The 67,720-nt window shown below is 33.3% G+C and overlaps 2 protein-coding genes and 2 pseudogenes across 3 annotated transcripts; 1 reads left to right on the top strand and 3 right to left on the bottom strand.

Annotated features, from left to right (window-relative positions):
• Positions 1-11,712: 11,712 nt before the first annotated feature.
• On the bottom strand, positions 11,713-27,855 carry LOC120154614 (annotated as a pseudogene).
• Positions 27,856-42,500: 14,645 nt separating this feature from the next.
• LOC120154616 lies at positions 42,501-47,296 on the top strand (annotated as a pseudogene).
• Positions 47,297-52,876: 5,580 nt separating this feature from the next.
• On the bottom strand, positions 52,877-53,652 carry LOC120154611 (PRA1 family protein F2-like). The gene has a single exon (XM_039166302.1). The coding sequence runs from the start codon at positions 53,581-53,583 to the stop codon at positions 53,035-53,037; it is 549 nt and encodes a 182-aa protein (XP_039022233.1). The 5' UTR covers positions 53,584-53,652; the 3' UTR covers positions 52,877-53,034.
• Positions 53,653-58,969: 5,317 nt separating this feature from the next.
• On the bottom strand, positions 58,970-61,871 carry LOC120154612 (protein FLX-like 3). 2 transcript variants are annotated; one of them, XM_039166304.1, is made up of 6 exons: positions 61,835-61,871; positions 61,642-61,697; positions 60,466-61,006; positions 60,172-60,317; positions 59,346-59,422; positions 58,970-59,248 (listed from the first exon to the last, which is right to left on the bottom strand). In XM_039166304.1, the coding sequence occupies exons 3-6, from the start codon at positions 60,993-60,995 to the stop codon at positions 59,174-59,176; spliced, it is 828 nt and encodes a 275-aa protein (XP_039022235.1). In that variant the 5' UTR covers positions 60,996-61,006; positions 61,642-61,697; positions 61,835-61,871; the 3' UTR covers positions 58,970-59,173. The 2 variants fall into 2 exon arrangements, with proteins under 2 accessions (XP_039022235.1, XP_039022234.1); XM_039166303.1 differs by lacking the exon at positions 61,835-61,871 and having other exon boundaries at positions 61,592-61,643.
• Between the last annotated feature and the right edge of the window lie 5,849 nt (positions 61,872-67,720).

Below are 67,720 nucleotides of genomic sequence, written 5' to 3'. Positions count from 1 at the left end.
GAATAAGTTTGATAGCACAAACTTAACAAGGGTAATTCTTCCTCCAAAAGGCTTGAATTTGGGTATTGTTGCTTTTTTTGCTATGATATGAATACATGTTGTAGTATTCTTTTTCCCTTCTGTTGGTTTAATTAATTCGGTTTGATCAAGTTATGAGAGAATCTGTAACGAAGCTCTCTTTTCTTTAAAAACTCGAGCATAATGTCAAGTACAAGTAACCTTTTTCAAAATTAATATGAAAATCATACTCATTTTAATGAAGAGAATCTACAAATTCATTTATTTATTGAAAGTTTAAGGAATATTTCAATTTCGTAACTAATTTAAATTTAAAAATATTAAAAATTAATTTTTTTTTATCAAAATAAGTCTTCGATTATTTTTTATCAATATGAGTTCACAATTATTCATTGAAACCTAGTTTCAGTATATATAGAAGGTTCACTTTTATGGTTTAAAAGTGATGGACAAAATTTGCATCAAAATAGTATTCATTAGTCAACTTTTGATTTCTCAAATGTAATAAAAAAAATTAAAATATATGGTAATTTTAAATTTTCAGGGGGCCCTGGTCCATCCGGAATCCATCTAAGTGAGTTGGGAACCAATTTGTTTGCAGAAATCGGAGAGGCTTTGGGTCGGACTACAAACTCCATTGACCCATCATTTTAAATGAAGAAAATGGGGTTTTCCCTTTCTAAAAGCCCAGGAAAACACCAATGTAAATTTGGTTGAGACCACAAAAATGGAAGCAAATAATGAGGTTCCAGACTTCCAGTTCGGAGTCAAAATGATGAAGTTGTCTGCGACTGCAGTTTCTGCATGGGGTAAATGCAGATTCTTCAGAAAAACATATTTTGATGCAAAAGCTGTGCCCTGTACAACAGGGTATTTCATTGGCTTCTCTCGATGTTTTGCAATCATAACAAACACCCAAAGTTTTCTTCTTCACTTTTAATCTTGTGTTGAATGAAAGTTTTGGGTTACAAATAACCATTTGTTTTCTACATATTCAAATTCCAACCTCAAATTTTAAACTGATATAGGCAAGTATTCAGGCCCCCACATCTCAATTTTTTTAGAATTCTTTGAGTGTTGAATCTTGAAATTGCAGAAATTTCATGCAAATTGTCTCATAAATTTAGACACTAAAATGTATAGTGACAATTTTTTTATTGTATCAATGACGATTGTTCTAAAAATTGTCACAATTGTTAATTTTTTTTGTGACCATATATTCACCATTGTTATCAATAGAAATTGTGATAATTTTTTCGATACTGAAAATATATTTTATAACCCTTAATGTTATCACACTAAGTATTTTTAGTGACCAAATGTTCCACACTAATTTCAATAAAAATTGTGATGAAATTGTTTGACACTAAAAATCTATTTTGTGACCGTCACTGTTGTTACTCTAAGTATTTTTTAGTGATCAAATGGTCGACACTATTATCAATAGAAATTGTGATAATTTTGTTGGACATTAAAAATTTATTTTGTGACCATCTATGTTGTCACACTAAGTATTGTTTTAGTGATCAAATGTTCAACACTATTAACAATAGAAATTGTGATAGGTTTATTTGACACAAAAAATATATTTTGTAACCACAAATGTAGCCACAATAAGAACCTTTCAATGACCTAATGTTCAACACTATTATCAATAGAAAATGTAATGAATTTATTTGACACTGAAAATATTTTTATGGCCATAAATATTGTTACACTGAGAATTTTAGTGACTAAACATTTGACACTATAATCATTAGAAATTGTGATAAACTTTTATCGCTAAAAAGTATTTAATAGTATAATAATTATCAATTGTAGTAAATTAAATAGTCATAACGATTCTTTAAACTATGAGAATTTTTTACAATAAAAATTAAAGTTGTAAAAAAAGATTATTATAACAATTATTTTAGAGAAAATAACCTCAGTGACAAAAAATGCCTTATAATATACGATTTTAACCAACTTTTTTTGGATTTGCTAAAATGACCAACTAAATCGCAATGCGATCGATAATTCGCAACGCGATCTCCGGTATCGCAAATCAGTTTTCAGATTCGCAACGCGATTCTGACTATCGCATTGCGATTTTCCAAATTCGCGTTGCGATTTTTCGACTATCGCAATGCGAATATGTAAATCGCAATGCGATTATGACTATCGCAACGCGATTCTGACTATCGCAACGAGATTCTGACTATCGTAACGCGATGCTGACTATCGCAATGCAATTTTCAAAGTGCAATTATTATCGCAACGCGTATTTTTTTTTTTCAAATTCCAAACATGAATATTAATATATCAGAACACTGAACCGTCCACAGTATATCCCGTAATTACAACTCATAACCTAAAACCCTAAATCACAACTCAGTCTCATCTCCATCTCTCACTTTCTAAGGTGACATTCGTCCCCATCTCCGACAAATCAGTCCCCATCTCCGGTGAAATCTGTCTATCTCCATCGCTCAGAGCCACCCTCACAATCATTCACGGTCAGAAATGGAAAATCAACCAAATCAACCACCGAGGGTTAGTTTTTTTAATTATTTTTAATTTGAAATTTTTGCATTATTATTAGGTTTTTCATATTGAAATTGATGATAAGTTTACTGGTAATTTCAATAATAGATTAACCATTTCATTTAGATTGCTTATTAAATTCAGTCGATTGCTTCCAATACTGCTAAACTGTTTAGTCTTTAAACCCTGTGAATTTAGTATTTGTCTTTGTTTTGTATTTTGGTTGAAGTAATGCAATCAATTCAAGTTTCAATTTTAGTATTTGAAACCGAGAATCGCAACGTGAAATGAAAATCGCAACGACAGAATCGCAATGCGATTTTAGTTTCACGTTGCGATAGTCAAATTCGCGTTGCGATAGTCATTTTCGTGTTGCGATTTTCATTTTCGTGGTGCGATTTTAAGTTTCAGAAACTATTCTTCTTCTGCAAATTGAAACTTGAATGAATTGCATTACTTCAACAAAAAAACAAAGACAAATACTAAATTCACAGTGTTGTAAATTTAAGTTTAAAGAATAAACTACTACTCTTTATGTTTATTGTTCTTGGTATATCTTCACAGTGTAGTTTTTGGTATATCTAACTTGGTATGTTTATTGTTTTTGTAGAACTTTTATTCGGCTCAATTGACCTTAAGAAATAAAGTAAGCCTGGCTAAAACAATTGCGTCGAAGCTTTCACCTGCACAAAGAAAAATATTTGAGGATACTTGCTTCGGGCCATGGCTGAAAGTACAACATCCGGGTGGAGATGCTATGTTGACCCATCTGTTTCTTCAAACCATGACTAGCGATCTACTAGAGACTATACAACGTCGTGATGAAGAGATATGGTTTGATTTTCCACCGGCGTATACGTGATTTGGGCGGGAGGAGTTTTGCTTAATCACCGGTCTACGCTTCGGACACGATGATGTAGGTCGGTACACTAGACATATTACCCGCCTATCATGGTTATCCCGAGTTTTTCCTGAGCTGTCAATGGAGAAGCCGAATTTACACGTGGAAGACTTGACGAGATTATTGAATAAGAAAGATGGTTTTACTCGGATGGATAGCATCGATGTTGTCCGAGTATGCCTTCTAATACTTTTGCATGCCGGCTTTTTAGGCAGAGAGGCCAGACAACCTATTCCTAATGATCTAATTAAATTGGTAGAGGACCTAAATGCATGGAACCTGTTTCCGTGGGATTCGTATCTATGGAAAGCTACATGGAATAAGTTGTCGTCTGTCTTTGATGATCGAAAAAGTTTGCGTGGCGATGGTTCCAAAAACACTTTGTCAGGCTTTATTTGGGCCTTTAAGGTAAGAATTTTTATTTAATGTTACCAAAATTATAATTAATTATTTAAAAATTACTAACGTTTGTTATTATATTCTTTGTAGATTTGGATATTTGAGGTCTTTCCCGCCATGCAGACATATGCATTAACAACTTCTAATGATATTCCTAGGGCTATTTCTTGGAAGAGGAAACGGACCTTGCAGCAATGGGAAGATTTACTACCGTATACGACAATAAATAATGTAAGTTAACACAAATACTACCATATGTTTATAAACAAGTTATTACTAGTACACGTTTAACTTTGTTTGGGCTTTTATATTGTTAGGAGGCCAACACTCCATTACAGAGGCTGACACGCAAGCTAGTAAGCATTTTTTTGATGGCACGGATGATGAACAGCCTCCACTTCGAGAGCCATCACCTCACCCAGAGCCATCACCTGATCGACCTGACCATACACCTCCACAACGAGAGCCATCACCTATTCTGTCACATCATCGAGCCTCTTATCCACCATCACCTCATGATAGGCGACCGGCAAAGATGCTACGACGTTTATCTCCCTGTTCTCCACCTCGACCTCCACGGGATGAGTTAGGGGAGTTACGTGATGAGGTCAATGCCTTGCGTGAGAAAGTCGATACTTTACGCGATGACAATGGTGCATGGCGTGTTGAGGTGTCTACTTTACGTGCTGAGGTAGCCGTTCTACGTGAGATGGTAGCATCGTTGCAGAATGAGGTTCATACTCTACACAACGAGGTAAGTTTAATATTATTCATATTTAACTTGATGATAAATTTACTCGTAATTTCACTTAGATTAACCATTTCACTTAGATTAACCATTTCACTTAGATTGCTTAGTAAATTCATTCGGTTGCTGTCAATACTGTTAAACTGTTTATTCTTTAACCCTGTGAAGTTAGTATTTGTTTTTTGTTGTCTTTTGGTTGAAGTAATGCAATCCATTCAAGTTTCAATTTGCAGAAGAAGAATAGTTTACTTTCGCAATGCGAAAATGACTATCGCAATGCGAATTTGACTATCACAACGAAAGAATCGCAATGCGAAATGAAAATCGCATTGCGATTCTCCGTTGCGATTGTCAAATTCGCGTTGCGATAGTCATTCGTGTTGCGATTTTAAGTTTCAGATTCTATTCTTCTTTTGCAAATTGAAACTTGAATGAATTGCATTACTTCAACCAAAAGACAAAGACAAATACTAACTTCACAGTGTTGAAAATTTAAGTTTCAAGAATAAACTACTACTCTTTTTGTTGTCATTGAACCTGCATTAAACCTATATGTTGTCCTTTTAAATGTTTATATAAGTGATTACTTCTGAAATGTTATCTGATGCATTTTGTGAACAATGATAGAATAATGACTTGGGTGAATACCGTGCAAGTTTGAAATATATTTGTCTTTGTTTTCACTATTTAATATCATGTCTGTTTATTTACTGATTTATGTATTAATTTATTTTTAGCAGCCCGCTAAGGTGGATGCTCTACGTCGGGTTTTTCTTGCAAGACGGAGTTCACGCATCAGACAGCGTGCACGTGCCATTACGTCTCCGTTCACCCCAATAGTGCGAAGAATCCGTAAGAAAAAGCCCAACTCACATGTCATCGTTCAAGAGGCCTCCCTATCGTTCAAGAGGCCACTGTAATCGTTGAAGAGGTCCCTCCCAACATTCTAGAGCCCGATTCACACGGCGTAATATATCGAATTATTGAGAAACCCCGTCACGTGCCGGACATGATGGATGACTGTTGGCTTTCGTATAAGTTACCGGTCAGTACCATTCCGATAGATGAAGTGGAGAGGAAACAACTACCGGAAATAATTCTGGATAATACCCTTTGGGCTAAGACCGCAATTGATTTTTATCTACATGAGTGGAGCCAAGGGTTTTACGCTGACATATACAAACTCAACGATGATATGCATTTGTTGATTGAACGGTCTTGGTGGGGTGTGTTATTAGGGGTTGAAGACAATGGCTATTTCGATGGGGGTAAGTCTTATATTTCTTCTTATATTTCATTTTGATTAATTTTTTTTAAATTTATGTAATTCACTAATATATGTCTTTTTTTGTAAAACAACATATTGATGCATGGGTGTCACGTCTTCTAATAGTAATGAAATTGAAGAAAAAAAAAAAATATGTGATATACAATTATGCCGACGTCTTTTCACATAGTTCACTTGAAGAATCAATGACAGGAATCATATGTGTTGGCTAATAGACAAGCTAAACTTTATCCTACATGGTGGGAGGTCGATAAGGTTAGTATTTATTTGTTTAAATATTTTAAAGGTGTTTATAAATAAGTGCGCAATTTGAATTATTACATTTCGATGCAGGTGTTTATCCCTGTTTTGAAACGTACTCATTGGCTTCTCGTCGAGCTTCATCTCCCATCCCTAAAGATAATAATATATGACAGCATGATAAATTACATATCATTGTCTGATTTGAGAGATATTATTAAGGGATAGAGCTCTCATTTGGCTAAATTCTTGGATGCGATTAATTATTGGACTTATTCTGGAAACAAGAAGCCAAAGAAGTTCAATGTTATAGTTATCAGAGACGAGACCGTGCCACAACAAACGCCGGAAGCCAGAGGGGATTGTGGTCCTCTCGTATGCATGTGCTTGGAGCGTTTGACGACAGGAAGTACACAGTTTCTACCTCCCACCGATAGAGATAGAGGTGCAATAGGCTTGTGGTTTCGACATTTTATGGCTAGAGCGATATATGCGAGACGCTGCCTACCTGCATCCGCGTTATAAAAGTGTCCATAAACAATTTGTAAGTCAAATGCAAGTGTTGTTAAGTACCTAGAATTCAATAAAAATTTGTTGTTTGTTGGTTTTAGATGTGTAGAAAGTGTTATTTGAGCAAATGTTTGGTTTCTGCAGGTTAATCCTGAAGTGAGCTGCGTGAAATTGATGTATGGGTTCATAAACAACTGTATGGGGTACACTTTTTTTTATTGTTTAATTGATTCTTAAAAGTCTAATTTGTTTAATTGATGAGGAAAATAAGAATTATTATCATTTTTTGCTTGTTTAATTGATTTATAAAAATTGATTTATAAAAGTTGATTTGTTTAATATTGACGTGTAAATAATTCTTATTTGTGCTTGTTTAATTAATTGAAATGTAAAAGTTGATTTGTTGATTTCAATCTGTATCATATTGAAGGCAAAAGACCTGTTGGAGGTACACTTTCGCAACGCTAAACTCAAAATCGCAATGCGAAAGACAAAATCACAACGCGAAAGTCAATTCGCGTTGCGATAGTCTAATACGCTTTGCGATTTTCTCGTTGCGATAGTCAAATTCGCGTTGCGATTTTCTTGTTGCGATAGTCAAATACCCGTTGCGATAATCAAATTCGCGTTGCGATAGTCAAATTCGCGTTGCGATAGACAAATTCGCGTTGCGATAGACAAATTCGCGTTGCGATTTTTGAGTTGCGATAATCAAATTCGCGTTGCGATAGTCAAATTCACGTTGCGATATTCAAATGAATGTGTAATAAGTGATAACAACTGAACATATCATAGCAATGTTCAAACTCAAGTTACTAATACATGCCTAACTGAAAATGTTAAAAGTTTATACATAAAATACACATAATAGTCAAATTCGCGTTGCAATATTCAAATGAATGTGTAATAAGTGATAACAACTGAACAGATCATAGTAATGTTCAAACTCAAGTTACTAATACATGTCTAACTGAAAATGTTAAAAGTTTACACATAATACAACGTTTGCATTTAAAAATCACCTAAATTAATAGTCCCAAAAGGTGAAGCCGATTGTGATTGGGATTTTGATTTTGATTGCGATTTTGATTGCCTTTTTCTTGACACCATATGAGCTTTGGATTTTGATGAGGATCCATATTTTGGTAGAGGAAAAGATGATTGTGATGGCACTGGTGATCCACATGTCAACCTTGTATGATCATTTTCCTTGCACCGACTACATGTCAATCTCTTATTCTCTTTACCCTTAGACGGTATACAATCGTGACTTTTTGGTCGGCCAGGTAGCCTTCTGTCCATGGCTGGTGGCAAAAATATTTGTAAGTCATCCGGTATGTCCCACTCAGAAGGATGTGGAATAGAGTAGATAATCTCGACATAAGTATGTTGATATACTTCTGTAGTGTAGCAATCCATAGCGTATGCGATTGAATCATCTTGGTTTAGATGAAGAGCAACTTTTATAACATGCCCACACGGATAACCAGATGTTTGCCATTTCGACAAGCCCATTTAAGTTATTATCCAGTACTTCAAATAAAGTGTTTAAACATGGTTCAACTCTCCATGACGTTGACTTCACAACACGTTTCGTTATATTTTTTTCAGTCCATGGTGTAACACGATGTTCCAATGTTTCTGTAAATTTAAATAAATAATACTTAGTAAAATATATGATAAGTTACGAATTTAAAGAAATAATACATGCATGGTTTCTTTTCTTGTAGTACCACTGTTGAATAGAGGCTCGAAAAAATTCCATTAACATAGTAATGGGTAATTTTCGGAATGACGACTTAGAGCGTTGATTGATTCTGCACTATTAGACGTCATGAAACCATATCTTGCTCCAAGTTGATGTACTCTTGACCATCTTTCAAACCCAACATCTTCTAGTGTTTGAGCACACTGAGGCAAAACACGTCTTAAACAATTTATATGCTTATTAAAATCCACTTCCCGATAAGCTTTTACAGCCTTCCAGTATGTCCATTTGTGATTTTTTATACCAACAGACCTTGATTTTAGATTTCTATATAAATAAACACCACAAAGTCCATGAAAATCATCTGGGAAACACCTTCTAACAACGTTGTCAATTGAGTTTTCCCTATCGGATATGATTGTCAGATTGCTAATAGGACCTATGCAATCCCTAAGATGCCCCATAAACCATGTCCATGAATCAGAGGTTTCAGATTTGCCAACCCCGTAAGCTATTGCCAGTATCCCATTGTTAGCATCCATGGTTACTGCTAATAAGTTTACTCCAAGGTATCGACCTTTTAAATGTGCTCCGTCAACTATAATAATTGGGCGCATGCAAGTAATAAACGAACGAATCTACAAAATCATATACACAAGAAATATAATCATTTAAATGTGAAATGCATGTAACTAACAAAAATGAGTCAACAAAATTATATTGATTTACTAACTGCAGCACCAATGGCGATAAACAGAAACTCAAAGCGTCAATCTCTATCTGTTTTGATATGAGTTACCGACCCAGGATTTTTCAGCTTTAAATTGTGACAATAAGCCGGAAGTTGGGCAAACGATGCTTCTGGCGACCCCCTCAACAATTCCAAGGCATAACATTTGGCTCTCCAAGCTTGAGAATATGAGATACTAATCTTGAACCGAGCATTCATGTCAGTCATAATTTCATGTCCCCGATATACCCTACCATTCAAAAACATTAACTCAGCCAGAAAACCACCCAACACCTTTTTGTTTGCCTGTCTATGGTGAGGAAAAACTTGGGTTCTTGAACATGTATGTTTATCAATAAAAGTCCTAACTTGAATCATTTCGCAATCTTTTATCCTCTTTGCAATCATACGCCACGTACAGTTTTTGTTAATCATACACCTTGTTTCGAAACGATCTTTGCTTGATTTGTTAACTTTTAGTTGATAGTCATCTTTCACACATTTCGTATACAAAGCTATCTTCAAGTCTTCCTTTGTATCAAAACAATCATCTTTCTTTATACGAATAATTTTTGTGTAACAATCAACTGCCATTTTTACCAACTCTTCTTCCGGTATCTGAAGTAATTCTGGCATATTCCAGTTATACTCCCGTGGCATTTTTTTGGGGACTTTTCTTCGGGGATTTCTTCTTCTTCGTTTTCTTCTTCAGGGTTATATGAATTACAGAATGGATGTTCAACATGTTCATTCACAGTCGTAACTTCCTCCTCATTATCATCAACAACATCTTCCTCGGCAGCGGCTGTTTCATTATCAAAATTTGGGTATTGACCAATATCAAAATCATTACACGCGGGGTCTGTTTCTTCTTCTGAAACATCATCAAAATCTGAGTATTGACCAAGATCAAAGTCCGAGTATTGACCAAGATCAAAGTTCGGGTATTGACCAAGATCAAATTTCGAATACCGACTAGTACTCACAATTTTTTCTGTTGGCTCATCATCGTTTAACTGGTTAATACGAAAATCAGAATTTGGTGCTGAAAGTTTATTGGGATTTGGATTAGGGAAAGGTTGTGGGTTTTGAGATTGTGTTTGGTATTGGAAATATGGTGAAACAAAATTTGCTTGGTGATGAAATTGTGATGGAATCATTAAATTTTGAGCACCATAAACTGGGGTTGAAAAACTTAGTGGATTACTACCCGCTACTGACCCAACTTCACTACTTCTAGGTTCAACAACATACAATGTAACATCATCTTGCGAAACACTAATGTAAGCAATGAATCGTTCAACATCTTCATTGTCGGTTAACAAATAAACTTTACCTTTTCTCTGATAAGATAGCCTAAATCCACTTAAGGGCTCTAAATTCAATTTATTTGCAACACGTAACATTAGAGTTTCATAGTTAACTTTTTTAATGATAGTTTTAGTTAAAGATTCATAGGTAAAGGCATATATTGTAAAACTCCATGAACATTCTCCCATGACCCTCCAAAACACAAATCTATCCAAACATGATCAACATTAGATGATTTCATTATTGTAAATTAATTTACTAAACAAACGAGCTGCGAAACTAAAACCTGTTGTCGGATGGGGAAGGATGTCGTTGGATATAGGAACGGATGTCGCCGGAGAGAGTGATAGATGGAGATGGAATGAGTTGTGATTTAGGGATTTAGGTTATGAGTTGCTTCTGCTGCGTAGTTATATACCCAAAACATTTGTGTTGCAAAACTAAAACCTGTTGCGAATTTGAAATTCAGTGTTGCGACAGTCAGAATCGCGATGCGATAGTCATAATCGCATTGCGATTTACATATTCGCATTGCGAATTCGGAAAATCGCAACGCGAATTTGGAAAATCGCAATGCGATAGTCAGAATCGCGTTGCGAATCTGGAAACTGATTTGCGATACCGGAGATCGCGTTGCGAATTATCGATCGCATTGCGATTTAGTTGGTCATTTTGGCAAATCCAAAAAAAGTTGTTAAAATCGTATATTATAAGGTATTTTTGGTCACTGAAGTTATTTTCTCATTATTTTATTGTGATGAGTATATCGTCTCTAAATACAATTTGATAAAATTATATCTAAAAAATAAATCAACTAAAATACAGGTAATGTTAAAACATAAAAATCTAATAGTTCATAACTATAATAGTTCAGTACTCCATACCAAAGTCCACTCTTCAATATTTTTCTGTAAAAATAGCAATAAGTGAAAAAAATAAAATAATTAATATAAAAGTTCTAATTTTTACGAGATTAAAATAACATAGTAGAAATAGTAACCAGAACCTACTCTCATTTAGCCATCATCAAAGCATTTAAATGAATAAATACAAACTACATCCTACACTTCACATGGTTCAGTTCATCTATGTTTTCACTTTTATAGTTTACTGCAATTTTTACAATTAACTTCAACTAGATATCATATAGGGTACGTCAGATTCATATATCAACGAGAGTACTATTTGATCTAATATTTTAGTGTAAATTATAAACAATCAAAAATACATTTTACACCCTCATCCATTCACATATCGAATTAACGCGACATTCATCCATTTAGTTGTTAGAAGAAAAAAAATGAGTTATAAGAAGTAAAAGGGACAGAAACATTTACCAGAAAACAAAGTTCGCACTGATGGTATACATGTGAATTCTGTAATCACATCTTTGAAATAAAATCCAGGAGCCCCCCATCATCCGCATATCTTGCTCCATGGCATGATGCACCGAACCTGCATTTAGGAGTAGTAATGCTTAATCTGAAAAATGTTTGATTCATTAAGTGAAAGATGCAAACAGAATAGTTAGAGATGACGGAAGCAAAGATCATATACCCTAATTGACATCAAGTTGAATCAACTACGACCCTTTTTAGACCGTTATGTAATATTCCGGTGGTTGCCGCTAGGACGTCGTAGTTCCCGTAAAAGTGATAACAATCAAAGCCGCATATGGCTATTCAAGAAAGGAGATCACCTTGTTATCATGAAAACTCTGGTTGTCACCATAGTAGCTGCATGAATCAAGGAGGATACTAGAATGAGTTCCCCCATAGCATCGAGTGGCAAGTAAAATACAAATAAGAGTTCTTGCATTCAATCTCATATTGCAAGAAATCCAAGAATTTCAGGGGAACCATCACAAGCAAAAATGGTATAGAAAAATCTACTGTTTGAAAGAGAGTAAAATTGACATGCGGCTAACAGTCATGCTAACATTAACCCATGATCTCCACATTCCATATTTAAAATAGTTTTTTATGGATAAATTGAAAAATAAAAGCAGGAACTGCTCCGATGTTTAAAAATAGGATAATTTCACGTTTATCCTTTTTTAAGATATTATTTTATCCTTTATTTATAATTTTAAAAATATAATTAATAAAAAAATATTTTAGATAATATAATCCTAATTCTATAATTTTTTAAAATTTTATTTTAATTATAATTTATTTAAAATATTTACCTTTATCTCTTTTTTTCAAAATATTATATCCTATTTCTTTATAATTTTAAAAATATAGTTAATAAAATTAAAATATATTATGAGATAATATGTTCTTAATAACATTAATTCATAATTTAGAATTCATTCTAACAACAATTCATCGTCTTAAAAATAACTGATAATTATATAATAATTTTTAGATAATTTTCTTTTAATTATAATTTATTTTTAAAATATTGACATTATGTTAGTCAAATATTTTTTTTAGAAAAAATATTTTCTTATCCTACTTTTTTTAATTTGAAAAATATAATTAATAAAATTAAAATATTTATACATATATATTAATAAATTGATTATAATTTTAAAGAATTCAAATTTTAGAGTTAGTTATGAATTCACAAATAGATTACGAATTCAATATTTATTTATCATTTTATCGCTTTACATTCAATATAAACTACCACAAGAAATAAGATCTTAAGTGATCATTTAATTGTAACATTGACGAATTTCATCACAAAAAATAAATTACTTGTGACTAAGAAATATGTCACTATTGATGAAAATAAATCATAATTATTCATTTTAAAAGTGACAAAACTAATTTTTATTACAAATAATCTAATTTTTGTGACGAATTTCATCAATGTCATAATTAAATAGTTACTAAAGATCCTATTTCTTGTAGTATCTTTCAGATTTGTCTCTAGTGAGTGTAATAAAGTGACTGATGGTATGACTAAACTTGCATGAACCTGCCTTTTGGCTTCGATTTCTTCCAAGTCTCGCCTGCTGAGATTCAACCTCTATGAAGACCTCCCGTCGACAGATACTGGAGCTTCTGGAAGCTGGCGTTTAGCTTAGTTCACTGCTATCTCTATCTTGTGACTAAAAAAAAGATTAGTATTTATTTTTATCCCTAACCGACTGTTAAAATTTCAAATAAGTTTTTAAACAATAATTTTGTATCTAATTTACTCAAAATCTTTCTGATTTCTATTTTTTCAAATATCCAACCAACTTCACTAAGATTAGCATCGTTTGTGTTTATCCATCAAATTAGCCAAATCAGTAACAATTTCCACAAGAGACAACATATAAAGCCCCAGCTCAAGCAAGAATAACAAACGGAAACTTCATTGATCTACCAAAGAAGATAACCAATAACAGTTGAAGATGCTCTTCTTACCTATACTTTATCCATAAGTCGTGTGTTTTGTTTTGTTTTTTGTTTTTTTTTTTTTTGTCTTAATGTTAAAACCAAACATTAATACCCGATTTAATCAGCAATTTTGTGTTTCACATCACAAAAGAAGTTTACTCCGAAAGCAAAAATAAGCATTGGGCAGATGTGAATCAAAAACATCATACAATAGGTGGTCAAAAGAGGAAATCTTAGCGAAACCATTATCAAAAGACTCGAGCATTCAGGTAGGTGTGAATGAAAAGCATCATGCAGTAGGTGGTCAAGCCGGCGACAGAGAAAGGCATCATACTTCAAGTTGTTCGACGATGAAGACGCGATATGTTTCTTTCCGAACACCACAGTTGTTGATTGATTCTCGATCACACAAAATCGAAATCGAAAAATCAGAAAGAAACCCAGAATTCTCCTTTCTGTGCAAAATCCTTTTCGAAAAAAACGGAAAGAAACCTAGATTCTTTATCTAAAAATGAAAGGAAATAATTTACACTAAAATGTAAATTAAAAACCTATGGGGTAAGGTTTTTTTTTAGAAAGTCGCTAGTTTTATTAAAAATAGAAATATTTAAAATTACAATGAGAATTTACAAACAGAACTGTAAACCTAAAATATAATTATAACATTTTTTTATTACCAGACAAAAATTAGCCACCTAGATCACACAATGATCAAATGAGGAAATGTTAAAAACCTAACCAAAAACTCGAATAAAATAAAGATACAAATAAATCTGATTGCATCGATAAACGAACCACAAAAGGGGATGAAACTACTGAAAGACCACCGACAAATAGCAAATCACAGTTAAACGACGTGAGAAAACTATCCGCGAACGCAAAACGTGTATCCAAATCAATCTGAGGGTCCAAAGCAGAGAAGAGCATCATGATAACAAATAAGCGTCATATTGATTAGTCGTGACGATGTCAAATTCAATCCTGAGAAAAAAGATAAACAAAAACAACGGCAAAAAATCGTAAGCTACCAAAAGGCAGAGAAAAACATGCCACAAAGACAAAGATAAACGTGTCATAAAATCAGAGAACATGTCACAAAGATCTTATTTAAAAAATTAAAAAATAAAGAAAAAAATATAACCGACGGACGGCAACCAACATTAAATTCAGTGACGCCGTTGGTTAAACAAAATTAAAGAAGAAAAAACTAAACTGATCAATCAAATTGACACAAGTTGTAAAGAATAAAAAAAAAAAAAGAGAAGAGGAGGAAAAAACAGATAGGATTTTTTACAAATAAAAATAACTTTGGGGTAAGTTAAATATAAAATTGTTGTTCAAGGATTTACTTAATATCTTAACAGTAGTTTAGTAATAAAATTAAATATTATTATTTTTAAAATATTGTCACGTCATCAATTTAATAGAGATGACAATAGAGTGATCATTTTATTACAAGCCGATTACTTAAGTGACCAATTTATTATTTTTTAAATTTTAGTAAAAATAAAAACTTACTCAAATATTAATTATTATTGGTATAGTTTATCCATTTTTTATGTATTATAATTGCTTATGTATACAATGAGCTTCTGCCTGGCCTTAATTATACATATGGAAGAACCAATTCTAAAATGGCCCACCCATGATGTTCAATGCATTATTGAGTACCCACCCCACATATAGATTATAGACAAGACAACCACATTTTTCTTGGGTTTTCCTCGTCTTTTTTTAGTCTGTCTTAAGCTGATACTTGTGTACCATCCTTTTTTTTGATATTTTTAATTGTAAATGAAAAAGGTGCATACAATCTAAAAATATTTAATTATTTTTTGAAAGAACAAATATTTAATTAAGTTTAAACAAATAGATAGGAAATTAATTAATAAGTAATTTATTATTAATTTAGTTTAATGAGTTTTGTAATATATATTGCTAGTGATAAATGGGTTATGTATTGTTGATGGTTCACCTATTCTGTTTTGGATGAAAAAAAATCATTATCAGTGCAAAGACAGTCATTGGACGGTCTTGTACTCTTGAAGAGGTGAAGACATAATGGAAAATATGTGGGTAAATGAAAAACTCGACGATGGTGATTCAACCAAAGAATTAGAAACAGAGCACTCTCTCAGTTGTAGTTTAGATGTATAATAGAGATCCTATTTAATGGTCTCAAACATAAGATCATTATAATTATTAATAGGTTAATTGACTAAACAGAGTTGATTGTCATATCTTTGATTTAACTCTGATAGATCATGTGAGTCTGTCAGAGATCTTATCTATGTATTACAGCTGGTTCAGAGGACATGACATTTTTAAACGCTAAGATAAATAAAAAGAACTTTACAAAATCTTTTCTGACAATGAGCTAACAGTTTTCAAAAATGTCTTCCAAAAATATAACAATATATAAACTTACGATTATCTCATATTTTTAAGGTGATGCTTAATCTTGAAGTCAAACCTTAAATATTTTTCTCTTTAAAAATTATAATAAATATATATATGTTTTGAGTTTAATAAAAATAAATTATTTTAAAAGAATACACACTATCTGAATTGATTGTTTATGTTTTTGTCTCCTCAAAACTTGTAGTTTGTTATTCTTAGCTATAAAAAGTAATCAATCAAAACATGCTTAGGATTGTTTGATGAGCCATAAATAAAATGGAATTTAAAGAACAACTGAACATGAGTCAAATTTATTTTAAAAACTCCAAAAAAATAATTATTTAAAGAAATAGGGTCTTCTAGAGATTATTTGAAAGAATAACCTCCAAATCGTCCACATCGGACGACCTAGCGGTCTGCAAATTGCGTGTTAGATCCTCGCACCCTCCAATACGCGAGATACATCTGACGTGGGTGCACTTTCCAGGTAATCCAATAAAACAATTGGATAAAATGACATCGTGCATTGTGAAGCACGAGGTAGCTTTTATGATCTAAAATATTACGAGATTTATAGGGGACCTCGTGGCCTTCAAAGCGCGAGGTTCTTTCGGATTCCGTATAACTACCTAATTTGAAACGTAGAAACAAAATTATATTATAATAAATAAATATAATAATAATTATTAATAATATTAATTATTAATTATTAATTATAATAAATAATTAAAATATAATAATATATAAATATAGTAATTAAAATAGAAATTTTATAAAAACTAATTAAAATATATTTTATAAATTTTGAAATAATAAATTATATTGTAATAAATAAATATAATAATAATAATAATTAATAATAATATTAATTACTAAATGTAATAAATTATTAAAATATAATAATATAGTAATATTGTAATTAAAATATATATTTTATAAAAAATAATTATAATATATTTTATAAATTTTGAAATAATGAAAAATTATAATATAATAAATAAATATAATAATAATAATAACTAATAATATTAATTATTAAATATAATAAATAATTAAAATATAATAATATATAAATATAGTAATTAAAATAGATATTTTATAAAAATAATTATTATATATTTTGAAAATTTTGAAATTTGAATTTGAATTAAAGCAATATCGCGTCTTATAAAACGAAAGGTACTGGGAATTCCGCGTGTTTTCAGTACCTCGCGTTTTGCAGGACGCGAGTTGCATTTAAAATCATGCTTCCCCGTGTACGAGAAGGGCTATAAATTGGGCCCTCCACTCCTTTTCATCACCACATCAATCCTTTTCATATATTCAAATATTTAATGATTTTATATCATGGCCAATTAATTAATATTATTTCGATTTTTTACTATTTATTTATTTTTTAATTTAGTTAATTTGTTTTGGTATTTAAATATTTTTTTTAATATTTATATTTCATAAGGATATGAATGTGTATTAGAGTGTCATATAAATCATGTGACACTGCCCGATGCAGATATTATTGAGTACTTACATTTAGCGGGTTTCGGATATAACAGTAGTATAACTGGTGACGGTGTGAAGTTGCATCTTCCACTTGTCAATGCGTTGGTGGAAAGATGGATACCGGAGATGCACACGTTTCATTAATCGTGTGGGGAGGCAACTATTAAGTTGCAATATGTTGCATTTCATCTGGGTTGCCTATTGATGGAGTAGTTATTACTAGTGTTATCGGTGCCCCTAGAAAGGTATGTGAGATATTGCTCGGAATTGATCCGCCTGATGATACACGCAATGGTGGAAAAATAAAAAATTAAATTTTTGGATGAAAATTTTACGAAACTACCCCATAACGCAGAGCATGAAGTTAAAGAGGTAAATATAAATGTTTTTATCTATGAATATTTATTAATATTTAAACTTATTTATTTAATTTTTTTAGAAATTAAACAGTTATATTATTTTATTAATTTTTGTATGTGATTTGCTCGTGCGTATATACTACGAGTTATTGTGAGATTTTAATGCCAGAAAAATCCCGAAATAAGATGTATCTGATGTGGTTGATTCACTTGCAAAATTTGAGTGATTTAATAAATATAAGTTGGGAGTCGACACTTTTGGCATTTTTGTTCGGGTAACTTAGTAGAGTCATAGATATGACGAAAAGTGTCATTTGAATAATTGAGTTAATCGATCGATGGAATCGGCCAAGAGGGGGTGAATTGGCAATTAAAATTTTGGTGGAAGCTTTTGCAGAAAATTGAAAGTAATTGCACATCGATTTAGAGTGGTTCGACTTTCTCAACCAAAGTCTACGTCCACTACCTTAGCTATCCACACTAAGGATTTTCCAACAAATTCACTAATTTGTTCTTTCTTTTGAGGCCAAAAAGATAACCTTACAACTCCCTCAAGAATATACCCCAATTCTTGAGAACACTCTTTCTCAAAGAGAAGATTACAAATTTACAAACTTACAAGGAAATCCTCACATGGTAGATTGTTTGCACAATTCTAGAACAAAGAAAAGAACACTAAAAAATGAATACAATTGAGTACAAGTAGTGTTCTTGAAAGCAAAATAAATATTGAATGAAAAATAGGCTTGAAATGCTCAAACTTGAGGTTTGATGTTTTCTCTTTGATTCTCTCTTAATTCTTGATTCTTGTTATTTCTTGTTTTTTATCAATGGCTTCTAAGCTTGTTTAAATACTCCTTCAATTGATAAAACAGTTGGGAGATTCTGGTGCATCGATGCATAAGCCTAGTACATCGGTACACTATGTGTAAAATTCAAATATTTCGACCGTTTGACCCTCAGTGCATCGGTGCACTAAGAGTGCATCGATGCATGAAGTGCATTCGATGTATCAAACAAGCCCGAGTGCATCGATGCATCAAATGCATTCGATGTTTTCATAAAAACCTGAGTGCATCGATGCATGGTATGTGCATCGATGCATATAATGCATTTGATGTTTAATTTATTCAATGGTGCATCGATGCATGGATTGGTGTATCGGTACACTCTTTTGAAAAATTGATTTTAGGCTCGTTTTTAGTTCGAAATACTATGAAAATTGTTTCAAAAATATTTTAAGATTAAAACACAATTTTACACTTAAGTAAGGATTGAAATTGATCTTTGAAAGACTTGAAGTAATATTTTGATATTCGAGTAATTAAATCGAATATACTTAGAAAATCATTTGTAAAATCTTAAAATTCATTTATACTTAATTTTTTATATCGAAACATCAAAATGTTTTCAACAATCTCCCCCTTTTTGATATAACAAAACATTTTAGTAATTTTAAGATTTTCTAAATTTTTTGAAAAATATTACTCCCCCTTACTTTAACACTTCTCCCCCTTTTTGTTAAATAAAAAAGACTCTAAAACGTTTTGAACAAGGTTTTTGAAAAACATAGCCAATTGATTATTAATAAATATAGCTTAAGCTGCTAAGATCAAAGATCAAGAGAAAGGTTAGCCATTAGTTTTCATAAACAATATTCATAAACATGTAATGGATAATTGGTCATATATGTCTAATGATGCAAAAATAAGTTTTAATATCAAAAAGAAAATTTAAACCAAATATATATATATTAAGATTTAATATCCAAAACAACCAAAACATTAATCCAAACATTCAATTATCCAAAATAAACAATCCAGAAACATCAAAATATATATCAATCCAATTTTTAAATCCTAATGGGCAAGGTTTCAAAAAATTATTTGAAAATAATTTTTGAAAAATCATAATATGTATGGTTTTCATGAAAAACAACATAATTGAGTCAAAAACATCAAAATAAATCAAAAGATTTTCGATTTTTTTATTTTGAATTTCAAAGAAAATTTTGAAATATTGTGTGTTTTTGACGAAATTTGTTGTAAAATCTTGTTTCTAATCACCAAACGATCAATGTTCGATATAATGTTCATCCTAGAACTAATCTAAACTAGTTCTAAAATCAAAATATGATAAAATAGAGGTTTTTAGAAAAAAACCTTGAAAATTTCGGATTGATGAGAATGAGAAGTTGTTTTGCACGATTTAATGATGTTAGCAGGATATGAAGATGAAAAGCTTGAAGCTTCCGACTATTTTTCGTTGATTTTGAGTAAAAACAGAATTTAGAGAGGGAGAGAGGCGAATGGCTGGAGAGGGTTTAGTTTTAGGGTTTGAAACAAATAAAAAAATAAGCCTTTTAAACCCAAAACCCGACGGATGCATTGATGCATGGCTTTGTGCATCGATGCACATTCAAGGAGTGCATCTTCATGATGTATCGATGCACATACAAAGGATGCATCGATGCACCTTCATAGTGTATCGATGCATTATGCACAAAAATGTCAAAAATCCGTTTTAAACACTTAAAATGCTAAATAATTTAGCTCTAGTGGTATTAGCAACTCGTATATTGAAAATTAATCATGTTTAATCAATCAATTTTATCCTTAAACTACATTTGAGCATATAATTAATTTTCACCAAAGATCATAAACTCCCCTAACTAAAAGCAAAGAATGCAATAAAAAACTATTATTAATATAAGCATTTTTCATTTATTCTTAAAAGTGCTAAAATTAATTTAAACACTAAGTGAAGATAGGTCAGTTAAACCTAGTTCTCTTCTAAGTGTCCAAAATCTTTCTTTGTCTAAAGGTTTTGTAAAAATGTCTGCTAATTGGTGCAAAGTATCAACAAATTCTAGAACTACATCTTCCTTAGCGATTAGTCTCTAATGAAGTGATGTCTAATTTCAATATACTTAGTTCTAGAGTGTTGGATAGGATTTTTAGTGAGACAAATAGCACTAGTATTGTCACACTTGATAGGAATGGTACCTACTTCAATTCCATAATCAAAAAGTTGTCGTTTCATCCATAAAACTTGTGCTTAACAACTACCGGCTGAAATGTATTCCGCTTCAGTTGTAGATAATGCCACACAATTTTGTTTCTTTGAAAACCAAGAAATCAACATATTTCCAAGGAATTGGAAAGTACCGGAGGTGTTTTTCCTATCTAATTTGCATCCTCCATAATCCGCATCAGAGAAGGCATGCAAGCTAAAGCTAGAATCTCTAGGATACCAAAGTCCTAAACTAGAAGTGTCCTTAAGGTATCTAAAGATTCTCTTAATATCTAGTAAATGTGATTCCTTAGGACATGATTGAAATCTGGCACACAAGCAAACACTAAACATAATGTCCGGTCTACTTACGGTTAAATAAAGCAAAGAGCCAATCATTGACCTATATAATTTAACATCCACACATTTACCTCCTTCATCTATGTCAAGCTTTGTTGATGAGCTCATTGGAGTGTTATGAGATTTCCCATTTTCCAGTCCAAACTTCTTGAGCATATCTTTGACGTACTTAGCTTGATTGATGAAGATGCCATCTTTTCTTTGCTTGATTTGGAGTCCCAAGAAAAATGAGAGCTCCCCCATCATGCTCATCTCGAATTCACTTTGCATTAGCTTAGAAAATTCTTGGCAAAGAACATCATTAGTAGAACCAAATATTATATCATCAACATAAATTTGAACTACTAATAAATCATTACCTTTATTCTTTAAAAACAATGTAGTGTCAACCTTCCCTTTTGAAAAACCTTTTTCGATTAAAAAATTTGACAATCTTTCATACCAAGCTCTAGGAGCTTGTTTTAAACCATAAAGAGCTTTTGTCAATTTAAGAACATGAGTTGGAAATTTTGAATCTTCAAAACCAGGAGGTTGTTCCACATACACTTCTTTTTTTATAAAATCATTTAAAAATGCACTTTTAACATCCATTTGATATAATTTGAATTCATTGAAACATGAAAATGCTATTAACATTCTAATTACTTCCATCCTAGCTACGGGAGCGTATGTTTCATCATAGTCTATGCCCTCTTCTTGAGTATACCCTTGAGCAACAAGTCTAGACTTGTTTCTCACTATATTACCACTTTCATCAAGCTTATTCCTAAATACCCATCTAGTACCTACAGTAGATTTATTACTAGGCCTTTCAACTAATGTCCATACTTTACTTCTCTCAAATTGATTTAACTCTTCTTGTATAGCCATAATCCAATGTTCATCATTTAATGCTTCTTTAATATTTTTAGGCTCTATGCATGAGGTAAATGCAAAATAATTACAAATATTTCTAAGAGAATATCGAGTTGTTACCCCTTTGGATGAATCACCTATTATTTCACCATCCTTGACATAGTTGTATTCCCTTGGGTAAGAGACTTCCCTTTCTTCAATGGTTGGATTCTCGAGAGGATCTTGAGTTTTCTAATCTTTCGTTTCTTCCTTTGATGATGGTTCTCCAACGTCATGTCAAATGTCATTTATATTTATAATGCCTATATCATCATTCACACAATAATCCTTCCTCGAAAGGGGATTATCATCGAAAACAACATGTATAGACTCTTCTACAACTAAAGTTATTTTATTAAATACTCGATAAGCTTTAGAATTTAAGGAATAACCCAGAAAAATTCCTTCATCACTTTTAGCATCAAATTTGCTAAGATTGTCCTTACCGTTGTTTAAAACAAAACATTTACATCCAAAAGGATTAAAATAGCTAATGTTAGGCTTTTATTTTTGAAAATTTCATATGGAGTTTTCTTTAAAATTGGCCTAATCATTACTTGATTTACAATATAACAAGCGGTATTTATGGCTTCCGCCCAAAAATATTTTGGCAAATTATTTTCACAAAGCATGGTTCTAGCCATTTCTTCTAAAGTTTGATTTTTCCTCTCAACAACTCCATTTTGTTGAGGGGTTCTAGGTGCTGAAAAATTATGGATAATACCATTAGAATTGTAAAACTCAGTAAATCCAAGATTTTCAAATTCAGTGTCATGATCACTTCTAACACTAGTGATAGAGTAACCTTTTTCGTTTTGGATTATTTTTGAAAATGTGATAAAATGTTCTAATGCTTCATCTTTAGCACTTAAAAATAGAACCCAAGTATATCTATAATAGTCTTCTACCAAGACAAATGCATATTGTTTTCCACCCAAGCTAGTAGTTCTAGTTGGCCCAAAAAGATCTATATGGATCAATTATAATACTTTACTAGTTGATACATCATTAATAGATTTAAAAGAAACTCACTTTTGTTTTCCTTTAGCACAAGCATCATAGATTTTATCATTATCAAATTTTAGTTTAGGCAACCCTCTTACTAAATCTCCTTGAATTAGCCGTTGCAAAACACTCATACTAGTATGTCCTAGTCTCTTATGCCATAATCAACTATTATGCTCATCCTTAGCAACTAGGCATAAATTAGTCATATCTATATAATCTAAATGCACCATTGCAAATGTTTCCTATTCTATGACCAACAAGAATAATTCGATTAGATACAAAGTCAATAACTTTACAACCATTAGTTTCAAATATGACATTGAATCCCTCATCACAAAATTGACTAATACTCAAAAGATTATGCTTTAATCCATTCACATATAAAACATTCTTAATTTTTATGGAAGAGGTATTACCTATAGTACTTATGCCTTCAATGTAACCTTTTGAATCATCACCAAAAGTCACTTCTCCTCCATTTTTGGCGTTAAACTCTATGAACCGGCTTTTTTCTCCGGTCATGTGTCTTGAGCATCCACTATCAAGGTACCATGAGTTTGAATTTGTTTCCAGTGCCTTGTAGCAATGCTCCTTTTCCTACAAACATAGATTAATTTCTAATTTTTGGTACCCAAATTCTTTTGGGTCCATATTCATTAGTTTCCAAAATCCTAGTCCCCTTAGGTATCCATTTGTGTAGGATATCCTTATCTTTAGTAGTAATGAGTCCTTTAAGAACCCATATACTTCTAACGATTTTTCCATTAGAGGTTCTTCGGGGACCTCTATGATTGTAGTTTTTAAAACTTTTTCTAACAAAGTTGGTTTTTGAATTTTCTCCTTTTTTAAAACGTTTTGTTCCAACTTTATCAAAAGAAGTTTTAAGATCATCAATTTTCTTTTGATTATCATCATTGACCTTTAAAAGTAAATTTTGCAAATCCGAATTTTTCTTTTCAAACTCTTCTAGTTTGATTTGCAAATCATTGATTTTACTTTCAAGATCATTGTTGGTCTTGGATATGAGATTGTTTTCATTTTTCAATTTCGAAATATTATTTTTATATTTTAAAAACAATTTCTCATAATCCGAAGCCAACCTAGTATATTCTTCTAATAACTCATCATAAGATAAATCATCTAAATAAAATGAGTTAGAGGTTACCTTAGAATCTTCCCCGAATGCCATTAAGCACAAGTTTGCTACTTCTTGTTCTTCTTCATCGGAACCTTCTTCATCGCTCCATGTAGTCACATGAGCCTTGTGCTTATTCTTTGATTGACCATTTCTCTTCAATTGTGGGCAATCATATTTGACATGCCCCAGATTTTTGCATTCATAGCAAATGATTGGGTTCTTCTCTTTTGGTTCATTTTTTAAGCCTTCATTTCGTTTGAATTTTCTTCCTCGGTAAGGTCTCATCATTTTTCTGAACCGTTTGGCAAACAATGCCATTTCCTCTTCATCGTCATCTTCATCCGAATCACTCTCATCTTTTGTGGATTTGAGAGCAACTCCAATGTTTTTCTTCTTCTCCTTATCCTTTGGTGTCTGGTCAATCTTATCGAGGTCCACCTCATCTTCAAGCATCATTTCATGAGTGATGAGGAAATCGATTAGCTCTTCAACAGTTAAGGATTTTAGGTTCTTAGCCTCGATGATTGTCGTCTTCTTTGATTGCCACGATTTTGGAAGTGAGTAAACTAACTTCCTCACAAGCTTTTCATTTGAAATGATCTCTTCATATGATTTGAGACCATTGATAATCGTTGAAAATCTATCCATCATAGCTTTGATGTCTTCATTTGGTTTCATCCTGAAATTTTCATAGCTATGTGTTAAAAGACTAATTTTTGATTCTTTTACCTCGTCGGTGCCTTCATGAGTGACTTGTAGTTTATCCTATATTTCTTTGGCGGTTGTACAAGATGAAACTCTTCCATATTCATCAGGTCCAAGAGCACAAAATGGCTTTGGAGTTGAGCTGGAACATTCTCGTCTCTCCTTCACTCCACAATCTTGGATGAGTGAGAGGCTTGATATATCTGTCTTCTACAACATTCTATGCTTCCATGTCACTTTCTTGAATGAAATACATCATCATATTCTTCCAATAGGCATAGTTAGCTCCATTGAAGAAATGAGGCTTGTTGATGGGCATCGAATCGAGACTGGAGTCAAAGTTTGAAGTGGAGGCCATTGATAACTTGATTATCGATGTAACTCTTCCCGAATCAACTTAGGAGGCGATTAAACCTGCAAATGAATGAGGCTCTGATACCAATTGTTGAGTTAATCGATCGATGGAATCAGCCAAGAGGGGTGAATTGGCAATTAAAATTTTGGTGGAAGCTTTTGCAAAAAATTGTAATTACACAGCGATTTAGAGTGGTTCGACTTTCTCAACCAAAATCTACGTCCACTACCTTAACTATCCACACTAAGGATTTTCCAACAAATTCACTAATTTGTTCTTTCTTTTGAGGCAAAAAAAATAACCTTGCAACTCCCTCAAGAATATACCCTAATTCTTGATAACACTCTTTCTCAAAGAGAATATTACAAAATTGCAAACTTACAAGGAAATCCTCACAAGGTAGATTGTTTGTACAATTCTAGAACAAAGAAAAAAACACTAAAAATGAATACAATTAAGTACAAGTAGTGTTCTTGAAAGCAAAATGAATATTGAATGAAAAATAGGCTTGAAATGCTCAAACTTGAGGTTTGATGCTTTCTCTTTGATTCTCTCTTAATTCTTGATTCTTGTTGTTTCTTGTTTTTGATCAATGGATTTTAAGCTTGTTTAAATACTCCTTCAATTGATTCTGAACGTTGGGGATGATTAGTGGAGTCAATAGAGTCGTTTAAGTGTGAAAACAATTAATAAAACAGTTGGGAGCGTCTGGTGCATCGATGCATAAGCCTAGTACATCGGTTCACTATATGTAAAATTCAAATATTTCGACCGTTGGACCCTTAGTACATCGGTGCACTACGAGTGCATCGATGCATGAAGTGCATTCGATGTTTCAAACAAGCTCGAGTGCTTCGATGCATGGCTTGTGCATCGATGCATCAAATGCATTCGATGTTTTCATAAAAACCTGAGTGCATCGATGCATAGCATGAGCATCGATGCATATAATGCATTCGATGTTCAATTTATTCAATGGTGCATCGATGCATGGATTGGTGCATCGGTACACTCTTTTGAAAAATTGATTTTAGGCTCGATTTTTGTTCGAAATACTTTGTGAAAATTGTTTCAAAAATATTTTAAGATTAAAACACAATTTTACACTTAAGTAAGAATTGAAATTGATCTTTGAAAGACTTGAAGTACTATTTTGATATTTGAGTAATTAAATCGAATATACTTAGAAAATTATTTGTAAAATCTTAAAATTCATTTATACTTAATTTGTTATATCGAAACATCAAAATGTTTTTAACAAGTGTGTTTATTGTTGTTGCAGTCGTGGGCCTGGATATGAATGTCATTTTTATGCTCAATCCTTAAAACACATGTTCCATATGAATTTTTGTTAATTAAGAGGTAAAAAAATAATTTTTATCTATTTTTTATAATATTACTAACAACAATACAATTCTAATGTATTAATGATAGTTGGACTAATAAAACATGTCACGCACACTTACCAACACATCAACGAGACTTCAGACTATTGATCGATAAGTTTGGACATCAGGTAATAAAATATTTTTCTTCGACTTTTATCTTATAATTTTAAAATTATTTAATTTAATTAAGGTTTTTAGCCAACAAAGTTATGTAATTTTAATTATATAGTTCCTGTCAACGCCTTACTGCGATGCTGCTATTGTCGACTGTATATCGCATGAGATTTTGGTGACTAATGTGTCCATGTACATCGTGTCGGTCTCGCTGATCTTGTATGAGATAGTCGAGTGGCATCCTATCGAGCGCATTCTTCGACAGTTTAATTTTGTTCAACCGATTTCACCACATCCACCTTGCTTGGATGAGTTGCATCAATTGATGCAACAAGGGAATACGAAAATTAATTGGGCAGACTATAATGTAGTGTATTTGAACGAGTAGGTCTAAAGATTCGAGAGGACGCCCATGACTCAACCCATATTCGACCACAGCGTGACATACAATTATATGTGGTGGTACGAGTTATATAGGATGTCACATATATTGACCGATGTGGAGCAAACGCGAGAATTATATGTTCCTCCACAGAGAAGAAGAAAACAACAAGGTGCATCCTCCTCATCGGCAACAACACATGGACCTCCTCAGACACCGTTAACACACCCTATCCCTATCTTCACCCACTCGACTCAATCAACATTTCAACAAATAGGACAGTTCTAGGAAGGTTTTCTCACCGACTTCTTTGACCAGTTGAATTCACCACTGACACAATTGGCAGCTAACTTTAGATCCGGTATTACTGAGCAAACACCATCACAGAGCATATTCTACATCGATCTCTATTCCAATGCTAGTGGTGGATCGATTCCATATACAACTAACGGTCCGAATAATGATGATATTGTTGAAGAGGAAGAGTAACCGCAATTACGTCTACGTCAGACTCGTCATCCACCATGATGCGGAACTGGTGGACATATGCATTATTAGTTATTCTTTATTTTGTTCTTCAAAACTGAAATATTTGTACAAAACTATTTTATTTTGAGTTAATGAAAATATTTCCTGTTATGCGAACTATTTTATTATTTTGTACTAAATTATTTTATTTTGAGTTAATTAACTACTGACGTTTATCGAACAATTTTTAGTTATGAAAACTATTTTTCATTAGTCGATTCATCTTGGGAGTTATTTTTCTAATAAATTAATAAAAATAGGTTTCAGTGAAATTCGCACCCTACAACCCATGCTATCTATTGTACGTTAGCAGAACCACGTATCTTGCAAAATGTGAGATAACAGGATCTCGTACCCTACAACACCTGAACTATTTGAAATGCACATCTTGCAACCCGTTAGGTTATTTAACAATAAATAAACAACAGTTCAGTATTACCGGGCAACAACTTAGCTAAAATGTCGATGAGAGAAAGCTTTACTACTTTCGTATATTACGATGGCGAAATGATCGGTGATGCATCTCTCGATGTCGTGTTTCAGTCCGCCCATACTGTTATAATAATGATACCAACAAAGTTAATGTATAACAAGTTGATAAAGAAAGTGAAGAAAAATGTCCCATATGATCGCGGTACAAGATTGTTACCCTTGAAGTATCGGTTATCGACGTCATTAGAACCGTTAACGTACACAATATACACTGTTAAGGACAATGATGATGTGAAAATGATGGTCAGCGCTCATTTACAATATTCATTTGGAGGGCTGATGGAGTTGTATGCATTATTTTCAGATGCTGATGATGGCACCAGTGTGCCAAGTTTGAGATGAGCTGAGTTTGACTTTCTTCCAACTGTTAATAGTCTGATGGTAAATTTGAGAAACAACTTCAATTTTTAAAGCACACACGGTACACATAACGATTTTGGTGCATCATGATCTTCGATGCCAGTGCATTCTTGCGTTGCTAGATTCGAGTTTGATTTGAACATGCCACTAACATAACAATCCACGTTTAACCCATTCGATGATTTCTCAGCTGGACGATATTCAAAGTATATCCCTGCTACATATGACTTCTCAACACATATGGGGAGACATTCTTTTTCTGGTATGTGTGATATTGATATTGGGGAACCTGTTCGTGAGTGGTATCGTGATCAATGAACACTTGCAGCAGCGACTAACTTTGATTTAAACGAGGCTGAACTATTCCGCTTTGTGGGGATCATTCTAACGAAGAACCAATAAGGAAGTATGGCCCCGATGGTGGTGAGTTAGGCCCCTTCTATGAAGAATCAGAAGACCTTGACATGCCACCATAAGCAGAAAACAACAAAGAATACAATGTGGCTACAACAATTACACATGTTGCAACACCTATTTCTTATTACCAGCCACCATTGTACTTTACAACAATTAATATGAAAACATTAAATGCTCTAGAAATTTCTCAATTCTCACACATTGAGCAATACAATCAACGTAGTGATAGTGATTTCTATGTTGGAATGGTTTCTAGGTTAATATAATGTTTTAATTTTGTATTATTTATTTTGATTTGTTTATTGGTAAGTTGACAATTTTATTTACTCTTTTTACGAATGACTTTTAGGACCAAAGAACAAGTTGTGGTTGTAATCAATAACTACAATATATGTCGCTCAGTCACGTCAACTGTGAAAAAAACTAAAACAGATAAGTACATCACTGAATGTCTCCACAAGAAGCAGAGATGTAATTGGAGGGTTCGTGTATCACGATTGAAGACGATGAACAATCTTTGAAAAGTTACAAAATACGTCCAACCACATACATGCACCGTCAACATCCTAAATCAAGATCATCGTAAATTGGGTGTACACATGCTTTCTGAAGCCTTCATTCTACTGCTCAAAGCAATTCCATGTGTTACGATTGTGGCTTGTATTACTTCAGTTACATCGCTATACGGGTACACAGTTGACTACCACAAAGCATGTTATGCAATGTATCAGGCCCAACAAAAAATTTTCAGCCAATGGGAGGAATCATACAATGAATTGCGGCCATGGATTAAATTGATGCAAAAACACATTACGGGAACAATTGTGAAATTGGAAATAGTCTCAGTGAACGAGAATGATCATATTGTACAAGGTGTCTGCCAATTATACTGGCTCTTTTGGACTTTTCCGCAATGCATTAATATATTCTGACACTGTAAGTCGATTGTTCAAATCGACGACACTTGGTTATATGGTCTATACACTCAAATAATGTAATTGTCAATTGCACAAGACGACAATAGAAAAACTATTCCTATCGCCTTTGCAATTGTCGAAAAAGAAGATATCGACTCTTGGTAATTCTTTCTTACAAACTTACAAACATATCTTCTATCACATGTGATGTAGGATATAGATGATGAGATTTGTCTTATTTCTGACAGAGGCGCTGGTATCAAATACGCACTCCGTTGTATGAGCCTGTCTTGTCAACCCCCCAATATTTATCACTGGTGTTGTTTATAACATATTACCGTAAACTATTTACAGAAGTTTAAGAGTCAAGATGACCGTCTGATGGTGCTTCGAATGGATACGTCTCTCACCCTTTTCGGTTTATCATATCTTTACAAAAAAATATTTCAAATTTTTTTTCACTTTTTATTGATAGGTTACACATAGTCTACACGTGAGTTTGAGGACATGATGCAGGAACATCGACACATGAATTATGAGTGCTTCAACTACCTTGGTAGAAATGGATTCGATCATTTGATGAGGGTAGACGGTATGGTCACATGACAACGAACTTGGTTAAGGCAATAAATTCATCACTAAAAGGAGTATGTCATTTGCCTATCACGTCTGTTGTCAAAGCGACATACTATCGACTGGCAACCCTTTTTGCAACCTTGGGAAGACAAGCAGTTGATTGGATGGCATGTGGCCACCAAATCCACCCAGACCTCATCAGAAAATTGCAAACATTTCAGCAACATTACAACGCGATAGGTGTCATATGTTTCTCTCACGAAATGTCATTATTCGGTGTATCAGAATTTGCGTGGCCATTGGAAGGTATACAACACAACACGTATGTGGTTAATTTACGAGAAAAAAACATGCGAGTGTGGATTCTTCCAAACTTTCAAATACTCATGTGCGCCTACCATTGTTGCTGCTACTTCTGTCCAGATATCCTACATGAGATTCGTTGATCGGGTTTACTTAGTTGAAACTATATTCAATGTTTATGAATATGAGTTCATTCCCATTGAAAATGAATGTGATCCAGATGATGCTGATGATGAACCTACAATACGGCTAAATTATGCACTACGATGAAAAAAATTGGTCGTCCACGGTCAACCCAGATTTTTTTTACGAGGATTTGGTCAAACATCAAGAAAGAACCGGGCAACCGAAATTATGCTCTATATGTAGGAATCTCAGACACACGAAGAACAAATGTTCCCATCGCTTAGGCCTACGTATCAATTAAATGGGCTTTTTGCATTATTTATTTTTTTAATTAACAACACATATTTCTTAGTTTTCAATTTCTTTTCATTTCTTTAAGCACCAAATCATGCATTCCAACATTTTTCAACACGATTTTTACCCCATTAAAATATCTCGTTTGTGGCCAAATTAGCCTTAACATAAATATAAGTTGCAATATTATATCTCTAAGCATATAAATTTTGAAACCACTCATATTTACAAGCTGGAAATAACATTTTAATATGTCTATCAAACCATTTTTTCTTCCTTCACAAAACCATGATTTCTAACATTTTTCAACGTCGTTTTTACCCCTCTTAAAATGTCTTATATATGATGATATTATAATCATCTTAAAGCTAAATTACAACACTACGTGTTTATAATTAAAAAATCAATTTCCCTCCTGGAAATAATTTTGTAACAAGGCTATGGATACTAAAGGGGGTTAGGGAATCCGAAAAAACCTCTTATTTTGCAGGCCGTGAGGTCCCCTATAAATCTATTGATATTTTGAATCATAAAGGTTGCATTGCGCTTTGCAATACGCGAGATCATTTTATCCAATTTTTTTATTTGGTTTACTTGAAAAGTGCGCCCACGTCGGACGTATCTCACGTGTTGGAGGGTGCGAGGACTTAACACACGGTTTGCATGCCGCGAGGTCGTCCTATGCAGATGATTTGAGGGATATTCTTTCAAATAATCTTTAAAGGGTCATATTTATTTAAATAATTATTTATTTAGAGTTTTTAAAATAAATTTTCCACAGGTGGGATTATCAAATAAAATTGCATGGAATTGTCAATTTCATTATTGCAGTACTCCATGAATTCAATTACAATTAATTCAAAGAGGTTTTTTATGTAGGCAAAAATAATAAACATATTCGTACTAAAAAAATTTCCTTTTTTCTAATTAAATAAAACATTTAATTAGATAGAAAACAGTGAAAGAATCTTTAAATTCAGTAAAAGTACACACTTGTAATTGTGGTTAAAAAAACAAGAGATGTGAAGGTTCTCAATGGTACCGATGCAATCAAGAGACCCACAACATTAATGACCCTAAACTAGAATAAAAGAAGCACATGGTGGGTCATGTAGGGCCGGTCATACCTATTTATTATATATTTAAGGGTAAATTCTGCATTTATCTCTAAACTATTAGTTTTTATCTGTTTTAATACTTAAACTTTTAATTTTTTAAAAATATACTTAAAGTTTAATTTTTGTTTCATTTTAATACCACGTCATTAAAAACTTTAATTTTTGTTTCATTTTAATACTCGTTCAAAATTTAATGTTAAGTGTTGAAAAAAATTGAAAATTTAGACACTAAAACAAACCAAAACTAATAGTTTAGGTACTAAATGCGTTAAGTTTTCAACGGCGGGTACTAAAATGAAACGAAAACTAAACATTAGGTATGATTTTAAAAAAATGAAAGTTTAGATATTAAAATGAACAAAAACTGATAGTTTATATACAAAATGTGTAGTTTACCCTATATTTAAATATATAAGAATAGACGGAAGGGAGAAGTCGGAGACAATCACTTCCCCTTTAAAAAATTTAAATAATCATATATTTTAAATATGTTTTATATTTTTTATTAATAATATTATTATCTTTATAATTTTATAAAACATTTTTTTCTAAAGTTATAGAAGTTAACTCCCTGTAATAAAATTATACATCCATCTATATATATTAATAATAAAAAAAAGTTAAATTTCGCATTAAAAAATTATAAGTATTGATATTTAAACTTGGATGTATTTGTAAATATACTCACTTGGGAGTAACACTCTTTTAAGACTTTGATTGTTATATTTTATTAAGAAAAAACCCTATAGCTTTCTTCCTCTTTCTCTCTCTTCTTTTTTCTCATTACAATTTGTGTCAATTTTATTCATCAATCCAATTTTTCTTCTTTAATTTTGTTTAATAGACAACGGCACCGAGTTTAATGCTAATTGTCGCTCGCCAATTATCTTTTTTCTTTATTTTTTTAGTTTTTTAATAAGAATAATTATATTTTTGTGACATGTTCCCTACCTTTATGACACATTTATCTATACCATCGTGACACTTTTTTCTCTACCTTTTGGTAGCTTACGGTTTTTTGATGTTGTTTTCGTTTATCATTTACACCGGCACGACTGATCAAGATGGCGTTTATTTGTTATCATGATGATTTTCTCTGTTTTGAACCATCAGATTGATTTGGATACACGTTTTGCTTTCGTAGATAGTTTTCTCGCATCGCTTGACTATGATTTGAAATTTGTCAGTGGCCTTCAGTAGCTTCATCCCTTTTTGTGATCTGTTTGATGATGCAATCAGATTTGTTTGTATTGTTATTTTTTTCGAGCATTGGTTAGATTTTTAATCTTTTTTTAATCTTTGTGTAATCTAGGTGTCTAGTTTTTGTGCTAATAGTTATAGAAAAATGTCCTAATTATAATTTTGTTTACGTTTACGTTATACTTGTAAATATTTATCGTAATTTTTGATATTTTCTATTTTTAATAAAACTAGTGGCTATCTATAGAAAAAAAAAGATTGTTATATTATTAAATTTTTATAAATTAGTTTCTAAAATTCATGAACATGTCATATATCAATGTATTAAAAATCAGTATTTGACACGACTTTAACATTATGCATGATATATTAATAAACAGTTCATTAATTTAAGTCTAACACTGGATTATTAGTTTTTCTAATCATCACTGGCTTCAATGTGGAGAAGAACATAAAATAGTAAAGAATCCAAGTAAGTGAGTAACATATGTTCATGGTCATTAGTTAAAACATAACTTAATTATTATTTAAATATACATTCAATGCATTAATTAAATTTTATTGTTCTAAAACATTTTCAAAAAGCAAAACCCAGAAAAATCACATCACCCAAATCTTTATAACTTGGGTTTTGGTAAAATAAAACCAGACAATCTCGGGAAAAGTCTTCCTTACTACCCGGAGAATCAATTATTCGAATCAGACCCAATGTGGATTAAACCTACTTTCAAATATCAACGACACTTGTATTAATTTTATGTTTAACTACTCAATAAATTTATAGATTATATTTAAATATTTAAAAAATATATATATTTAAATAATGTGATATTTAAGAAGTTGGTGATCAATCAAAATCTTAAACTTTGTCAATTGTCGTATTCTGAAATATTTGCAATCTCAGGGTTAAAAATTCTCTTCGAATAACATATTGACATGGATCTGATATAGTTTAGGACCTAGCTTAGATGATTCAAAATCAACATGTTTAGTCATGAATTTTTTAAATTTCACATTATTTATACATGAATTTTTTAAAATATTTAAATATATATTTTCAGTATGCAAATTGCAATAATCATGTGATTGAAGATAGTTTTTACATGCACGTTGCTATAGTCGCCACTTTATGTCTCTTTTAAATAAAAATTCTATATTTTTTATTTTTTTCTTCCATTATAATTCAACTCTTAAAAATTCTTATTGATTTATGTCACATAACAAAATATGTTTTTTATATATAAAAAATACATCTGACATAACATATATTTATTGAAAAGTATCCATTTGAAAAAAAATTATTGAATATTAAATTTAAAATTTTTTTGATGACGTTTGAATAAAAACCTTAACATGTTGTAATAATTAAAACAATAATAATATAAAAAAATATATGTATTATCGTGGGTTGGGATAGCATGAAATCAAGGTTCAACGTCCTTCTCTATATTTGTAGGGCATGCCTGCATGTAACACATTGATCTGAAAGCTGAAACTTGAATGGAAACGTCAGTCTTTCGACGTGCATGCATGATAAATCAATATATATATAATAATAATACTAAGAAAAACTGAGCCTAATGTCCTTAGATCCACCGCTACATTTTATATTCATATAAAATATATTATTTACTTATAATATTTTATTTCCTCTAACTGAACATTTGGTTCATAAAAAAGGTTATTATAAATAAAACATTTTTTAAATTATATTTTCATATTTAATTATTATTAATAGTAGTATTTTTAGTTAAATTAGTGAGATTCTCACTATTATCTCTAAATTTTTGATATTATAAAATTCTCACCACTTTATATAACAATGAATTTTTTTTCATTTTTTAACTTCATATGTATTTTTTTTAATTCTTATTCTTACTGATTTACTAAAATTATAAACATAATAATAATATAAAAAGAGTTTGATTTAGTAAAATGTTAATAAATTTGAGTGATTAAAATTATTTTATATTTATAAAATATTAATTATTTATAATTTTATGAGGTAAAATTTTATATTATTGCAAGATAATATAATTATTTAAAATAATATTTACATTGATTTAATAATAAATTTTATACACTGAAATATAATATATTGTCAACTCAAGAATACAATATTATTTTGGCATGTTATATTATATTTTATGTAAATAAATATGATACTTATGAAAATTATTTAAAAATTAAAATTTAATATACTAATTATATTAATTATATGTTAAATATTTTTCTCAAAATGTTTGATAGTGTTACAATTAAAATATTAGTGTGAAATTTCATTCAAATATTTATAAATTAAAGTTTAACTTATTGAAATATATATATTGTTGGAAAAATCGATAATTTTGGAGCTTTGAATGAGTAATTAATCCAAACGTTGTTGAGGAAAATGTAGAACCAATTGTTGATTCGTACAAGTAGCAGATCTAGAAATTTTAGAATGAGGTTCAAAATTTCAATATTTTTTTCTTAAAAATAATGGGTATGCAAAATTTTGTATTTGTTTTATTCTCCTTAACATATTAAACTAAATTTCACTTTTTTTCCTTAAATAATGGGGTTGCACTTGGCCTCCTAAGGGGTTTAGTGCATCCGCCCCTAGTTCATACATGTGCAGACATACACAACGTGGGTAACGTTAATGTCTGAATCAGTCGGGCTCTTTGTGAGCTTGTGGATATTTTAACCAAAATGTGAGATATTTTCCTCAAATATAGTATATCTTTTCAAAATCTGGTTTTGAATTAAAAGGACAAATATTAAAAGGTTCCTTTAATTAAAACATTAATTTGGAAATTACTTGATTGTTTGATTTTCATTAATGCTTCATTAGGTCAAAATTTTCCAATTGTTCACAATGTAAAATCCTTATAAATACCGCGTAAACCTACTATGTTAAACACAATTCAAAAAAAACTTAAAAAACTATTCAAAAAGTTTTCTCTCTTATAGTTTTTTCGGTGATAGACGAAGACAATAAATAGTTTGTGATCTCGATAGTTGTACTATTGTGCACATATCATCTCGTTGTTGTATCCTGGGAGACAATGACCAAAGATCTCGAGCACCAAGGAGTGGCCAAAAATTTTTCTTAAGAAAACTATGTAGTTGCAAGTCTCAACTCGTTTCCAATCGGTTGTTTCGTTTCCAATAATGTGTTTGTTTTATACTTATTTCGATTATTTAATAAGATTTCTTTTTATTTTTATCGTCTTGGATTGTTATACTTCTAACATATATCACAAGAATAATTCGATAAATGTGTATATAAGAAATCTTATATTCATCTAATCAGATACTATGACTTTTCATTTCAACTAAACAAAGAAATACAATATTCCCAAAATAATGTTACATTCTAATAATCTTATTATCAAACTTAATCTTACATTTTGTAATACCCCAAATATCAAGTTAGGGACTATATTGAAAAGATTTGAAATTTGAAGATATATTTGAATAAATGGTAAAGTATAAGAAATGAATTAATTAAGACCAATTAGTAAGAAATAGAATAATGGAAGAGCATTTGGTCTTTTAGAGTAAAATAAATTTAAAAGTATTTCCTTATTAGGGATTTCATAAGGGAAAAAGGGGTAGGTGAGTCAACAAGCTATCTCTTCTTCTTATTCTTCTTTCCTGTGGTTTTGTGCTCTCCTCCATAGCTCCAAAGGTAAACTTCAATTAATCAGTGTTTCCTTTCGATTATGGATTGTTTTTGCAACCTTAAGTGATATGTAAGTTTAAGGAAAGGTTATATAAGATTAAAACTATGGCATGGAGGAAATATTAGAGAATTAAGAAAATGGGTTTTGAAATGATATGTTAAGATATATGTGTTTATTGATGATTATTAGTAGTTTTGACTTGTTAAAGTAGTAAATGAGAGATTAGAAGCATTGAATGAGTTTAAAAACAAGTTAAAAATATGGTGCGATTCTTAGATTCAAGTGACTTTGAGAGATTTTAGATGTTTTAAGAAGCTAAGTGAAGGAAAGTTAGTAGTGATAAGTAGAAAAGAGTTTAATAATAATGTTAGGGGTAAACGTAGGGAAATTTGACCAAATTTTGGTAAGATTCGGGCTGAAAAATGTAAAATCTAGGTAAGGGTATCGGTACTGATAGAACAATATCGATACTATATGCTTAAAATCAGTAAAATCTGCTGAGTAGTATCGATACCGATTCAAGTGGTATGATACCAAGAGGGTAATATTGATACTATTAGGATGGTCTTGATACCATTGTTAACATAATGCAGAAATGGTATTGGTACCGTAATATAGTATCGGTACCATAATATAGTAGTTTCGATACCATGGTAGGGGTATCGATACTATTGAACCAGAAATGTGAAAATAAACTAAGATTGTTATAGAAAATATAATAATATGTACTCTTGAGTAATGTTTAAGTATAATTGTTAGGAAATATACTAACAATTAATATTGTACATGTCTTTGTGGGATGCTTAAGTATATCGAAATCTAGCTCCCGAGTCAAGCAAAACAAAAGGCAAAGGCAAAGTACCTGAGTAATCAACTTTGCGTTTTGGATACGATAGTGAGGCAATCTAGGTGAGTGCATTTATTATGTATGTATATTTTACGGTAGTCATAGATTTATGATTGATCGATATATGTATGGTGATTACCAAATGACACTTTGTGTGCAAAAAACTAAGAAATTCATAATAAATTTATGAATTTCCTTACAAACACTATGTGTGCAACCCACATAATTCATCGTATATTGATGAACAACCGTACAGGCACTAGGTGTGCAACGCGCAACATTCATCATGTGTTTATGAATGATTGTATAGTCACTACATGTGCATATTAATAAAATGATCATGACCAGAAAGTTAGTAAATTACTGTGTTAGCACTACGGGTGCAAAACTATAGAAATTATAAAGAAATTAAGTAGTTAATTGATATTATGAATAATTATTAGAGTAGGAACTATTCTAATATAAAAGATTAATGACATAGTTGTGCATTTGACAGAAATGTGTCAATTATGCCAGTTATATGAAAGGTTAAATACCTTTGAGTAAAAGATTAATGGCCTGGTTGTGCATTTGACAGAAATGTGTCAATCATGTCAGTTAGATCAAAGGTTAAATACCTTTGAGTAAAAGATTAATGACCTAACTGTGCATTTGACAGAAATGTGTCAATCATGCTAGTTAGATGAAAGGTTAAATGTCTTTGAGTAAAAAACTAGATGTATAACAATGCATAACGTTGTATAAAAGGCATGAAAGGATGCCATAAATGAAATGTATAATAGTGTATAAAAGGCATGAAATGATGTCATAATTGAAATGCATATGGGTACATTATCGACATGAAAGGATGCCATAATTGAAATGCATATAGGTGCATTATCGGCATGAAAGGATGTCATAATTGATATGCACATGGGTGCATTATCGGCATGAAAGGATGCCATAAGTGAGATGTATATGGGTGCATTATCGGCATGAAAGGTGCCATAAATAAACAGGCATAATGGTGCATTATAAGCATGAATGGATGTTATCAATGAAAATAAAGAATAACGACTAAAGAGAAAAAGAAAATTATAAAGAAAGATAAGTATGCTAGGCATACTAAAAATAATTAAGATAATTGTGAATGGAATACAGTTTAACCGAGGAAGATTATAGGATCCTTAAAGAATATATGATTTAGTACAAACTAAATAAACATGACATCCTTATGTATACATAAATGTTACTTTACAATATTATGTCTCACTAAATAACTACTTAACGTGTGTTGCTTCTACGCGGAGGTAAAAACGGAGACAAATTAAGTAAGGAGTGTAGCATTAGCAGCAGACATCATATGTTAAGGTTGACTCTCATCAGTAACAGTAGGACAATCATGTTTATTTTGAATAATTGCTGGCATGTAATCTAATTTAAAGAAAAATGCTCTTAAATGTATATAAAGTGAAAATTTTGGTAGTTTAATTCGATGACTATTTATGACTGTACTAAAATGTTTAATTTAAATTTTCGAAGCAAACTTTTCGGGTTTTCAAAAGTCAAACTATTTTAAAAGTGAGGTGACATTCATATCTCGTATACAAAAATGTATACGAGAGATGGATGTTACACATTCGGTGATCAAAACGCTCTTTAAATAATAAAATATAATATTATATTAATAAGAGTTAAAACATATTATTAAAAGAATAAGAAATTCCTAAAGTTTGTCCGCAACTAAACAAAACATTATATTCTTTTAATATAGAAAAAAATTAACGAGTAAATTAATACCAAAATTTTTTAGAATAAATGCATTTGTTCTTACAACAAGATAATAGGGATTCAAAGCCGTGTTTTAGAAGGAATAATTAGTCAATTAATCACGTTGTCATTGTCGTTGTCGTCTAATTCACCAAATCAATTTTGTCCTTTTTCACTAATCAATATTTAATTATTTTGTCATTAAACATTGCATTATTGCTTAATGAAAAAAAAAATTAGTTGGTTCCAAAACACAAGGAACCAAAGGGTTAAAAATGAGGTTCGGGAGACGTGACATGATCCGTGGCGCAAAGACCACGTCAGCAGCTTATAAAACGACGGCATTGGTCACCGCTTTGGAGATGTATTATTGTTATTTATAGATTATTCCGAAAAATTTAATATTCAACGGCTACTGATACGAAGTTTGGGCAGTTGGTGGGGGTTGACGGTGACGTGGTTAGCCGATGAAAGTGGTCCAGTCAAGTCCAGTCCAGTGTAGTGTCCATCAATGTTTGAATGCAGGCTGATTTAACCTGTGATTGTGCCTCCGACGCCTGTTTTTCACCATTTCCGCAAGCAACAACTCAACCCAAACAAATCACGATAACCAGTGGTTTCAGGTTTTCCAACATTAATAAAAAAAATCCATATTTTACGCCAATTCCATTCCTTCTTAAAAATCCCATCTTTTTAATTTTAATCGCTTAATTAAATTATTCATATTTATCCTCCTATATTTTTTTTAGTTTTAGATCATGAATTTTAAAACATGAATTAAATGATCTTTATGATAGAAGAATTATTGTTATTATTTAAGTATCAACGTTTAAATACTATAGAAGTCAAGTATGTCAGCGTTCAAGAGTTATATTTAAATATATAATATCTTATACATACACCAAATTAATAAAAAAATCATAAGTTTCAACTTAGTTAAAAACACTTTAAGAGACTTTACTTTTTCTTCTTATCTTATATTTTTATTTAAAATACGAAATCTTTAGAATGGAACAAATAATTCGAGACATAAACTAAGGTTTTATTTGGTACATAAATAGTATCTAGGTTATCGAGTGTTATTAAATATGAGTATAGGATGTTGTCTTATTGAGTATCTCGACCATTAAAAGTTATCAATTGATTATTTGACTATTTATATGTTCTGAACTCGTTATTTTCTGTTAAAAAATTAATAATTATTTGAATTTAACGTTAATATACCAACTAGAATATAATAATCATTTGAAATTCTAAAATCAAATTTTATAATAAAGAATATAACAAATAGTTTTATTATACTTGAGAGACTATTGCATACTTTACCAAATCTTTATAATAAAAATATTTTTTATTAAATAAAAGTGATTGTAAATTAGTATATGTTCTAAATATTTTTAATCATTTAATAATAATCACTTAATTATATTTAATATAATCAAAAAATAATAATCATACTTTTTAACAAATGAGTAATTTGGTTTTAGGTTAAAATAAAAATCTCTTACTGTTTTTAAATTAAAAAAATTACGGTACAAATGAATATTTATCAGCATTAGTTCTGTAAGCTTTGCTACTTTATCCTTTATTGTTGCTCAGATGCTGTAAAAGAAGAAGAGAACAATCAGTGTGAGATAAAATAAATAAATAAATAAAAAATAAAAACAGAGGTGTAACTATTCGTGTCTGGGGTACGAAATCTTTTTGTTTCCCATGTTTCCCCCCCCCCCCACTTCTTTTCGTATATATTTTCTTCAACAAAGTTATCCTTTCTATATTCTTCGTTTTCTTCTCTTCTTTTTTTCTTTCAAATGAAAGTGGCTCCTTTTTGAAAACGGGCGTCTGAATTTTTGTTTAAAACCAAATTTATGGGGTTTGAATTCTTAAATGAAGTTAGCTGGTAATGTTCAGTTTCGTATATCTTCGCCTTCTTTTGTATTTTAAAATGTTTTTCTACGTCTGTTGTCTTGTTTACTTTGTTTTTTAGTTAATGAGAAGGTTGATGAACCTTGAATATTGAAATCAAGGGCACGTTTGGTTGAGATGATATTTATTATTATTATTTTTGGTTCAAGGAGTTGCAAGGGGTCTGATTTTGTTTTCTTATTCTTTTTTATGATTTTGCTGGTTTGTCGTTATGGGTTTTGTTTATTGAAAAGAGAAGAAGGGGGGGGGGGAGAACCAAGTCTTTAGTCTGGCAATTCTTGTTGTTTTCTTGTATTTTCTAGCCAAACAAGCGGGGTTTGAATGTATGTTCAAAAATAAAAAATTTACTGATTTCTATATTTTTTGCTCAAATTTTGCAGGATTTGAACTTGGGGTTGTGACTTGAATTTTGAGGCTTAAAAAGGGTGCTTCCTTTTGACTTTGTGAAGATTCTAAAGTCAAATCCATCTGCACGAAATGCCTGGCAATCATATACCAGCCTTGTCATCATTGTGGTTTGATCATCTTTGTATGGATTCACACACAAAAGAATCTAACAGTTGAATTTTTCTGTTTCTATAAAGCATTGAACAAGAAAAAAAAAGACTGGGAAAACTGATATTTGGATCCGAGTTTTCACGCAGTTCGTTATTCTTGTTTTATCGCTTGAACCCCTTCCAAGGGAAAAAAAAAGCAAAGCTAGTTGTGTTCGTTAGATGTATTGAAGTTCATTTTTAGGGGTTGCTGTTGTTTTGCAGTTGAACAATGGTTTTCTTCTCAATCCAGTGCCTAATTTAAGCTAAAGAGCTTAGTATCCAGTGCCTAATTTAAGCTAAAGAGCTTAGTTTCCTGTTTTCAGAGACAAAAGGCTAGCTAGATCTTCTTCAATTTTGCAATTAGGAAAATGGGTTTTCTTTTTCATTGGAGGGTGACTTATTCCGAGGAGTTAATGTGAATAATTTGAAAAGGGTCCTTTCCTAGTTTCTGGTATCTCTGCAGATTATCTGGAATGGAATAGTTAGCCATGTAGGTCGTAAATGTCCTAGAAGCCAATATGGTGGGGGCAGATCAATAATACATATGTTTTGTTTTGTTTGTGCCTTTTTAAGACTTGTTGTTTTGGCTTCTAAAATGATCATTGGTTTCTGAGAGTTGATCTGTTAAGTGAGGAAAGTTCTCTTGAAATTCTTGGTGCCAAATGAGTCAAGAACAGAAAGGGAAACAGGAAAAAGGCGGCTCTAATGCAGCCGAGAAAGTTGTCGTTGCTGTTAAGGCATCCAAAGAAATTCCCAAGACTGCTCTAGTGTGGGCTTTGACTCATGTTGTTCAGCCTGGAGATTGCATTACATTGCTTGTTGTTGTTCCTTCACCTGGCTCAGGTACTATTGTCTGGTTTTGATTCTACCTGCGACATTTGCTGTATTGGACTGTTTTGAATGTTAATAGTGATTTATGTTATTTACTAAGCTTTTAAAACATTGATTACTGCTCATGGTAACTTTTGAACTTCACTGTCCAAGTGGTTTGGTTATACTGTATTCCACAATTGGTGTTTCCGTCTGAAGAAGTTAGTGTTTCTTGTTCCCATGAGCATGTTAGGCTATGTTGTGGCACAGAGAAATGTGATCAAAGCTGGGAAGAGTCATAATTAATTAGGAATGATTGTGGTGCTTAACTTATGAAAAATTCTCTTTATCTTCATTTTCTTCAATAACCCCAGCTTGTCTGTTAAATGCTGTACTCCAGGTAGAAAATGGAGTTTTCCAAGCTTTACCGGGGACTGCGCCGGTAGGAAGTCTCACTCAGGATCAAATTCAGAGCAAAAATCTGATATCACTGATTCCTTCTCACAAATGATTCTTCAGCTTCATGATGTTTATGATCCAAACAAGGTAAATAACTTGCTCTGGGTGCTCAAGTAGGTTACTGTTTTATCTAAATGTCCTGGCCTGCTAATGCTTTGTTTCCCAACCTAACTGAACAGATCAATGTCAAGATAAAAATTGTTCCTGGATCATCATCTGGAGAGGTGGCTCTCGAGGCCAAGCGAGCTCTAGCTAGATGGGTTGTATTGGACAAGTAACATCCTGTTTCCTCTATTTCTTCTTCCTTTTTGTTTCCCTTCCCCTTTTTCTTTTGTGTTTGATCTAAAAGGATATATACTCACTCTTCGAATATCCCCATCCTTTTGTCTTTGTTTCTTGGATTTTCTAGGAAGCTTAAGCACGAGGAAAAACGATGCATTGAGGAGTTGCGATGCAACATTGTGGTTATGAAGAATTCACAGGCAAAAGTTCTCCGCTTAAATTTGGTTGGATCATCTGAGAAGGAAACTGAAGCATCTTGTCAATTAAATTCTGGGACAGGTGGAGCGTCTGAAAAGTATTCCCAAAACAAAGATGCGCCATCTGGTTCTATTCTAGGATCAGTTGTCACTCCAACTAGTAGTCCAGAGCTCGGGAAACCATTTACCGCTACTGAAGCAGGAACTTCTTCAGTGTCTAGCTCCGATCCAGGCACTTCTCCTTTTTTCAACTCAGAAGGGAATGGAGACCTAAAGAAGGTGGAATCGTTGGTCATTAAAGAAATTGAGGATCTTGATGAATGTGGTTCCGACCCAGAGAGTGAAAATTTATCCTTAGCTGCAACGAGTTTAAGGTTCCAACCATGGATAACAGAGTATCTTACTTCTCATCGTCAATCCTCCGGACACCTTGAAGAAACTTCAGGAAGAGTTCATGATGGGGCCCAAGCTTCAACAACAAAAGCCTTGCTGGATAAATTTTCAGAACTTAATAGAGAGGCTGGCATTGGAATATCAAGTTTTAGGAGTGATACTGAATTTAGTGGAAACGTGAGGGAAGCAGTTTCATTATCGAGAAATGCCCCTCTTGGCCCTCCTCCATTGTGTTCAATATGTCAGCATAAGGCACCTGAATTTGGAAAACCACCAAGGTGGTTTACCTATGCTGAATTGGAGCTTGCAACTGGTGGGTTTTCACAATCTAATTTCTTGGCCAAAGGTGGGTTTGGATCTGTTCATAGAGGGCTACTCCCGGATGGTCAGGCGATTGCAGTTAAGCAGCTCAAATTGGCTAGTTCTCAAGGAGATGTTGAGTTCTGCTCAGAGGTGGAAGTCCTGAGCTGTGCTCAGCACAGGAATGTTGTTATGCTGATTGGATTCTGCATCGAGGATAGAAGGCGCTTGCTCGTTTATGAGTACATATGCAATGGATCCCTGGATTCTCATCTATATGGTATTTCTTTTTGTTGAAGTAGAATAAACTTTTCATGTTGATCTAATGCAACTGTGATACATATACGTTCCTTATTTGTCCTGATCAGTGGTTCCTTCAAAGGGTTTTCTGTGATGGCTTTGAGCCTTAAAAGAGCTTGTTTTGACTGTACCATAATTTTCTTGTCTTTCAGGGCGTCATCGGGAACCTCTAGAATGGTCTGCACGACAAAAGATTGCAGTAGGAGCTGCTAGAGGTCTGAGATACCTACATGAAGAATGCAGAGTTGGCTGCATTGTGCACCGTGACATGCGGCCAAACAACATCCTCATCACCCATGATTTTGAACCTTTGGTATGCTGACTTTCTAACTCCTCTGCATCGTTTTGAATTTGGTAATTAAAGGCTAAAAATTTCATTATTTCTTGCCTTGACATTAAGGAGAATCGTTTAGTTTTTTCCTTCTTTTTTCTAGTAAAATATCTTTGATGCGTAAACTACGAATTTTTTTTAGTGGTCAAATTTTAAAGGGTTTCACTCAGTTGGCATTTAATTTTTCCAACATAAGCATTAGTAGTGCTTCCAAACTTATTAACTTAAATACTTTTAAATAGATGATAGGAGAAGCCATTTGTGTAAGTAATCCTTTCATAGCTTTCTTGAATAATTGTATCTACAGGTGTTCATTCAGTTTTGGTTTTGACAGGTTGGCGATTTTGGCCTTGCAAGATGGCAACCTGACGGTGATACTGGAGTGGAAACCAGAGTTATTGGAACATTTGGGTAGTCTTCAAAGACTTCTTTTACCCCTTTTATAATTTTAACATCCCTATATGCCATTGCAGATTTCAATAATGATTTATGCTGTGATATAGGTATTTGGCACCAGAATATGCTCAAAGTGCCAAATCACAGAAAAAGCCGATGTTTATTCCTTCGGAATTTTGTTAATTGAACTAGTTACTGGACGGAAAGCTGTGGACCTTAATAGGCCAAAGGACCAGCAATGTCTTACTGAATGGGTAATTTTGAAACTTGGCTTGTATAGTCTTTATTCTAATATAACTTTTAACAACAATTTTTAAAATACATGATGCCATCTGCCATACGAATGAAGGGCCAAAACAAGATTACTTATTGCTTATGTTATGATCTTGAATAGGCACGTCCACTTTTGGAAGAATATGCCATAGATGAATTGGTGGACCCCAGATTGAAGGATCGCTATTCTGAACACGAATTCTATTGCATGCTTCATGCTGCGTCATTATGCGTGAGGCGAGATCCTCATTCTAGGCCTCGCATGTCGCAGGTTCTGAGAAATTTTATACCTTTTGCAGCATATTATTTTCTTAGTGTTATTTGTATATATAATCTTTGTGACCTTAAAACCAATGCAAACTCAAGTACTCAACGCAAACATAGGTTGACTATTGAAGTTGTGTTGAAGTGTTTATTTGAATAAACAATTGTCTCTTTGTTATTTTCCTAGCCGTATATTTTCTGATTTCATTTTTGGAATGGAAGACATAAATGGTTAGATATCAGATTATGTTGCTTAGAGTGTAATGTATTTGGAACCAATGCCTTTGGGTTTACAAAAATCTCTTCTTTTTCAAATCATGAATTTTGAAGTCAGTAAGTCACTGCTCAATATGTTTCGGAATATTTTGCTGATTGCTTGAATGCTCTTGCGCAACAGGTGCTCCGCATATTGGAAGGTGATGTGCTCATGAATGCAAATTACTCATCGCCAGGTTACGATGCCGACAACCTTAGTGGCCGGTTATGGACAGAGCAGCAACGGCATTAGAGTGGGCCACTCACTAGTGATTCCTTAGACGGGTTCAGCGGAAAGATCTCCCTTGACGGAGTAAGGCCAAGAACAAGGCGGACTTCATGTGAAGATCATTTGTAAAAGGCTTGCTTACTGGGTTTCTTAACACACGGTAAGCTATATACATGTTACATATATCGCCTTTCTGTGGTATTTTCTTTTAGTATTTAGATTTTGCTTTGTATACAAGTAGTAGTGGAAGCAAGGTTTTTAGTAGGGTTTTTGTATTTCTTTTTGGAAATGCCCATTGTCAAAAGGTATGGTGAATATGCCTCTTCTAAATTTTAAATCAATGGATCAGCTTGAGAAATTTGCTTCCTTCCCTCTCTTTTACATGCTTTGTACTATAAATTCGAGTAATTCAATCTTTATGCGATTCGATATTGGTGCAACTGTGAGGCAAATTGTACTCCCAACAGATAATCGAAGTTCGAACCTTGGTTGGGAGGGGTAGTCGAACCCCGAAGACCGTAAGAATGCTGACCTATGTTGCACTGATACGGATACGGGGACAGGAAACGGCAATTTCTAAAATTACAGGGTACGGGGACGGTAAGGGTACGACATATAAAATAATTTTAAAATTATAAATAGATTTAAAAAATTATAAATAAAGTCAAATATCAATACTCAAATCACAATATTAAGTTTAGAATAATAAAATTCATAAACAAATCACAATATTAAAATATCAAATCTCAAGATTCAAACCACAATATTAATTCTAGAATAATAAAATTTATAATCAAACATTCATAAATTTCAAGTGATCCATAACTCTAGAAAGAAAATGGTGTAAAACATTCATATTCATATAAAAAAAAAATTTGGGGTCAATTTCGGTGGTCCATAAATTTCACGTTTAGGAAAACATATTTTTCCCTTTAATTTTATATTTAACCAAGTATGAACCGTCTGATTAAACAAATTATTAAGACAAGAACACTGACGTGGCTAATATGGTAACAATATCTTCATCGGTCAACCTACACCAATAACTTTTATATATACAAAAAAAAATTGTCACAATCTGTGCTAATATGTTATTATTTTATTTTAATTTATTAAATATTATTAATTAAAATAAATTCTAGTGCATATATAAAAATATTCTCTCCTATTTGTCCATATATGTAAATTACATATATCTCCACTACATCTGTAATTCCATTACATACATAAATAACATTATCTCTCAAGGAAAGAGCTCCCACCCAAGCCAAGAACAATTCCGACCATGGCAGAAGAATTTCATGCAGGGATTTGTGGAAGTAAAAGCATGGGACCTTGTAGGAAGGTACTAAAGATCCAGGAAGCAAACGCAACCAGTTTTCATGGATACTTCCGGTGTGTATCCTGGAAGCTCGTCTGCCCATCAACTTGTCATATTCTTCCTCTTTATATGCCACTCTCTTTCTTTTCCACTCAATTCATCAATGGCTTCTCACGAAGAAACATACGCCTTGGAACTCATCAGGCAACACCTCCTCGCTGATTTTGCTTCCATGGAACCCCAGAAACCGTCGTCTTCTCTGAGCCAACGCCGTCCTTCTATCAACGTCACCATCCCACCACAGCCCAAACAGCTTACCGTCTATGTTGCACGGGAACGGCAGAGGAAGGGGTTTCAAGTACCCGAAACGTCCCCAGCGAGCACCGAAACGTCCCCCGTATTGTTCGGCCGTACCCTGCCACCGTGGCACATCCCCGGTACGTACCCCGGCCGTCTCCGTATCGTCCCCGTGCCAGGGACGTTTCGGGTACTTGAAACGCCCTTCCTCTGCCGTCCCCGTGCAACATAGTTGCTGACATTGGTAAGGGATTTTGTTTGACAGTGCAAAGGCAGGGGTGTGGGACCAGTTGCTTTGAATCTATTATTGGTGAGCAGAAAGTAAAAATGTATTTTTGAAAGTTCATGGTAAAAAGACTGGTTTTGTTTTCCCCATTGTTTTGTTTTAGACTGAAACAGGCAAAGCCGACAAAAAATGTCTGTAATTTTTCCCTTGCATGAAGAAACAGACAAAACTTGGGGCTTTGAAGTAATGGGATTTTGAAGTCATTCATTCAAGCAAATGCTGAAACATCCTTATCATCTTTAACAGTAAAAAAGCTCATTGTTTTTCCATAACATGAAAATTACCCGGCCGTTGCATGTTTTTCATGACACAAGGCTGAAAGATGGGTCATACCAGAAGGTGCAATTTTTTCGTACCCTGTTTTTAGTGGGATGCCTTGACACCCAATGGGGTCGGTTGTTTTTGTTGTCTTTATCTTTCTTACCTCTGCAACATTGATTTGTCCTCTTGTGTTCTTTGGTCTGGTTTTGAACAGGCATGTTCTTTTTTGCGTGTGAAAAGTTAGCCGTTTCATGAATTTCAGTGTGGTGATAGCTAAAACCCTATTTCCATAAAACAAATATGATGAATTCGTTGGGGCATTATAATAATTATTTAGGTTTGGGTCAATTTTTTAGCCCTAAATCCGACTCCAATTTTTTCCTTCACAAAATTCACTTTTGAATTCGAATTTCAAAAGAAAAAATCTAACTCTATTGGATCAAGGGGGAACTCACTAGCTTCGGGTACTTAACAAAAGCAAAAACTGACCATCCATGCAAATAGTGAACAAGTTTACCAGGTGAATAATCCATCTCATAAATGCACTGAAATCAGTAAGTCATCCCAATACAAATGGGATGCTTCCCTTTTGGACCCTTTCTATTTGCAAATTGTCGGTTGAATTCGAGTTGCTCGCAAGTTTTTCGAGTTAGGTATAAAAAGTTTGTTTCACCTCTTTAAGAACTCGAGTCGCGTATGTTGAAAATAGAAACTGCAAAATGAAATCGTTAGCACCGACTGTAAATTAATAAAAATGATTAAACAATAAATCGAACAATCGTGTCATGATATAAAACACTGCCTTAGAAACGAATTTCGCCTCGAAGTGTGTAATCACTTCTATATAGTGGTCGTCCCTTGAGGTTAATACAACTCACTGAAAAATCGTATACCCGAATTTTCAGAGTGAACTATTAAGGGATTGTTCTTCTCACGATAAAAAGGAAGAAAACCTTTCGAAGGATTTATAAGAAAGAAGATTTTTATTGTTGGATAATTGAAATGAGAGAACAAACCTCTCTATTTATAGGCTTACATAAGGGATAAAAACATAAAACAATAAATCAGTAATAAATCACTGATTTAATTTCAAAAATGAAATGTTGTGAATTTTCTTTTATAGCTGATTGAACCTGGCCTCAAAATTGTCCAGATTCATTCATGAATATAGCTGATGAGACAACTTTTAAATCAGCAAATAAATTGCTGAAAAGCCACGAAATTTAAGATGTTGTCTGCTATCATAATGATACTAACCTAGCCCCAATCAGAAATTAACAGCTAGCATAGCTGTTAAAATACAACAAATTAAATTTCGTATTTCCATAATGTCAACCATTTGACAGATAATTCCAGCAATTAATCTGACCAATTTGAAAATTTATTTGCCTATAAAAATGTTTTAAAAATTCTCATTTCAATTTCAAAGAAATTCTTTCGTATCTTCTCTAAAAACATAAACACATATTACCACAACTAAACAACAACAATGGCACACATGTAAGGGAGTCATCTAACCACACTTAACAAGGGAGGGAAAGAATTCCCCTTTAAATACCTTTCCAAAGGTATTTTTCCTCCCAATGTGGGATAGGTGCCCTTAACTTTTAGGGACAACTAATAGAGTTCATTCAATTCAAGTACTGACTGAGTTTGATCGAATCAAATTCGAATAACTTACGACTTATCTCGTCTCATTTACAGTCATAACCAACATAATGCAGGCTTAATAACCAACCAATTGCTACAAGTGATCAAACCACTAAAGAAGCATGTAAAAGAGTTGAGGATGCTTGGATTTTGGTTAGCAAAGCTAGTTCCATAGAAAATGAATGATCCCATCCCATCTTTAAATTCAAGAGGAAAATGTTTGCTCCAACCGGAGAGAGAAGCTTGTTGTTATACTTGGTTACTTGCTAAAATACATGTCAGCATCACCCATTTAAAGTTTTGAACACTCTTTTTATATACATAATGAGCCAGACTTGCAGTGTATACTTTCCCAAAACTTGGGTATATTTTACATTCCACATTTTACAATGCTTCCAATTTCTAATATGGTCCAAATATGGAAAAAAAAAACAATGAGTTTAATTATCCTAAAGTTAAATATGATTCATGGGAGTCAATAAGATCGTGTATCATAATGAAAGAGTTATGCTATGAATCAAGGTCTATGAATTACAGCATTAAGTTCATATACCTCAAAATCTGCAAATGCAATTCATCATTGTTTGAAGAATCAGCATTGTCACCCCCATACGTAAAATCACCCTAACATGAGTAGGTGATAAACGATCATGGTGAAGGTGCAGAGGCTCAGACATGTATGCACTCATTTGTTCCTTTTTTTCCCCAGCACTCATTTGTCCAATCAAGTGGTGTCACATATCACCATCTAATTCGAGATTAAACTTGTTAAATTGAATTAAAACTATGCCCAAATGTTGCGGATGACATCTATCGAATAGAGCAAAATCGTAACTGATAATTTGAGAAAATAAAATATGAAGATGAAAAAGACACAAAATTTACGTGGAAAACCCCTAAATAATATAGGGTAAAAACCACGGGCAACGGTAGAAGAATTTCACTATGAGAAAATAGGAATTACAACTTCTCTCGATCTACCAAGGAGAAAACAATGATAATTCTCTCTTGATAAAAAGGAGAAAACAACTCTCAAGAAACTCTCTAAATTCTCTCTAGTATTGGAAGAAAGCTAGAATGCTTTGGGATGATTTTGAAGCTAAATGAGCTAGGGTATTATAGTTAAAGTTTAAGGACTAATTTGTAAATACCCTAAATTACAATGACTAAATTGTGTAATTTACCCTTTAGAAAAATTCAACAAATGCTGCTAATTTTCTTCTCCCACAATTTCGATGCATTAATGCACCGAAAGCAGCCGAAACAATTGACTTTTAACACCAAATTGATAGAATATATAAATATTGAGGACTAAATGTATAATTATAAAATTAGATAATTAGGTGATCTGATCGACAAAATTAAAAAATGTGATCAAGTGATATGATCGACACAATTAAAAGATCAATGATCAAATTGAAAAACAATAATAGTTAAGTGATTGCTAGTATAGCTTACCCATAAATCTACAAATCCATACACCAACCAAAATCATGAATTTAATTAAATGAATTTTCAACAAAATATTATGTTTGAATTTCAAAACCGAAACACATGAACCATAGCAAAAGACATAACAGAGCATTCAGTTCCGATGTAGGGCAAACCAAGTATTAGCATCAGATTATCCCAAACATTTAACTACAAAACAAGATTCGGCTCTTGCATATGTAATGTTATGTAATGGCTTCTAACTTCAAATCACATGTCAAAATGCCCTTTTCCTTTGCCTGCTTTAACATTTTCTTTTTGCCATAAAGCTACATGCCCCATATGAGTTCTATCATCACGGCCACAATCACTAGGGACGGGAATTTCCCAACCAGACATTCCAACCTGACTTTATAAGATCGTCTTTTTCTTTTTAATTTAGGTTTATATTGAATCATGTTTTAAGTGAAAAATACTTAAATCTAGTCCGGCCTAAAATAATATATATATCCTTTAAATGTTTAAGGATAATTACAATAATGTTTTATATTCTTTTCGATCAGGTCCCTATTCTACCTAATAAAAATAAATTATACATGTGTGTATATTACCTGACTAGGTGTAAATGTTTAGATCTCCTTTTATATATATATATGACGTATATTTGAATAACAATATAAATACAACTAGACCGATACTCGTATCCGACACTAATGTCTGAAAAAGTAGCATGCAAGCAATCAGTGTGAAAGTGAAAGTGAAAGATCATGTTATTACCAAATACACAGAAAAATACAAATCAATCGTCAAGAACAATAACCTTAACCAGACTTTCAGAATACAGTTTACTCTGCCAATTATCATCAACTATTCACTTAAAACAATGGAAAGAGAGAAAGGAAACCCAGAGTTACGAAGATGATGAAGGTCCAGAAATCAAGCCAGCATTTTCTTCATCATACAAATCATCTGTCTTCCTCAACGAGGTGTGCAACAAGACGACAACCGCACCGATCGAAACCGAAACCAAAATGTTGCCGGTCACATCAATCAACAGCAATAACACGAAGGTAGAAAGTCCCAGTGCAATGAGAATAACACAATCGTCGATCGTGCGGTTGAAAACAACTAAGGGTTCGTCCCGCAGGAAGTACAAGAACAACCAAAGGGCCATCATGATAACGAGGACTACGAGGGAGATTGGGTGCCATTGTAGGCTGATGAAAAGGATGATGAGCACGATCATGGTGTAATTCATGCGGAAGTAACACACGTTAGTTTTGAACCTGGAAATGGCTTCGGAGAGAGTCCGAGGGAGGTTGATGGAGTGGGTGTTGAACATGAGTTTCCATGGACGTCGAGCTCCGAGGCCCTCTTGAATACGGTCTTTGGCTCGAGAAAGGTATTTGAGGTTTGCCGAGGGCAATGAGGAAGTCGGGATCGTGCCATAGGTTGTCATGGCCAAAACAAAATTTCCAAGGCTTTGTTTTTGGGGTAATGGAGAGAAAGGAAATCAAGAAAGGGAAGATGGTCGTAGGGGTTAAGCAATAAAGCGTTTATGAAGGGAGCGGGACGATGTCTTTAAAGATGCGATGCGTTTCATTTACTTATTTTTTATTTATTTTAAATATATTCTTAAATGAAGTTAAAATTTACTCCATATTATAAGAAAACAGAATTTTAGTCCATTTACTAAAAAAAGAATATTTTAATTCAAAATGTTGAAATTATAATTAATTGACTTAAATATTTCAGTTTTAGCATCATTTGTGTCTTTGTCAATTTTGAAATTAACAAATTAATTCCTTTCAAATGACATTCGCCCAAATGTGATGAGATGAATTTTTAAATAAAATTAAAAAAAATATATAATTTTAAAAATTTTAATCATTTTTAATGGAATACGTACTCTCACCCCAAACATAAGTATTATAATTAAATTCCCATTATTTTTATTAGTAATTTATTATTTTATTTTTGATAATTTTTACATAAAATTTCTTAAATACTTATGAAATCTAAATATAAAATTAATCAAGAGTTTTTAAAACTATTTTTGTGTGTGCCCCTGACTGTACTTGAAATCTCTAATGTAGCTTCGTAAATTTGTTTGGTTTGCAATTTTTATATTTTGGATTGAATAACTAATGTATTGTGTAATTACTTTTGATTCAAATAAACTCACTAAAAAAATCATATTCTAACTTAAAATTCTATTGTCTTGCTTGCAAATATAATACAAACCATAATTTAGAAAGTAACATTAAATATTTGTTTTATTTTTGTAAATATATTTTAAATCTTAAAATTCGACTTTGATTGCCTTCAAATAGAAAAAGAGGCAAAAAACTCGACTTTAATTACATAAACTTCAGCAGTAATCTTTATTTTTATTACAATATTTATATTAATATCCCCGAGATGTTTAAAGTCCAAACTACCCTTCCATTCAAAAGAAGGATAAGTTAGAGAAAATACTACACCAAGACGTAGGGACAGCAATAATGGTTGGATTCAAAACAGAGACGTGGGCATGGCCAATAGGCAATTCCGTGTGAAGCAAAGATAATACAGATCATAAACAAGCAATGCAAGAGCCTGTAATAATATAACTTTTATGTGTGTCAGTTTGTTTTTGACAATGTGCGTCTGTGTTGTAATTTAGAGGATTGGCTTTTTATAGAAGATCAAATTATTTAGGTCTACTTTTTCTGTCATGCATGCAAGCTAATCATGTAGGTGAATTTAAATGTGATTTAAAGATGGGGTAAACAGGAAAAGAAACTGATATTAGTCGGATAAGGATTATCCATGCAAAGTATAAACCCTTTTGATGTTGATTTATGATTGATAAGGCTGTATCCTTTTTTTTATGAAAATGTTAAATGAATCGAAACGGGGTTTATATGAAAACCTAATTGGTTGATCAATGATCATACCAAGGAATTGCGATTGAATTATGCCATCACTGGAGATTTCAGGAGATCCGAGAATGAAATGGTGATAGAAAGAGATGGTTGATATTAGCCTATGACTACAATTGCAGGAAAGGACTTACCTCATTCATTTATATTTCCTCCATCTCATGTGATATATACATGATCTTCTTTCTTCACCTTATTGCATGATGCATGCAGGTTCTCATCTGCAAACATTAAAAACATAAAATTAGGAAGAATCCAGGGTTGAAATGTCAATTTTCATTGTAAGGAAAGTTGACTAATAAAAAGAATCTTCTTTAGATTAGGAGTGATAAACAGGCAACAATTCTATTTAACCACCAAAATGATCTTAAAGAAACTGCAATTATACATTAACTGGTGTAAAAGAACTTGCAAGCAATGCATCAATCCACAAATCACATTCACATCTACTCCTGCCTCCACTTCTACAATCACGTAAACATCTTATTAATACAGCATTCGTAAAAGAACTGCTAGTCATGTTTTCCACATATCTTTGGTTATGTGAAGGAAAGCAAGCAAATAGCGACTCTCTAATGATGTTCATCCAGCTGTCCTTGATCAAGCTCACATTCGTAGAAAATAGATCTATTTTTCTTCACATTGTTAGCATGACGGAGGAAAACATAATTCCAAAAACAAGGAAACTATTCCCAGATGAGGTTTGCATCCAGCCAATTCCACCTTTCAAGACTCCATCTGTAGGATAAAATCACTACTTTCTCCTATAAATACAGTTCTCTAGCTATTGAAGCAGAATGATTCGGATCTTGATCCCATTAAGAATAAAGATACCACAATAAGTAGTCAGAGATACAAAATTTTCACTTCTTCTACCAGCCTGGCATCAAAATATCAGAGCAGGAAAAAAGTTTAGCTTGTACGTGTGATTCATCAATCCAACAGATTTTATCTATCTAGTTAAAGAACCCACTCAAGTTGTGTTCTTAGATATCTTCGTAGATTGTTGCTTGGCCAGCTCCTTTCCAATTAAATGGGGAAGAAAAACTACTATCCTCAGAAGTGGCACTATTTGCAACCCCTTCTACAAGTCGTATAAATTCTAAATCAACTTTAATGAATATCTTAATTGTATGTATTTTCAAGTGAATCGTATCAGTCTAGAAGTGTCCAACCAAATGTTCCAAATAGAACTACAATCTTCTAAGTTCTATCATCCTTGAGCACTTGGAATAAAATGTTTCCACTTCCAATCCAAGAGTATTAGTCCGACACAACCAATGGAATATCTCAACACAAATTGGCACAAACAAGTGCCTGATAGCATGATAACTCTGACCTTTTGTCTGCAAAACCTTATCCTCGTACAAATCCTTGACAAATGACAAATGCATATCCACTAACTAATATAACTATAAATTAGTTAACCGGAAATCTAATTAAACCAGAGAAAGGTATAAATCTAAGAAAGTTAGCAAGGATTCGAGTATGAAAGATTAAGAAATTCTCCATCACGACAATGTTATTATATTTAACCACCTAAGAGATAGGTCTAGCTATGTAAAGCAGGAAATGCCAAATTAAAAGAATGATATCAAAGATAGAGCGTCAGGGAAGTTCAACTTAAAAAGAAATTGAAGATCCATGGAACACATAGAAAACACAGAAAACTTGCCTATGTAAGTACCGATCAGTAATCAGCCTCTTCCACATGGCTTCCCATCATCTTTTAGATATATTTCCATGTCTTTGAATAACGGAACTACTTGTAATCCTGTAGGTGGCAGGAATACATTGGCCACTGAGAAACTTTGCAGGACAAAAAAAGACAGCAGAGCTGTAGACTTGCACCAGAACAAACTGCAGAATTGCAGATGATTCTACGGACAGGGTATAAAACTGCAGATGATGGATATGAATTTAATCAATGGATGAACAGAAAACTTCCTTCAATCAAGGGGCAGTGAGTTGTCTTCGAGCACCATGTGTGTTCTGAAAGGATGTACCCATAGAACCGGACCATTTCCGCAAGCAGATTCAATAACTCAATATTTCCAAAATCCAGATCCTTTTCTATGTGTACAACATATGCCACCTACTGCATAAGCTTTATACTAGAATTCCCTCAAGCAAAGAAAATGCGATCAATCCCTATTGCTAAACTTTCTTTTAATTCTGGTACGAGTGGGAGAAAATGTTACGACTCAAGATGAATACTGCTACTGCAGACACAAATGTGTACATTTGGCTCACTTTTCTTAGCTGGTAAAATCATTTTTTTAAACTTCTATCACCTTAGGAAATTATAAGTAGTTCTACCAACTTCTACAAACAATGTCAAGATAAATACTTCATCCAAGATACCTCACATCAAAATCCACGAGACGTCAAAACCAATTATGGTCTAGCTCTTCAGCACATTCTCAACAGACCATAAGAATATATGGAAATAATTACTTTTTCATCAGTTTTCCAAATAATATATTCCAAAATGTAATAATAACATAGGAACCAAATTCCAAGAAAGATATCTAAATAGGTCCTCATTTGGGTGCACACCGTACCATTTTATATTATTCCCTAAAACATTTGACCTCCAAGCTTCAAACACGTACACCACCATATGTCAGTGGATGCGAAAGGGAACCTCCAGTAAATTTAAGACAAATGGTTCTCCTCTTAAGTGTTGCTAGCAAGAAGAGCTCCAAATACCTAAAAGCACAGCACGTCCTCTAACTTTGCCACAACCATACATCATATGCCACAACAGCATAAATCAAGAAATAAGAGCTAATAAAAGCACACAAAAGGGCAGCTCCTGAATGCTTTAAACAATATGCTTCTAAAGCATGAGGCCATTCTCATTATCCAATTGAATGTCTATATCATTTGAGAGAAGAATCCATTCACACATATTTCTTTTCCTGACAAAACTCCAACTTATAACACCCTGAATTACATGTCAAAACTGCACAACAACTTTGAAGGAATAGCATGCACTCGAAATTTGATTCAACTCCCAACAATGTCCATAAAGTGACTGTTAGAAGCTAGTCGAACCATATCCACCCACAGACTTTTTCTCCCAGGTCAAACTCTCAGAATGCATATATCCAGAACCAAAATATAACATGCAAATAATATCCCATTTATTTTACATAGAAAATAATACACTCAAGATCAACATATCCACCTTCGATGATATTCACCAAATGGTAACTTCCAATTTTCAAGAGAAAAATGCCCTCCAACAAAAACACTAGTATTCAAGTGCTGCATAAGATAACCTAGTAAATAAAATAATTTACTAAGACAAAGACATACAGTTTATGTCTAATTGGACGCTACATTATCTTTCTGCAACAAGACAAAATGTCATTGCAGCGTTCTATGATCTATCAAAGACAGATGGTTCCAGGAATTTTGCCAAATAGGTCAAAAAAGTAGCATGTATATTAACGTGTAAGTACTTTCCTATCCAAAAAAAACCAAAAGCTTCATTCATGCGTCGTAAACTTCAAATTGACCCCAGATTAACTACCTTATTTAGGGGGCAACATTTCTACCTAAAGTAGCATTAGCTACATTATCTTTCTGACACAAGACAAAACATCATTGCAGCCTTCTATGATCTACTATCAAAGACAGATGGTTCCAGGAATTTTGCCGAATAGGTCAAAAGGGTAGGGTAGATGTATGTTAACATGTAGGTAGTAACCAAAAGCTTCGTTCATGGCTGTAAACTTCAAATGGACCCAAGATTAACTACCTTATTTAGGGGGGCAGAATTTATACCTAAAGTAGCATTAGTTATATTCAAGTAGCACAGTTCATAAAATAAATAAATAAACAACAATAAAAAAATGATGATGAAGAATTTGACCCAACAGAAGTTAAAATTATCATATTACGGTTTCATGTATATAAGGAGTAACACTTCCACTACCAACGAAAAGAAAACAACACAGAATCTTATATAAGAAGCTTAACATGACTAATGATGTATTAGATAAAAATTACTGATTTGGCAGGCAAATATAGAGGATGAACTCCACATTGTCCAATATTTTGCACTTCCAAAATGGAGCAACAATTTCACCTTTCTTCCGTCATGCAAAAACTCTCCTAGCGACGTGTAGTGCGAGGCTTCTCCCAAGTCCCAGGACGAGGACCATGAAAAGGACCATTATCAGAAGCAGCCTGTTAAGTAAAAAAAGTGTTAATTGGGAAAAAAAATCCCAACGTATTAGATTTATGCTCAAACAAATAAATCAAACAAGAAGATGAGTATAGATACCAGATGAGCCCCATATCCTTCATATGATGCAGGAAATGCCCCCTCTGAACTGTTGAATTTCATTCCATATGGTCCACCTTGAGCCACCAATTATCAAGACATTGAGATTAGAAGCAACATAAAACAATGATGCTCTATAGTGAATACATGATATAAACTAAACCATTGTTTATGAACTCTAGACAAAAGAGAAAATTATAGTTACCATCATACAATTGTGCAGACCAAAAGTGAAAGGCAAAAAACAGGAATCGTGAATGCAGGTTTAATGGAATCCAAAAAATGCACCTGACCATTTGAACTTCAGACTTTTCACAAGAAGGTCCCAAGTTGTAAGCCTCATAATTTTAAAAAGAGGAAGGGTGTTATGGACCACATCTATTCAAGGAAAGGCCATTATATAAGTTCGATTTTCTATTTAAGGCTTAGGTTGTGATTTTATTTCCTTCCTTAGGTTCTTGATTATGCTTTTTATTTCAGTTTATTTATTTTCCTTTTAACAATAGGTTTCCTCTTATGTAATGAAACTTGTCCTTATTTAAAGGGACTAATGAAGTAAGAAAGCCCTACGTCAGAATTAAAAAAAATATGAAGATCTTGTTCTCTCTTCTAAGTAGTCCTGTGGTTTCAGTCTCCCTCCGAAAAGCTGAATCATAAATCCAAAACATGAGATCATAAGATAGCAACAGAGGGGGAAGGGTAACGAACTCCATTACATTCTACTGGTCTTGGTAGGAAAGATTATAAAATTTTGTCAGACGGTATAGAAATTTTGGAGACACAAAGTGTGGAAAGTAACCAGCCAGATAATATAAGTAGATCATACCAGCAGCCCAAGGTCTACCATCTACAACGGAAAGTTCTGCACGCAGCTTTTCAACTTCACGTGCCATGGAGACCATGTTCTTCTCCATTGCTTGTCTCTGCTCCATCAGCTCACTATTTGCCTTCTTTTCATAATCAATGGCATTCCTATTAAATATATTTTTAATTTAGCATTTAAATAATAACTGGATATATGAATTATTAGCACTGGAAGTTAAACTCTCAACAGAAACTTCCATTTGTTTGAATTTTTTAAAAAAGAAAAAAATAAGTGAAAAAGGAGTAAGGTATGTACCTTGCACGCATCAACTCCTGGTGCAGGCCATCAATTTCTGCTCTTAAAACATATATCTGTTGATTATCTGCTTGCAGCCTGGCCACATCTTGCTTGAGAGTCTGAACTTGGCCAGTTAGTTCCTGCTTAAAATTATTTAGTTTTCGAACTTCTGCACGGAGTTGCACAGCCTCCTTCTTCAGTGGCTCATTTGCACGGAGATCTGCCTCCAGCTTCAAGCCTCTGTCAATAAGTGCCCTCGAGTGCAGCTCTTGCTCAGCACGAATGTCACCAATGACGAGATTCAAACGGTGAATTTCATCTTTCGCAGCACAAAGCTCTTGTTGTATAGCCATTCGATCTTCTGCCAGCCTGCTGTTATCACTCAAAAGCCTCCGCATTTCTGCATGTTGCATCTCAAGTTCTTCCTCCAGCAACGCAGGATGAGGAGGTCGCTGTGGCGGAGGAGGACCACGGTGGAAAGGTCTTTCAGGAGGAAATCCACGCCTGTCGATGAAGGCCTCACGAGGAATGCGGTGTCTGCCAGCCATTTTAAATAACTCTGGGGAAATACAACACAATAAAATAATCTTTGGTCAGCTTTTATGAATATTTGAATTGTTTTTAAATCAGCAAATATTTGAATTATTTTTAAATCAGCTTTTATGAATACTGTGCCGATGAAAGAAATAGTATACACTCGCAGCATTTTCACACAAAAACTGTTAATCAAAACCTTCATGAAATTTATGTGGTCTATTTCCAAGAGGAAAAAGATACATTAACCATATGGCAAGTGGCAACTGGATCCAAAGATGTTCCATTGTTGATAACCAGAACAAAAAGAGCTAAATTAAAAATCAGAAGCACCAAGAGGAAAAGGATACATTAACCATTGCCTGGATTGGACCCCCACCAATACCAGGAGAAAAAAAAAAGAAAAAAAATTGAATCCCGTTGGTTCTATAAAATATCCACATCTGAAACACTAGAAACCAAATTCCATTAAAACAACTTGAAATTTCTAATCATATATTTCCGATTTTGCAATATTAAGTTCTCTTCTAAAATATATAAAAATTAAAAAAAGACGCGAGGAAGAAGTTAGAAGATCAAAACCATGCATTTAGAAAATAGCTAAAAAAACCTTTGAATCCCCAATGTAAAACAGTGAAAAAAACCATTATTTCGTCGTACTTGAGCAATTGAGCGGGGGGGTCTCGCTTCTTCTCTTTGATTCAAATCTGATTAGCCTGCACAGCCAAACAGTGAATTAAGAAGAAAAAAAACTAACAGCTCAAGAAGAAGAAGAAACTTTTTAAGAAACATCCGAGTTTCTGTTAATGTTACTGGAAGAATAATAAAACGGAAAAATGAATATGATTAAAACCTGAGAATACAAAACGAACGATTAGGGTTTGTTAAAAGGGACTTGATCGAAATGGTATAAAACCATTTTTTTCCTCTGAGATGAGCAGCAGCTAGCTTAGAGTCGGTCACACGCGAACAAGTATATAAATTGGGTAAACTAGACCCAATGTCACTCTCGTTTGTTTTTCATCTTATTTTAATCACTGATCTTTTAATATTTATGTTTTGATCACTTAGGTTATCAATTTATTATAATTTGATCATTGAACTGTTAACTCTCCTCACTCATTTAGCAGAAGTTTGTCATGGCACGGAAATAAAATTCTGTTTTCTCTAAAATGAAACCTTAATTTAATTGACATCTTCGTTATTTTAACGAAAAAGTTGGCTAAAAATTACGGGTTGGAGTAGCAAACCATGCAATAACATGGCAACAATTGATTTAAAAGAGTAATCCTCAAGAAAACTATACATTTCGTAGCAAAAGGAAAACACGAAACATGAAATTCAGGTAGCACTTCAAAAATTCTAAAAGAAAGTAAAATATCCAAGTTTCAACAATGGATTATCAAGTCATAACTGAGGTATGGATTTCGCTCGGATGAATTAAGTAGAGCTTTATCTTCATCGAGCCGATTCTTCTCCTCGGGATCTTTCGGTTTCACTTTCTTTTTCTCTTCCAATATATATTTAAAAAGTTCACGCTGCTGTTGTTGGATATATGAACTGCAAAACTACACCGTTAGCACTGACTGAAAATATAAACAGTAATTAAGAAGAACAGATTCGTAAACCGTGTCGTGGTAAGAACCACTGCCTTAGAAACGAATTCGCCTCGATGTGTGTAATCGCTGCAGTAGGCGGACCGTCCCCCGAGGTTAACACGGTCGCTCCGAATTCCGTACACCCGAAACCGGAGTGGACTGCTGGTGGTATTGCACTTCTGATCGGAAAGCACTCAGAGAGAACTCACAGAGAGAACTTTAGAAAACACTTTGGTAAGTGAATTGTGAATGTTTTGGAGTGAGTTGAGAAGCTGAATATAGCTCTCTATTTATAGGCTAGAAATAGGGTTAAAGTCGTCCATAAAATTTCAGGATTAAACCTCTTATTTGTAACAGCTGAAACGACTAGATGAACCTGACTCAGAAATAGTCCAGGTTCATTGTATCATTATTCAGCTGTTATAACTCCCGAAATTATATCATGTAACCCCTGGAATTAAATCAAATAACTCCTGTAACTCCTGATATTAACAGCTTGTCTCCTCTGTACAAAGCTGTAAATCAGTCCAGGTACATCTTAACGTTTCTGATTTAATTTAGGAATAAACTGTTTAATTTCTGATAAAAAATAATTCAGCTGTTATTATTTGAAATTCAAACAGTCCTCAGCAGCCTATAATATCAGTTGATATCTTCACATTTTCCATTTGTTTCTTTCAAAGAGAAATTCCTCAAGAATTTTCTCTAAAAAGATAGTATCCGCGCGGACGTGTCGAAGACACGTATTACCACGACCACGACCACGACCTCGACCTCGACCTCGACCTCGACCACGACCACGACCACGAGCCGAGCCGAGCCGAGCCGAGCCGTGTCGTGCCGAGCCGAGACGAGACGGACGGACGGCGGCGGCGGTGCGCGAGAGCCCCCCTTGTTCTCTATCACTCAACAAGGAAGTGGAATGTCAAGCCTTAAATACCATTCCCAATAGTGTTTCCAACACTATGTGGGATTGAGCATTACCAACATTCCCCCACTAATGCGAAAGAAATCTTCTGAAACTCGAAAACAAGCTTTCCAGAAGAGTAATAGCGAGATTAGTTGCTTAAGCACTAGTGAACATATCTGGAACTAGTACATAGTGATGATGAGCAATCCTTCTCTTAGATAAGTGAAACTAGTCTGGAACTTTCTAAGATCAGGGTAAACTCATAACACACAACTAACCCTTCATCCACCTGAGTCCTCGATGTGTAAGATATATATATACAAAAGTATATATTTGGCCATCTTACCTCAGGATTCTAGTAAGTGTGCTAGAAAAATAGCCCAACATTTTTCATAGAAGGCGGCTAACCCTTCTCACTTACATAGGTTATTCATCAAGTTTATCTCAACATAAACCACCCTTTAAAAAGGAATATGAAATAATTAAGAGCTTTTATAATAGCTCAACCTCACAAAGGGTATGGTGACTTTTTCAAGTTCATTATAAATGAACCACCCAAACTCTGGGCTAAGAAGTCATTAAGAATAAATATTCAACCTCATTTATCGGTAAATTCAATAAGTCCTTCTCACTAGAACCATCCAAATACTTGGATTTGAATTTATTAAGAGTTTAACAAACTCAACCTTTCTGTCGGTAAGTTCATCATTCCTACCCACTCACTCTGGGTTATGAACTTATTAAGAATAGATATTCAGCCAAAATCGGTAAATTCATCAAGTCTTTCTCACTAAGACCACCCAAAGCCTAGGCTATGAATTTATTAAGAGCAATTAAGCTCATCCTGGGCATGCACATTATTCATCATAGGGATAGGCAGTAGGAAGTGCACTATGAGTCTTTCCATGGTTTCGTTTGACCACATGGAACTTAGATAACTAAGTTGGGTATCCACCATGAATTCCTCAACCAATGGGCTTTAGACCCATCCCCCTCGACGAATCTAGGACCAGCTTCCGACTTAACCCTTGGTAAGTGGATCTGCTAGGTTCCTTTCCGACTTCACATACTCTAAAGAGAGCACTCCATTCTTTATCAAGTGTCTAACTGATTCATGTCTTATGCGAATGTGTCTTTTCTTACCATTGTAAGCTTGGTTCTTAGCCACACATATCGCAGCTTGTGAATCACACAACAATGAAACTGGAGGAGTCGGTCTTCCCCACAACGGAATATCTGCTAACAAGCTTCTGAGCCACTCGGCTTCTTGCCCAGCTAGGTCAAGAGCTATAAACTCTGACTCCATGGTAGAACGAGCAATACAAGTCTGCTTTGATGATTTCCACGAGATCGCTGCTCCACCCAAAGTAAAAACATACCCGCTCGTAGAGCTTACCTCATCATTATCAGAAACCCAGTTGGCATCACAATATCCTTCCAATACCGCAGGAAAGCCAACAAACTCAAGTTTCCAATTCACAGTACCCTTAAGATACTTCAGTAAGCGTTTAAGCGCAATCCAGTGCTCACCACTCGGATTATGAGTATATCTACTTAGTCTACTCACAGCATAAGCAATATCAGGCCGAGTATAGTTCATTAAGAACATTAAACTTCCGATTAATTTAGCATATTCAGTTTGGGAAACACTACTTCCTTTATTCTTAACTAGATGTATGCTAGGGTCATAAGGAGTTCGACAGGGACGACATCAAAACTGTCAAATTTCTTTAGCACTTTCTCTATATAATGTGCTTGACATAAAGAAAATCCCTTCTCAGTTTTGGTAATTTTGACTCCTAAGATTACATCTACTTCTCCCAAATCTGTCATCTCAAACTTAGTGGACAAGAAATTTTAACTTTGTTAATGGACTCAATGTTAGAACTGAAAATCAACATGTCGTCAACATAAAGACTTATGATAACACATTCAGTTTCAAACATCTTCGAATACACACAAGCATCCGAACCATTCACAACAAAACCAAAACTAAGAATAGTTTTATGAAATTTCTCATACCACTGTTTAGGAGCCTGCTTAAGTCCATAGAGTGACTTTTGAGTCTACAAACTTTGCCTTCCATACCAGGTGCCTCAAACCTAGTGGCTGCTCCATGTAAATCTCCTCATCTAGATCCCATTCAAGAAAGCAGTCTTAACATCCATTTGATGTACCTGCAACTTATGAATAGAGGCTAGTGCAAATAATGCACGAATCGTTGAGATTTTTGTAACGGGAGAGTATGTATCAAAGTAGTCTAAACCAAACCTTTGAGTGAACCCTTTGAGACTAACCTTGCCTTGTATCGCTGAATCGAACCATCTGGCCTTAGTTTCTTCCGGAAGGACCATTTGTTGGAGATGGTTTGAATCCCTTAGGCAAGTCAACTAATTCCCAAGTATGATTAGACATTATCGATTCTAGTTCATCATTAACAGCGCTTTTCCAAAAACTAGCATCGATAGATCTTATAGCTTCTTCAAAAGTTTTAGGATCCTCATCTAATAGAAAAATTTGAGCTATAGGTCTGAAATGAAGTCTAAATCATTTATCTCAGAAATAAAGGAAGTAATAAAATCTGGTCCAAAAGAGGTTTCAACTCTTTGCCTTTTACTTTCTAGGCTCAAAATCATTTGTTCAGAAGACCTAGCAGGTTACTAGAAGAAGTTAATGGAATATATTCTATTTGTGTTTCAATATTATTCTCGGTTCCTTTAAAGGAAAAGTATTTTCAAAGAAAACGCATCTCTTGATTCACAAATAGAATAATCTTGTAAAAGCATGAATCTGTATGCAGCACTATTCGTAGCATACCCTATAAACACTGCATCAACGGTTTTAGGTCCGATGGTGACTTCTTAAAGTCTGGCAAGCCCACTTTAGCCAGACACCCCACACTTTCAGGTATTGTAAATTAGGAGCGTATCCTTTCCACAATTCATATGGGGTAGAATCTAATTTCTTATGAGGAACTCGGTTCAAGATATGAGTTGCCGATAGAATGAGAGATAACCCAGAACTTATTAGTAAAGAATTCATCATCTCTTTTAAAGTTCTATTTTTCCTTTCGGCTATACCATTCTGTTGAGGAAAATAGGGGGCTGATGTTTCATGAATTATGCCATTCTTTTCACAAATATCTTTTAAGAAATTAGATCCATATTCACCACCTCTATCAGATCTAACTCGTTTGATTCTCCTATCTAACTGATTTTCAACTTCTGCCTTATAAATAAGAAAGAAGTTTTCAGCTTCATCTTTAGTTCTTAGGAGATAAACTTTTGTATATCTTGAATAATCATCTACAAAGTTATGTAGTAGTGTTTTCCTCCTTACTTTCAGTGTGTTTCTAAAATCTGCTAGATCAGTATGAATGAGTTCTAACAGTTCAGTCTTTCTATTAGAAACAGTCTTAAAGTGAGGTTTAGTATGCTTAGCTTCTACACAAATCTCACATTTATTAAAGCTAGTTGTGTCTAGTTTAGGCAGAACATTCATATTCATTAATTTCTTTAAAGCATGAATATTCACGTGTCCTAATCTAGCATGCCACATATCAATGGATTCAACAATATAAGCAGAAGTGGTAGCTTTATTTTCATTAAATTGAGTTCTATGACAAATAAATCATTGCTTAAAAACCCTTTCCCCACATAATCACCATTCGGGAAAGTACAGTTTATTGCCTCAAAAACTACACTTAATGCCTGCCTTATTCAGAAGCCCACCACTTATCAAATTTCTACGCAAGGCAGGTACATACAGAACATTATTTAAAGCCAGAGTTTTACCAGAAGTCAGCTTGAGTAAAACCTTGCCTTTGCCTAGCACTTCAGAGCTGCTAGAGTTCCCATGTACACACGTTTCACCAGTGTTTCCATCCTCGAACTCAGTGAAAAACTCCTTCCTTGCGCAGAAATGCTTCGAAGCGCCAGTGTCAACTACCCATTCTGAACTGTTCTCCACCAGATTAACTTCTGAGACCACCGCAGCATGATCTCATCATCTTCTTCTACAACGTGGCATCTGTGGCTTGTTGTCATTCTGGCGGTCTGAGCGTGTTGGCATTGGTAAGCCTTGTGGCCAGGTAAACCGCAGACATAACACTTGAACGTCTTTCCTTCCGGTTTGGCCTTTCCTGACTTCTTGAAGTTGGTAGCCTTCTGTGGTTTCGTCTTTTGTCTTGATTCCCACGTTATGATCTCTTAAATTTGGACTCAACCAAGTT

This window comes from Hibiscus syriacus, unplaced genomic scaffold, assembly GCF_006381635.1.
Source record: "Hibiscus syriacus cultivar Baekdansim isolate YM2019G1 unplaced genomic scaffold, ASM638163v2 tig00111136_pilon, whole genome shotgun sequence".
Taxonomy (NCBI): Eukaryota; Viridiplantae; Streptophyta; class Magnoliopsida; order Malvales; family Malvaceae; genus Hibiscus; species Hibiscus syriacus.
This window is presented reverse-complemented; position numbering and strand designations above follow the sequence as displayed.

Bases quoted from the DNA above. Each gene is read 5' to 3' on its own strand.
- LOC120154611 (XM_039166302.1), bottom strand. From the start codon at position 53,583: ATGACAACCTATGGCACGATCCCGACTTCCTCATTGCCCTCGGCAAAC.
- LOC120154612 (XM_039166303.1), bottom strand. From the start codon at position 61,628: ATGGTTTTTTTCACTGTTTTACATTGGGGATTCAAAG. The intron at 61,007-61,591 runs GTTTTTTTAGCT...GTATTTCCCCAG, and splicing joins TTTACATTGGGGATTCAAAG to AGTTATTTAAAATGGCTGGC. The intron at 59,249-59,345 runs GTATCTATACTC...TTTACTTAACAG, and splicing joins AAGGATATGGGGCTCATCTG to GCTGCTTCTGATAATGGTCC.